We start from the raw sequence: 72089 nt of genomic DNA, 5'->3' as shown, positions 1-72089 counted from the left end.
AGAGAAATTTGCATCAAAGTTTTCTAAATGTATTCTGCACTGTATAATTAGTTTGTAAAGTATTCATGAAGGACATGATTTTAGATCAAAGAGGAACAAATTACGTATATAAAATGGATTTATATTTCGAAAAGATTTTACTTGAACTGTTACTTCTGGAATTATTTGATATCCCTGAGATAAAACTTATATCTAACTTTTGATGCTGGCCATTCGATTTTATGTAAACTAAGTAAGATATATCACTGGATTATCTTATATAATATCATACTTATTTAAATGTACAGTTTAGCTCATAGAAATTATTTTTGTATTTCTGATTGCTGAAATAAAGTGAAAAAAAAACTTTTGATGCTAATTGTTAAGGCAACAACGATTCCTGAAATATAACAAAAACTAATAAAAATAAAGTTATGATTCAGTTTCTTTGAAAATATGGTGCACATTAACAATTAAAATGTCTTGTGCTAAAGCTATTAGGAAAGTATGATTTGCAAAGTTTTTCATTGTCATTTCACACTTCAGTGCTCCACTTAGATTGCCAAGAAAAGATTTGATATTATTTGAAAGTGTTCAATGGATGTTTGTACTTCAAATTGGTCCAATAGTTTTCGAAGAAGAAAACCAAATATTTATTATAAAATACAAAGAAAACACGAAGTACTCGAGCATAAAATAAACTTTTTTCTCATTTTTCTGAAGTAACAAGTGATTCAATTCATCCTGAAATTATTTATTCCATGCTCCGTTACTATGAAATAGAAATGTTCGTACAAACGTCGACAAGATGTGCTCCGCATTTTGTACTTCAAATAAATGACCATTGGCCGTATTTCTACCTTTCGGATTATGCTTTGTCTGTTTACTAGTTCAATTGATAATACCCATTGTCAATAAGGTACAAGAATTTTGTGCATGCGACTTTAGTTTGTTAGAAAGTCGAGTACTATGCAAATGGATAAAGAAATACCCTTGTTAAGAATAAAAACAGCGAAATAGCAACGAGATAAAATCCAGTTAGCAACATACTTAATATATAGTAATATAATCAATAATTAGATTGAAAAAAATAATAATAAAAAAGCAAAAGTATTTTACGCAATTAATTGTTGAGCTGTATAAGATGCATCATCGAGTAAGAAATATGGTAAAAAAGTCTCAATTATTTTCTAAATATGAAAATATTTTTCTTTCTAGTTCTATTTTTACTAATTTTTTTTCTCTTCATACGACAGCGATTTAATTTCATTTATTAATCAATGTTTAGAAAACTTACTAAAGAGTAACCTTTTAGAATAGTTGTTAATTATTCATACATTCACAAAATTACGGAATGTCTTTTTTGTATAAGACAGATTGTAATTAATAAAAGAAATAAAAAACTAAAAAAATCTAAAAATTTTCATCTTTTGCCTTTACCACATGGTGAGCAGACACACCTTTATCTCATTTTTAATTATAAGGGATATTCCAAAATAAAATTTACATTATTTGTTTTTCTCTTCATATGACCGCGATTTATTTTCATTTATTAATCAATGTTTAAAAAACTTACTAATGAGTAACCTTCTAGAAAAAATTTTAATTATCCATATATTCCCAAAATTACTGAATGTCTTTATTTATGTTTAAGACAGATTGTATTTAATAAAACAAATAAAAAAAAATTAAATTCTAAAAATTTTCACCTTTTGCCTTTACCAAATGGAGAGCAAACTCACCTTTATCTCATTTTTAATTATTAGGGATATTCCAAAATAAAAAGTACATTATTTACGTAACTCCAAATACAATATCATGTGCACATTTTTGTAAAGATCACCTAAATATTCGTCAGCAGAGTTGGAATAACTATTAATTTAATTTATCTCTTGTAAAATTCCATTTTTAATTAAATATACTTTTTTATTTACAGTTATTTTATTTTCTACACCTTTGCTAGCTAGTGTAAAGATTTAATTGGTCTTTCGTACCTCAGCCAATATAAGTTTTTTAGAGGTTATATAAAAAATCTGCTAAATTTACATATTGATATATATATATATATATATATATATATATATATATATATATATATGTTGAAGAAGTTCGTTTTGATGTTGAGAAATATGAGTAAGTTCTTCAAGAGCAATACATCAAATAAAAGGCAAAGATTTAGAAGTTAATCTTTAATTTTTTCTAAACGTTTCGACATAGGATTTTATTTCATCATCAGTGGATCTACAGAATAAACATTGAGAAATTAATATAAACTATGAAAAAATGGCAGAAATTGGAAAAAGAACTATAGATACAAGTATTATAATTATAACAACAATAACAATTATAACTAAACAGATAGACAAACATAAGAAATAAAAAGTAAAAAAAAAATATATACAAACATATTGCGTAAACATATTGCGCTTTTGTATGTTTGTATATATTTCTTTTTACTTTTCATTTCTTATGTTCAGTTATAATTGTTATTGTTGTTATAATTATAATACTTGTATCTATAGTTTTTTTTCCAATTTTTGTCATTTTTTTCTAGTCATTTTTTTCCTAAAACAACAAATCCTCAAGATATTGATATCTACAATCCTATGTTGAATTTAATGAAATTCGTATAAACAAACGGACATAAATCTACATATCATATATCAACCCCCTAAGTATTTTTATATTTTTATATTTATTCTTTATAACAAATATTTGTAGAAAAACTTAACAATATAAAATATCGTTTTAACATAATGTGCAAGTTTTTCATTTGATTCCAGCGTGATGTATTAAATTGACCAATAAATCATGGCCTGATGTCACATCTAATATATACGAGTAATTGCGATATCGCCATCAAATACCTTAAGGACGTCATGCATTGAGCAGAATATTATATTAATAATAAGAATCGGTAGGACGCATTTAATGGCGAATGCCGACATATCTTCGTGTGACACATAGAAATAACGCGGTGTAATTGAAAAAGCGGCCGGCACCCACATGATGGAATATTGCATCGGGATTTTAAACCATTCATCATAGGATTAGGGGATGCTGGGGTATGTGTATGTTTGCATGTATTTTCGGAATTGCGAATGTATGGGCTAGAGGTAGTGAGTGCGGCCACCGTCAACCCGAGGACAGGGGTTGGGAAATAGGCGTTTAAAGATTAGGAACATGCGTTACGGAAAGAAAGGAATCAAGTGCAAACATAATATAGGAGGAAGAAATATGTTACAGTTTTATTTTTTTTGCTAACCCAAATATGTGATATATCTTGGTTAATTATAATGTTGATTTTCATAGTCAAACCTGGCAGACATATTGAAAACCCAATCACGACTAGTAAAACTTCAGCATATAAGTATGTTTTTATGTTTTTTCCTTGTGAATGAAAAATTAAAATGGAGTTTACAATTTATTTGATGTTTTAAATATTTTTTGCTGTTCCTAATCATTAATTTCCCATAGGATAAGTTATAGTAATGGCAAAAAATCGAAAATGAAAATTTTTGCATATCTTTATGTTTCAAAGGTTTCTGAACATTTTGGCATACCTTAGTAACAATGGATGTATGTGTGTGTGTATGTATGTATGTTTGGATACAATTTATCGTCCACGATTTCGGATGCACGAATCAATCGATTTGAATAATTTAATACACATTTGATCCCTATTTATAGGAAGATGTGCTGATTAGTTTTTGGCAAAGACATGTTTTGCTGTTTTTAAAGATACGGGGAAAATTGTGCCAAAAACGGTAATTCAGTTTTTGAGAGTAAGTAGCGCCCGATTTAAATGATTCAAAAAGCGTTTTGCTTGTTTTGACGAAATGAAGAACTGATTAAATTTTTAGAAAGGCAGATATAGTGGTTTCGGAAATACAGAGAAAGAAGTAAAAAAAAGATATTTGGCTGTCAAAAATGATATTTAGACATATGTTCATCAAATTATCAAATATTTTATAGATATTTTAACAACAAAGCTTCATACCTTAAATATAAATTTTAAATTAACAAATTATTTTAAAAATGTATTTATTTCATAAGCGTTACTCTAATCGTGAGGAATATATCCTCAGATAGATTCATCCGGCATGTTAATGCAAACATTCTCAAGTGTTTTATGCGATAAAATCGTCGCTATATAATAGGAGCGACAAAATAGATAGTATATTAATTATCTACTTAAAAATATTTAAAAAAAATTGTTATCAATCATTGACCAATATTTATTGTTTCTGATTTTTTTCTCGAGTATTTAATTCTGGTACGGGAAGTTCCAACAATTTGCCTTAAGGCACGATGCCATGCACCACTAGTTTTTTCTTTAATTCGTTCCTAAAAATTTATAAATCAATTTATTGGCTAATGAATACAATCCCAGCACTGAAAAAAATCCTGAATAATGTCGGAAAAAAGTCTTGAAATGAATCAAGTAAAAACTGTACTGAGACCTACATTGCTACGTTCTAAACTACATACACATATGTGTATGAGTGTGTGTGTGTTTAATAATTGTTATTAAATTCAAACTATTTATATAGGTTCATATTTATATTTTGCTTCTAGCTTACTCGTTTAAACTGCAATATCTAAATTATCCATATTTCTATGCCCCTGCGTTTTGGGCTGATATGTTATGGAATGTCAGAAAGTCGACCCAACGCGGTGTAAATTTTAGGGTTGAAAAAAACAAATTCGAAACCATAAATTATATATATTTATTAGTGAATTGAAACATTTACTTATATTTGTTCAGTTTCACTAATATTAATATGCAAAATACCATGAATAATTTCAATTTCGATAATATGGAAATATCGTTATATTCAAACCATAATTATAGAAAAATGTCAATTTATGACAAGTTTGATATAATGCATATATTCGGCACAAATGTGCAATTAAAAACATTAACTAGTAGTGTATGGCATTGTGCCCAAAAGCAAATTGCTGGGACTTCCCGTTCCGTAATAAAACGTTCAAAGAATCGTCGACGAAAAAATGTCTCCACACATACACACACATATACACACATATACACACACATGTACACACATATACATACAAACGCACACATTTTTTTTGAGGTATGCCAAAATATTCAGAAACCTCTGAAACCTCTGATATGCAAATATTTTCATTTTCGATTTTCGGCCCATTACGGGAAGTTAAAGTGGTATGGTTAAAAATAAAAGTTTGATTAAATACGCAAATGAACACAATAAATTGATTAGCAGTAGAAACAAGTAAGCACTATGTTTGATTTCTATCATAGAAAAAACTAAGTATTTATATTGGAATCATATAACGAGGTATCATGTATCTCAATTACTTTACCATATTCCCTTATATTACATTGAAATGTGACATGGATAACCGACAACACTTGTTTTTGGTAAACACATTTATTGTTAAATTTGAATCTAAAATTAAATTATTAAGAGAATTTTTAATTTTTCCATCCTTCCAACTCATTTATTCAATTATTCAAATTTGAACTTTCCTAATATTAATAAGTGCTATTTATTATAACCGATGTAACTTCTATTATATTGACACGATAAATCTATAGCATCAACTTTAACTTTGTGCTTTTTCGATATTTATTACTGCATTTTGCCGATCACTAACTCCGCTGGGAGGCTTCGTAAGGGGTGTTTTCACTATTAAAACGGGCGTCGGGAAGCAAGCTAGGGACAGCGGGTTATTGCTTTTTATATTAACTCGCTGGCCGGTGTGCGTTGGTCTGTGTTCGTGCACCGCAAATGTATATATATTAATACATTTATATATATATATATATATATATATATATATATATATATATATATATATATATATTACTGTCTATGTATGAGAGTTTCGCTTATTTCTCGTTGCGTCGATTTAATTACTAGAAATGGACTGTGTTGGAGAGTTCGCAATAGGTGTGTATCGATTACTTCCTCTTACCTTTCTTCTGAACGTTTATTACGTGTATGCATGCTTAAGTGTTTATGAGTTTATTTCGCTGCTTTATTGCAAAAAATTGGGCAGCAACGCCAAGATTTAATTAAAATTATATAAAATTGATATTAATCTCTCGACCCATCACGTAAAATACTAAGTTTATTATAAATGTCTGGTGTAATGACTACTTAAATATAGATGCTTCGTAGCAGCACAGTACCTTATTCGATTTCTAAAATTTTTTATTTACTCAAAATTGGATAAGAAGTATAATTTTAATTCAATTGAATATCTAATTAGTAATTTAAATTATTAATGATTTACTGAATTAAAACGCTTCACCTGCGCAATTTTGTTTACAAGTTGGTTGGCACTTAAGATACTTTTTTAAATACATCCTCTTGTGTAGAAACATTGTTTAGTGATCTCACAGTGAATATTATTAGAAACTATTCCTATAGTCAATATTTATCAATACTGTATTTACTTATTTATACATACACACATTCACATCGTACATATTTAAAAAAAAAGTATAATTTCGGAGAGGGAATTATAGCATTCTAGATCCTCCTCCATGAAGATTACTTCATAACGCAGTTTGGTGGGGACCAGAGGCAAAAGATAAGCGAAGGTTTTAGTCGTTATTATATCTAGGCAGAATTGAGTCCGACATACCCAGACAAAAGACTTAGTCTGGGATGCATAAACGTTTTTCCTACGCTATACAAACATACATATACATAATCATCAAAATAAAATCAAAATATAGTTTAATGTGACTCAGTTAAAATCTCTTATTTAACGCCTTCCATTATAATTGAATTTGTTATATCAAGTTCAGAAATATAAAGTTTCTCTTGAGTTTCTAAATTTGAAAATTTTTGTTCTTTTTAACTTCCCGTAGAGCAATGTGTGTGTGTGCGTGTATATATGTGTGTGCGAATACAAATTTTCGTCGACCATTTCGGAAACACGGGTGAAGCGATTTGAATAATTCAAAAAACATTCGATTCGTATTGACAAGGAGACGTGCTGATTTTGGCAAAGGCAGGTCTAGCCGTTTGAAAGATATGGGGCAAAAAGTGCCAAAAACGGTAACTCAGTTTTTAAGAGAACGGAGTGTCCGATTTGAATAATTCAAAAAACATTTTAGTTGTATTAACAAGATGAATAACTGAATTTTCATGAAGGCAGGTCTAGCGGTTTCGGAGATCTTGTAGAAAAAGCATTTGGCGATCAAAAATAATCATTAGACATATGCACATCAAATTATCTGATATTTTATAGAGATTTTAGCAATAAGTATTAATTTTGTTTACATTCCTATGGGTTCTGCACCCATGTTTATCCGTTTTACGGCGACGCGGCGTTTACGCGCTTCGTTATTTCATCTCTGTGCAGTTAAAGCAGTACGATTGCTTTGAAAAAAAGTTCAGAATTTCCAAAATATTTCAAAATAAATTTTTCTTCAAAAATTCTATTTTTTTTTCAAAAAAAGTAAATTTTTGTCAAAAATTTATAGTTTCTTAAAAGTCTATTATTTTCAGAGTAAATTTTCTTCAAAAATGTTAATCTTAAGGCACGATGCCATGCGTCCCACTAGTTTTTTTTATTTCAGAAGCATTTTATGACTTACACAAATGGATACCATGGCCGGTCAGAGTCTTGATTCCTAGGATGATCAATACTTTTGATTTTTGCCTTCAGTTTAAACAAATATATTTTATGTCACATATAAATAACTGTCCAATAAATTCCAATGCGATATTGTTTACTCAACAATCCAATAAATCTTATCTGAAGCAGCACACTTTCGCGGAGGGGTAGTTTATTTTATGCTAGGGCCGATCTTTTCTTTATGGGATATCAACCCTTTGGGTTGGGAGATAAATCTAAACTTAACAGTCAACTTGTCGACAATATTTATTTACTTGAGTTGACGGCTAAACAAATTTACAGTGCAAATAGTTTTCCTGGTATGGACGATTTATTTGAAAATATTCGGAAATGTTGAGATGTATTTAAAACGAACTCGATGATAGATCGCTTCGAGAGTTTTACGCAAATCCATCGTACGATAAATTAAATGTTATTGAACTATCGATATATTTATAAAAGCTATATTTTGAACCTATATTTGGACAGCAAAAAATGTAAATATATTCTAAACAATCCATTCGCTTTCAAGTTCAAAAATTTTGAGCATTATAATTAATTGTTTCTTAAATAAATGTTAGTAAATAATATAAAACCAACATTATACTTCTAAATGAAATAAGGTCCACCAAAGAAATCCATTCACGTGCAACAATATATATTATCAAGCAAAAGGTTGCAGCTCGCATACTGGATCAAATTACTATATCCTATTACTTTTATGGGCAATTCCAAAAGCTTTGAAGATCGATATCAAAGCCATACAATAGCATATCGATTTATGAAATATGTAAGTTTGCAAAAATTGAATTTGTACTCTTTAACTTCATATGTAAGAAAAAATTCTTATATGTAAACATACTATTATTGAGTAGAACTAGTATTGAGTAGAATTGTGGTAAAGTAGCACTAAATAATCTTATCTATTCATTTAATAAAATGAATAGTCTTATTACTTATTAAAAATGTTTGTTTGTCAAAATACTAGGTTTGTAATAATAAAATACTAATTGACTATTAAATTGAGGATATTGGAATTCAGGATATACAACGTAAACATAATGCATAGGTATAAAAAGTTGTAAACATTGAGCATAGTGAAAAAAGTAAATAATTTTATTGATTACACACACAGATATATATATATATATATATATAATATATATGTATATATGCGCCGGCATGTAACTTAATTTGTCTATTTTCATTCATCTTTTTTTGTGATACGTTTTTGCTCTTTACACTTATGTAACTTATCATCTAAGTTTTAACCATCTGCATAGAATAAAAGTATTAATTAATTGATTATTAGTATTAATAAGAAACCTTAGCAAAAAATTTGTGTGACGATTTTTCCAGGAAAAGTACGGGCTTTGTATATATTAATAATATATCTGAAAATCCGCCACTACAAAATAATTAAATTCTCGAAGATTTTTCCATGCGATATAAAATATTATGTAAAATAAACAAAACGATAATTAAGGGGAATAAATTAAAATTATGTAAAAAATTACATAAAAAACACGATCGTCTCACAAATCTTATCTGAAAATATATTTATAAATAAGAACCATGTATGGCAATGAATAAATTTTGAAGATTTGATGGTTAAAGGCATCATGATATTAAATTCTGCACGTTGACCTTTGTTTAGTAGTCTGCTCTATATGAATCCTCCTTCTCTACTACACAAAAAGGTAAAATCCAGTTAATGCTACCATTAAATAAAAATAGGCGCTCTTTTTAGAGAAGAAGAAATTGAGTGTCAGAGCTAATTGGCAAAATATCTACGCACCAAATTTGAAACCGAAGACAGATTGTCGGTAGTAACCAATAAAGCTACCAAATATACAACAAAATTAAACAAATATAATATTTATAAATGGCTTTCAATCCAACGAATTCTTAATAGATTTGCTTTTATATAGAACCTTCAGAGAAAGCATTTGCAAAATTTGAAAGCAAAGACAGAATGTTGGCAGTAGCTGATAAAGCAATATTTAAACAATTATTTATAAATGGCTTACATTTTAAAAAATCATCAATAAATTTGCTCTTATGTAAAACCTTCAGAGAAAGCATTCGCAAAATTTGAGACCGTAGATAGCATATTGGTAGTAACTGATTAAGCGACCAAATGTACAAAAAATTTATTTAAATTTCATCATTAATTTTTAAAAATTGGTCCAGCGGTGACGCTATCGGTTAGAGCGTGGGCTAGCAGCAACTAGTCCCAGGTTCGCTGGTTCGATTCCCGCTACCGCCGTAGCCCGACATCAGGCAGCTTTGATATCAAATTTTCACTTCGGGTTATAGATCACAATATAATTCCAAGTGGACATAGCTGCAACATCCAATCACATGATAACTGTTAGACGTAAGAGCTAATATCAAAAATATCCCACACATAAGAGAATGGTAAATCGATGGATTGCCTCTCATGAAATAAGTAGTCATAAGTCTTAACCAACATCTTATAGAACATATAAATGTTCTGATTTCTGTTCAAACAATTATAATAAAAATAAATAAATTTCTGAACATTATTTATAAATGACTTACATTTCATCAAATCCTCAATCGATTTGCTCTTATGTAGAACCTTCAGTGAAAGCATTCGCGTGTTGCTCTACTAGTGCTTTCTATATTTCATTTATCCGAACAGCGAATAATAGTTTTTTCCCAGTTCCATACCGTGCTTTTAGTAAGTTATTTAGTACCGGTGGCATGTCGGCGTTTAAACGTTGTGGCATTATCGTTCGCACGTCCGCCCTGGGGAGTTGGAGACTGCAACACAATGCATATGCGCTTACTATAAGGAACGTGAGATTCCTCCTAAAGGAAAGTAGTTGATCTGTTGTGAAAGAAAAGCATTAGACTGTCGTCCGCGTTAAATGTACTGCGGCAAATCTGTTTTAAGAAAACCATTCACGAAACCCAAAACTATTTTTGCACTTTGCGGGAAGGCGCTTTTTATTCCCTCGAGGACGAAGTAGATCCATTGAGTAAGAGATATAATCATTCATTGCTGATCTAATAATATAAACTGTAAATTTTTCGGAACCTATGATTGTCATTGCTTGTGGCCCAGGATGCAAGGGCATTATTGGGCATTGATCTTAAAGATGATATGATAGATTAAAAACTGGATAAACAAAAGATATAATCATCCATTTCTGATCAAATATTTTAAACCCAAAACTTTTCTAAACATATGTTGCCTCATTGCTTCAAGACTAGCATTAAGTGCATTGGTCTCAAAAATGCTATGATCGATTTGAAACTGGATAAATAAGATATTATCATTCATTTCTGAACAACAATATAAACTCTAATTTTTTTGGAACATATTGCCTTGCCTCATTGCTTGTTGCAATGAGATATGTTCCAAAAAATTCTGCCTGGTCTTGTAGACCAGGATGCATATACAAGTGCATTGGTCTCAAAGATGCACTTGAATATGCAAATTTGTAGATGCACGTATAAGTAAAAAAACTTGCGATTGCGAAGATTGAAATCTGTTTAAAGTTTTCAATAAACGTTAAAAACAAGAGAAAATTTAAAACTATGATTGATTTAACACTAAATAAGTAAGTCATATGGGTTATTATGCAAAGATTGCTTAGATGTTTAAGCACAGCACAACTTTGTAAGAGATAAATTATTGAAAATTAATTAGAATCTTTGAATCTTTCATCAATAGTTAGGAGGTAATTTTGTTTTTTTATACTCGTTTTCGAACAGCAATCTGAACTTGACAGTTATATGAGCTGTTATGATGATACTCTTCAACGAATTCTCTTTTTGCCTTGTCCATATTTGATATATTTCTGATGCTATTTGATGGGTCGACTCTGAAAGGCCCTTCATTATAAAAAAGTATTTGAATGTGTTCGCAAGTTTCATCAGCTGTTGGCTTATATCAGGATTCTAAAATGGTCTAATACTTGATAGTTTCACAATATAAAAATCCAGTAAATAATTAAAAATCTAAAAATGTCATGATTTTTCCTAGAGCATTTTCACTTTTTTATATTATAAAGTATCAAATATTCCACCATTTTACGATCCTGATTGGTGCAATGACACCAAATTTTGATAAAACTTGCCTTAAGTATATTTTTTCAAAGGAAACCTCTCAAAGTCAACCGATTTTAAAATTTTAAATTCATAGTTCAACAAAAAGTCCTAAATCATAAAAACTTGGGCAATTGTGTCATTATTTTTGACTATGGTACAAGAAATTAAGATTACAGGGCCAAAGTTTGCAGAAACATAATTAACCACAATAACCGAAAAATGGTAAAAATTTCACCAAAGCTCTAAAGTTATACTTAAAAGCTTTTCAGAACAGTTAAATTTTTTCTGGACAATTACGATCATATATATATATATATATATATATATATATATATATATAAATTCAGAATCATACAAAATATATATATATATATATATATATATATATACTACGTTATTATATTAGTAAGTAAGTGGAGGGTACTTTCATAAGTACTTGGGCAATACAGGCGGAAGTGGTATTTCTGCTCTTCCACTGCATCCGTCAGCATTACCGTCCCAGCCGGCTTCCTGCGACATTGTTATACTTTAGATAACGAGTTGAGAATGGCACAACCTACAGTTTGAACTTTAACTAAGTGCTCCAAGTGACCATAGGAACATTTAAATTTGAAAAGTATCAGTAATAGTATTGTTAAAATCATAATTTTGGAACTTCATGAGTTCATTATTTCAGCTAACAAAATAGGCTCTTATATACATATTCGAGATGATAACCTAATTAAAGACTATCTAGATATAATTTTTGCAAATGTGGATCTAGGTTGCATCTATATTTAGCGGCTGACAAAATATGCCAATGAATTAGGTCAATAACAAGGTTGGCAAAGAATTCAGTGGAGGGTTGGTTGTTGAATTTTTTACATTTGATTTTTTATTAACATGAAAGTAATCATCACAAAAATCACCGCAATTCACTGGTAGTTCTGCTCCGTAAGAAGATTAGAAAAATTATGACCAATTAACTTGATTTAGTAAAATTATAAAATTAAATAGTAAATACCCACTACTAATTTAGTAAAATTATTAAAAAGTAAATACCCACTGGGGTAACTGCTATTTATAATTATATTTAGTTAATGTTATTTAAAATAACTCAGTAACTCAGTGACTCACAATTTAAAGTGATATTTGGGTAAAAAAATACCGATATTCAAATGTTCCAAATTATACAAGATGATGTCCAGAAATAATATGAAACTAGCAATGGTCTCTAGAAAAATCTGAATTTTAAGAACATAGTTTTTTTTTATTTAATTAACTGGCCTCGACTCAGTGAGTCATTTAGCCATTATAAATTAAGAACATAGTTCAAGAATTGTCTAAAAGCATGAAATAGTATCGCAGATAATATACATAGCTTGACAAATTTCTGAGCATTATCCAATATATAATCCTGGGTGATTCATTAAAAAAAATCCCATTTAAACGTGCATCAATTTTAATTCTTTAGGAAGGAATAGTTCATAAATAGAGTACATCTGTAGGAGATCAAGATTCTGAACAAACAATTTTATAAATTTTTGGTGTATTTTCGGGAATGTTTTGGAGCAGTCTCCCTGTTTTGACTAAACATTTCATAATTTTCTGTCAATAACAACATAGAAAACAAATGCTAAAACACATTTTTAGACAAATAAGAATAACTACTAGCAGAAAATCGAAAATTTGAACAAAAGCCTCAATGTTATTGTTGTAAACACTATTTAAGCATTTGTGGAATCAAACGTAGAAACGTTATCAGTCATTGATCAGAACGTATAAATGAAACTCAATACATTTTTAGCAACATTTGAAGTCTCCTGCGCATTTGAACCAAATTTATTTACGTCGTAATGAGCAATAAAATCCTAAAATTCTCAATCATCTTCAGCAAAATGACATGTGTTACTGTTAGGATTTTGCTTTACAAGCCAGTAATAAATCTAATTAGAAGCAGTCGGTTTCTAATGTGGCGTTCTATATGTGTTCGGCATCGGCCAAGTCGCCCACACCGGGAGTACCTGTAACTTTAAACCTTGTTATAAACGTCCATCACTGTCTTGTTTAATGCGAACACACGAGCGCTTTATTACATGGGTATTAGTGGCAACTCAAATACACAAAATAATGTGCATGTGCACATAACGCTTTGGAGTGACTAACAACATACACACAAACACACACACACATATACATAAATATATATACACACATATATAACTATACACATATACATATGAGTCGTGCGTTAATTAACTAAGGTCTTAGAAGACTTTGTACTGTGGTTGAAGGCGAAGTATTAATCTAATGTTAGATGCAATATAATCCGTGCTCAGAACATAGACGAAACTCTTACTAACGAAAGCATCACAAGTAAACCCACCGTACCGAATACATGGCTGTTTCTTAGTCCGAGATTTCGTGTCCACAAATTCAAAATATTTGTATTAAATGTTATAAGTAAACTTTGATATCTTATACCTCTAACAGCGTCTGATCTATCCGACCAACTACTACTTGCCCATACTTATTAAACTTTTCACTAACTTATTGAACTAATGATTAAGCATTGTTAATACATTGTTACATTGAACGGAGAATCTTAGTAAACAATATATAATCTAACATATATAATAAATATCTCATATTATTCTTTACTGATTCGAGTTAGAGAGTCAAAAAAGCTCGCAGACCTGCCCCGGAGCCGAAGATCCATTTATTAAATCTAATATAGAGTAACATTTTTTCTTATTTGGAAACGGTTGAGTTGATTGGTAAGAAAATATAGCGAATAGTTTACAAAACTACCAAAAATTTGGTTTACGAGGCTAATTAATGGCTAACCAAAATCACAACATTTATTTAAAACTTTTGTTTACAGATAAAATCTCAGTAAAATATTTTCTTAAAGGGGTATTCTAGTGTAGAGCGATAGATTTTAGGTCATTTTTAAAGTGTCGTAAAAGAAAGCAATAAATGTTTTTACTACCCATTTTTTTTATCACTTGTTTATTAATATTATCAAAGTACAATACAAAAATTTAAAAAAAAGTTTAAAACTGAAGAAACTGGCAGCTGAAGAAGTGTGGGGTCTCAAAAAATTGGCACCTCAGTCTTGACATGATTTCAGACCTCCTACAATCCGAAATAAAAGCAATAAAAAGATTATTAATCAATAATGTCGCAATCGCTCGAACTAGCGATGAGTAAAAAAATTTTTTTTACAACTTGGCGACTGTTGTGTTTTTTTTACTTTTTTTGAGTTTCTCGAATTGTTTAAAAATAGTAAAAAATTGAATTTGGGGATGATGCTAGTTCGGGCTACAGATAGGTCTATAAACAAGACTCTCTGAACATTTCAAGTGAATCGGTCGAGTAGGATTCGAGAAATCATGTCAACAGCACTGAAAAAGTCAGTTCTGAGAAAAACGCATTTAAAGTTTTGCGTGAATGAATACGTTTCGGCGCAAAAATCCAAATAAACGAGTTCAGAAATTCATTATAGTTCTGAGTTTCTGAACCTATACATCGAATTAATAATTTATCTGACGATAAACTGTCTTAAATTGGTCTAATGACTTCCTAATGTCTTTTGTCAGTAAGATGCCTATATCTCCGAAAATAATTCAAATTTTTAAAAACCTTTTTGTACCCATATTCTTAGATAGTTAAACTTTAAAAATGTGAATTAAAAAAGTCGTTTTTTTTTAATAGTAATACCCCCTTAACACTTTTTGAGGCTAACGCTTTACTGGAAACAATTGTGAAAAATACACAACCTCAGTGAAATATTTTAATTAGCGATATTATTATTTTAGCTATAACTTGTTCTCATTTTATAGAACAAATAGATATATATATATATATTTTATTTCAGTTAAAAGTGATGAGTATTTCTAAACGCACAATCTAATTTTTATGTATATATTTTAACACAAAGACATATTCCTAGGTTGCTTAAATGAATCTAGTAAAAAGACGTAATAAAAAAATTAAGGTATAATTCAAATTTCGAATCATAATTTGGCGATATTTTTAAACAAAAAATATCTTTAAATTGCTGATTTTTTAATAATGTAGAAACTTTCAAACAATGTTATGAAAATTTTTAAGAAAGTTACTAATTTCTCCAATTTTACTTATTTCACTATTTTAGAACAAAATCTTTTCACCTATCTTTCATGTCTATTATCAGTAACACATGCAGTTAATTTTATAAAATTTTCATAACTTTAAAAAATATAATAAAAAATTACTGATTTTTATACAAATACTTCCAAACCTTGAGATTAATTTTCTTATCAACAAGTATGAAATGTTCACACTCGCGTGTCCAATTATTATTAACACTCGAAACGCGATCTTCAAAAATATATAATAATCCTGTGAGAACGTCTGAATTTTTACCTGTAATCCTTGACGTTGATTTATTTCAGAAAAATATGATGCAAAGAAAAGAATCCTTATAAGAAATACGAATGGGTTTACTGAGCTGATTATAAGCAGGAAGGGATGTAGTCCATAACAAAATCAGATATTGTAAAATTAATTATGAACTATATTTTAATATTCTATTACATCTAAATACTATTCAAATTGAATATTGTATAAATTAATATTTTTAGAGTTTGTTAAGCACACTAAGTATTCGACATTGTAACCAGTTTTTTTTTGTTAATTTAGGTAAATTTAATTTTTCGATTATAATCAATTATTTCATTTCAATAAATAGAATCGAAGTAATTTAATATTTATGTATTGAAAGGTCGTCCGATGATTTAAATATTTTATGAGTATTGCTAACGTCTCATAAACGCTTAGCATAACTTTTTTTTTAAGTGTTCCATGCTAATTAATGATCCAACCAATGTCTAATAATCACTTTTGACTGCCAAATAGCACTTTTTTTACATTTTTCACTGAATTTCCAAAAACGCTTGACCTGCATACCCAAAAATTTAATCAGTTGTTTATTTTGTCCATACAAGTAAAATGTTTTTTAAATTATTCAAATCGTACGCAAAACTGAATTACTAAGTTTTTGACACTTTTTGCCCTGTATGTTCGAAACGATGAAAAACTAATCAGCATGTCTCCTTAGAGGGCCTGTTAATCAAGAAATATCACGTGGGGAAGAGAGGGGTATCACGTGTATTTATTATTTACCTGAATTTTTCCAAAAATCCAAACATTTAAAAAAAAATCTAAAATTTTACATCTATTTCTCGTAAAAAGAAATACACGTGATGTTCGCGAGGGAGGAATTAATGGACACCCCCTTATCAATAGGAATCGAATGTTTTTTTAAATCATTTATATCGGTTTTTGTACTCTATTTTATTTATATTTATGTTATTATTCACTTATATTACTAGATGTTATATTATTTAGCAGTTGTAACAAATATTGTAATTAAAAAAAAAAATTAGATCGGTTGAACCGCGTTCCCAAAATCATCGACAAAAATTTGTATCTATACACACATACATCAATTTTTTCTAAGGTATGCCAAGATCTTCAGAAACCTTTAAAAAGTTAAGATATACAAAAATTTTCATTTTAGATTTTTTGCGATTACTATAACTTACCCTATGGGAAGTTTTTTTTATTGTTTTACGTTTAAATAGTGCAAAAATTATAGTCCTGTTAATAACATTTGCTAAGTTTAGTGACCAAACCTGAAACCTAAGTGGTTTATGTTATGTTTTATAATTTATCGCATCCATAATGTGATAAAATATTGAAATCCTCCTCGATCCATTCCCGAATGCACCCGTGCCCCATGGTGTTAGAAAGCCAATACGACGCTTATGCGCTTATGTCTGTATATCATCTGATGGAGATTAAGCCAATTATAATTGGCAAGTCGTTGTGCAAATGTGTATGTGTGTCAGAGATCTCTTCGTTAAAATCACAAAATCCGCTTGTAAAACAACGAACGTTTGTATCTGCACTCGTATAGCCCGACAGCTGGCCAAAGTTTCATTTCAGGCATGATCTCTGATCTCTGATGCATTTTGGTAGTTTTTGACGCGATATAGTGCTCAATAGAAAAGGACACGTGTGATTAATTAATTTATTTAATTACACGATTAATTAACAAACTTCATATGATAAAAAGTATGCGTAAGCGTAAAGTGTTTGCATTTATGCAATAACTTTCCGATGAGTGAAAATAATTCAATTGGCCAACAAGAATTGAGATTTGCTAATAATCCAGTCATTATAGTAAGTTCACCTCGAAATTCGAGATACCCAGCTGTAAGTCTGTGAATACTTGTATATTGACATTTAAAAGTTGTCTCAAAACCTACATATGGTAGGATGTATATATGGTAATGTTACAAGTATTTACAGACTTACCACTGGGTATATCGAATTCCGAGATTGTTACCTAATTTAAGCTTAAAATGACTGGACTATAAACAATTTTTGAATATTTCAAAATTACAAAAGAAAATATGTTTTCTATGTTTATTTAGTTAAAATATTTTGTTTTTTTAGTAAAATTTTTACAAACCACCCAAAAAATTATTAACTGATGGAATCTATGTTCCAAACGATATTTCCACAAAATTAACAAATCAATTTTCAACTGAGGTATTTAAATTGAATTTAGAATTACTTAGTTGTATTTTAAATTTCCAATTAAGACATTTGGCATTCACAATTTCCAAAAATCCAAAAACATTTTGAATCTGTAACTGTAATTGTGAGAAAATTGCTCAGTCGATCACCAATAGTACATGTGAATGTTAACAGAAATAAAAATATTTGTGGTATATTTTAAATTGTTCAAAAAAAATTAGTAGTTTATTTTCTCAAATAGCTGGTTAGACTTCAAATAACTAAAATTGAATTTTCCTAAAGATCTTTGAAACGGGTTTTGAATGTCCAAAATCAGTTTAAGTTTTTTTTTAAATCGTAGACCAATTTTTATATTTAACACACTATAAAGAAACTTTGATTGCCTTTCAAAACTAATAACGCGAGTTATTTATGAAACTCTTGAAGCTATTTATGAGAAGACAAAACTCACACTAACACATGATTTCTAATGCTTATGATATATAAAATATATTTTGGAATAGATGAAAAAAAACATACATACTCATTGAATAATTGATTCAGATTAAACATAAAAAAACTGAAGTAATGAAAAACTATAAATTTGATGTACACATACGTTTCGTTCATTTTTGAGGCTAACATGGAATAAAGAAATCAACTTATCTCATTAAGTAGTACTCTAACAACTAATCTAAATGGATTTTTTAAATATCACTATGTATAATGAAGTAACCGACTGTTTACAAAATCAAAAAAATTAATGTATGCAATTTTTTTTATATTTAATTTGCAGCCAGCATATGTGGCTTTAAATAATATCTACATTTAGGAAAACAATAAAAAGCACAACATCTTTTACATCGGCGTTCTTCTAAAATTTATGACGCAATCACTCTTATTGTACCATGTTCACATGAGAACATCTGAAAAGGTGAGAGCTGACGAAAAGTATGCAACAATTTGACAAATACTAGTCGAATTTATTTCCTTTTAAGATTTAGATATTCAAAGTAAAATTTTTCAGTAAATTAAAATAATATATTATTAATAAACATTAAGAGATTTGCTAACGACTTATGCGACATGTTTTTTGAGTACATACAGGTTCATCATACTCTTTGCAAAAGTTACAAAATGTATTATGTTACACAATATAAGAATGTTTTTACATTCTGAAACTTAAAATGTACAAATAAAAATTATATTTAAGTCGCGACTCTAACAAAATAGGGAAGTACGTTGCTCAAGTTGTTAAGAACCTTTCCTGCCTTTCAATCCCAAGGTAGCAATTTCTAATTCCGCATTATGTACTTACATAGATTAAAAACTTAACATGAGATGGTAAAAAATAAAGCAAAAAATTATTTCAAGTGAAAAAAGTCAGACATAACTGCGCAAAAAAGTAAGTAAGTAGCATATGAAAATAAAAACATTATTTATATGAATAAAACGTTGAGAAAAATTAATATTGAAAAAAATCAATGACTTTCCAACGTCATATATCATATAAAAAATAATATTGCAGGTAGCTAAAAGCTTTAAAGCGACCTAAAACAAAATAAAATGATTTATCAACAGACTCTGATCGCAGAAATCAAATTTGTTTATATAAATGTAATACACAGGATATTAATTACTATAAAAATATTAATATGTAAATATTTCATCAAATGGTACACGTGAAACAAATTACAGAATGCTAACAGAAAGTGAATAAAAATTCATGCTAAAATGAGCAAACAGCAACATGAAAATTGATTTGATTTTATTAGCGCTGCAATAAGGTAAAAAAAACTTCAGTGCTATAACATCAATTACTTTTTGTCGTGAATGTCTTGAGCTCTTAGATATAAATATTCTTCCCGCATATGCCTTAAAATGTACACCAACTTTAGTACTATTACCGAACATACACTTAGTTGAATATTTACATATATATGCATGTAAAAAAGACATCGCTCTCGGAGTCGTAAAAACCGCCGAATTGGAGTTACTTTAGAAACATCACAATGTTTTCAGTCATAACAATAACGTCAAATCTTCCCACTTTCATCTTCATGTATTATTTAATTGTATGGAGATCTGTTGCAGGGAACGCCTCAGAAACATAAGGGAAAACACATTTTGCTGAGTGCTATTCCATTTGTATGTGCCGCTTGGATACATTGGGATATTTTATTCCAAAGTATGGGATAAACACGGTATGGGACTCTACATACTTTCCATGATTACTTTATCTATATCTAAGTAAGTGCTAAATTGTATAGAATATTTAAATCGTAATTAAAATTACTTATATAATATTTAAATTCAATCTATGATGCAAGGCACTTGTAGATATTAGTGCATGATTATACGTCGCATTATCAGTATCTCATTATCTCATTATCAGTCTCTGTCTCATTATACTTTTCGACTTTTTTTTTTAATAAACTCGCACTAAAAATCGAATTGTGCTTGAACTAAAAATTCTTGTTGAAAATAACTAAAAAATATTCTAAATCATTGTAAATATATAGAAATATTCAGTCCCATAATTTTTAGTGAATGTAAATTTGTTTTTTATTGAGATATTATTAAAAAAAATTGAATTAAAAGTCATTGAAAGTTTCTGAAGAAGGGAAAATACCATATCCCCAGAACGTAGGAAATATGAATAAATAAAAAATTTGATAATTTTGCGAAAAACAAAGAAGACTTTTAATTTAGGAAAATAAAATAATAATAGTTATAAAAAAACTTATACCTAAAACTATTCTAATAGATAATAAACTTATGCTTTTTTATAATTAATAATAGTCCTATAATATTTCAGGATGTTTTGAGGAAAGTCGTGCACTCGATCGCTATGCAAAGTTTCGTCAAAAATCGTAAAAACAAAAATGTTAACAATTAATTATGAAGAAAAAAACACGACTCCTAACTCATATCTTTGGAAAGTTTTTTAATAACAGTTGAAAATTTTGGCAAAAACGTTGACGAATATTTTGCAAGTGCTAATTATAGAGGAACAGCCAATCATCGTTATTGAATTTCAAACGATTTTTAAAGCATTGAATAAAAGTAAATATTTTTTCATTTTTCATTTCAAAAGATTCAGAATGACAGGAAATTTTTCAATAAATTATATAAATAATAAAATAAGCAAAACCTATTTCTTAATAAACATAATCTTCTCCTTCAGGAATTTAATAATCGAATAATAAAATTTAAAAATAGTGTTCTTTAAAGTTAGAAAGAATCATTCTTTAAAAATAAAAATAATATTTGTGCATTTAAATTTAAAAAGAAAGACATTTAAAATATTACGGAAGCATAGAAGCGTCGTAAGAAATAAAAAATGTCACTAAAGCCTTATACTGGCCATAACTAAGATAAAATATCTGAGGAATATATTGTTATAATAGAGACAATTTTTATTATTCATATTTTATTATTTATTATCGTTTTTTATACATGCATGACTTTAATTCTATTATTGGTACCTTTGATTTGTTAGGAACTGAAACCTTTTTGAAATCCATAAAATAGAACATATCATGGGATAAGTTCTTACTCAATAATTTGTACCCATACTTTGTAACCAACTTTATGAAATTATTTACATCAGTAAATCGACTAGACACTTCAGCAATTTTCACTGTACCTCTGAAAAATAAAATAGTAATCAATCATATATTAGTTAATTTTTTACATTATATTTGCTAGTAAGTTTATACATACCCAATCTTCAAAACTCTTGAAGCTTCCAACAAATAATCTTTAATATTTACACCCATTAAGGACAGACAGAAAACAACTACATCTACTGAACTGGACTTCAATGGAACATTTGCCATATCGCAAGCTATTACATTCTCATTCAGTGCCACTAAATCAAAAGATTTAACTTCTTGAGGAACAGATGAAGCTAATTTTGCCTCGCCACAACCAAAATCAGCAATAATGTATGAAGAAGGCCTGTAATTAATAATTATTTATTAATTAATAAGTTTTCTACATTCAAACGAGATTGTTGAAATTTGAAATATTTACATTTGGTTAACTTCATTGATTATTTTATCAAGTGGATTGAGTGGCCATTTCAAAACTTGATGCCTAAATCCTTCGTGGTAAGCCTCAAAAGCACTAGGGTCTTTTTGAAACATTTTTTGTGTATCATTTCCTTTTGATGTATACATTTGTTCATTAAGATATCGAAATCGTGATCCTAAAAATATTAATACATTTCTATTTTTTTTGCAATAAACATATATATATATATATATATATATATATATATATATATATATATATATATAGTTCTCCAAATTTACCTTTGAGTTTCTCCCAAAGTTTTTCACGAAATGACATTTGCTGATCCTCTTTAGAAGGAGAGTCTGTTTGATGCAATATTTTTTTCAGCTTACTCAAAGTTCGTTCATCTTTCTGTTCTTTAACTTTATCATTGCTTTTGGCACCCGTTTTAGTATTTTCTAACCTTTTAAGTTTTTTCATTTGACGCCTTCTGCGTTTTGATGAAGATAAATTGTTCGTGTTTATTACAAATGAGTCTTCGGCCATGTCTAACCGAGTTTTAGGTGTTTTATCTTTAGAAGTATTTGCATTTGTTGATGTGTATTTGCTTTTAATTCTTTCTAATAATTTGCATTTCACATTTGGTTCTGTTGATGTACCACTTTCTTGTATGACGTCATTATCCCAATTGGCAGGAGAGAAAAGTGAATTTGGTTTAGTTGTCTTCATTGTTATGTCGTATTATGAAATATATAGCATTATTGGATTACAGAGTCACTTTGCAATTATTATATATCACCTAAAAATATTTATATTAATTGTCATTTAAGACTTTGCATATTATATTGAACTATGTGTACATTTATACAAAAATTTAGACTAAATTTAAACTGTAATTACCTAGTATTTAACGTTTTTGGTGCATTTACAATTATCGAATAAATGTTTAAATATTTTTACAAACAGAACATAAATAAATAACAAATATTGACGTTTGAATAACCTCCTAATTATTGACCACGTGCGGCTACAATCAATCTGTCAAACTGTCATATTTCTGTTTACTTTTGTAAGGCTTATTCCAACAATTCTCACTTGATCTTTAAATATTTTTCTTTTGTTAAAAATGCATTTTTATATATTTATACCATATCTATTTATATAAAATTAGAATATTTGCAAAATATAATGTTTTGTCTAAATTTTTATTATGACATTCTGTCAAAAACATTTCTCCCACTAGTGTTGGTACAGAACAATCCAAATCTGTCAAAAATGACACCTGTCACCCTTTCTCTTTTCGATTTGACATCTTTGAATTGACGGTTATTTAGAGGAGCCACTAAATTCTGATACATGACAGATGGGTTTTGACGTTTAAAAAGCACCTACGCTCTGAAGTTGGCTCCGGGATAGAGCATAACCTGTCATTTCGTGGAATATTTAGTCCCGCGTTCTTTTCTCATTTTTGTCGCGTCGCGTCGGTTTCGTTTCAAGTAAGCGTTTTATTATATTTTCTGCTTTTTCTTTTCGTGTAATTAGAATTCTTTCGTTCTGTTGCTATTTCTAATTCTATTATTTTTTTTATTTGTTTATAACAGTTTTTTTCACATATTTCGGTTCGGTTTTTCGTTTTTTTGCTCTGGATCGCTTTCCTTGCGTTGCTTTTTTTGCTCTAGTAAGCCTCTTATTATAATTCATGCTTATTTTTCATATTTCATAGTTACAATAAGTGTTTTTTAGGATTTTTTACTTTTTAGTTTAGTTACGTGTTTTTTTAGATTTTTACTTAGCTTGCGTAAGTTTATTTTTCGTTTCATATTTTTACTATTTAGATACTTACTTTTATTTCACTTCAGGTTACATTCTATTTTATAAGCTTATTTTTAGATTTTGTTCGTTTACATTAGGTTACATTCTATTTTATAAGCTTATTTTTAGATTTTGCTCATTTAAGTTTATATTTAGTTTAGAATTAATATCATTTAGATACTCACTTTATATATTTACTTTTTCGCTTCTAATTTTCTTTACATTTATTACGATACGTTTTATTACCTTCATTACTTTTATTTTATATTTCACTTTATTACTTTACTTATGTGACAACATGGACAGCGACTTTTTCTGTACCGAGTGTCAGATTCCATTCACTGCTCGTAGCTCCTTGTATCGCCACATGAGACAAAAACATGACAAAGAGCCAAGAGCTGTTTATCCCAATGCGTGTGCTTTCTGCCTTAAAACTTTTAAATTTAAATATTTATTAACTCATCATGTGAGCCAAGTTCATAATAATATCCCTAACCCTTCACTTGCCCAATCTTCTTTGGTATCTTTTGAAGACATTACACACCTTTCCTCCTCCACTAAAACAAATATAAAGCATCCTTCTTTACCCACCTCATATACTACTACATGTTTGACATCACCTTACAATTTACTTTCACCCACATCAGATCCTCTTCACAAACATCCCCACGTAAGTTTATCGCCGCATCCTTGCACTTCCTCTATTAAAGTTCAAATTCACACGCCTCCCACTCCCAGTTCCCCAATCAGTTCTAAGGAAAATTTTACAGGTATGTAGTGCTTTTATATATTATAATATTGTATGTCTGTCATTTGAATATAACGGCCAAGAGTGTCTATCCTGACGTGTATGTGCTCTATGGTGTGTCATATGTAGAGTGTCTGATCCCTTACGGAACAGAAGTATGTATCTGTGTGCGAGTCGGTGTCTGGCGGTAACTGGAGTGTTGAACAGTTCGGCGTTGTGTTAATTTGGTGAATTATTAAATGTGTTGTATGAAGTAAAAGGTGTTTTATTAATTAATTAATGCTAGAATAAAGCTAGCTTAAAGCTCAGAAGTGGGATAGGATCAAAACGTGGAGAATTTTATTAGAGAACATTATTGGTGTGGATTATTGAAATAGGCGATTTCAATAATCTTTTTTTTGAGTGCCCGTGTTATTAATCAGGCGGGTTATAATTACGGGGTGCGATAGAAAGCAAGGTGTGCTTCGCTATCGTACAGGTGCAGGTGTTATTTGTAAGTTTTGTGTGTTTGTGTTGTTGTGCTAAAGTGAGGTTAGCACGTGGGTAACCAGAATAAGAACAGAGTGGAGAGAAAATATCAAAAGCAGGGCGTAATATTGACGTTGGCGAGTCGCGGAACTGCGATGTGTGTAATTAAAAACTGGAGATTACAAAAATAAAATAAGATTTGGTGAGATGGCTACTGGCGGTGATGCTGAGAGCTTGGTGCCCGAAGCCGTAAGAGTGCTATCGTTGACGGACTTGATTAATCTTATTAGGGCGACAACCAGTAATAAAAACGATAGCATCTCGAGCAGCGAGTTATTGGCGACGATACCGATATTCGACGGGTCGTCCGAGCAATGCATCGAGGCGTGGTTTGAACGGGTTGACGCCGTCCGGCATGCATACGAGGTGCCTAAGAAAAAGATGGCGGTGCTGATAACATCGAAGCTGTCGGGGCGGGCGAGGCGATTATATGACAGCAAGGCAGAGTATGCGACATATTCATACGACGAGCTGAAGAGGGTGCTAACAGCGTTTTTCAAAAATGGAGAAGACAGGATGACTAGAATGAAGCGCTTTGAGTCTCGGAGGTGGCGAAAACAGGAACCGTTTAGCGCATACTTTCAGGAGAAGATGGCGCTAGGGAATAGGTTGGGTTTTATGGAGTCCGATCTACTGGCTTATATGATAGACGGCTTCGACAACCCGCCACTCCAGGCTCAAGTCAAGATGAGCCAATTTAAGGATTTAGCAACTCTGCTAGGTGTAATGAATGAGTTGACAGCGGAGGAACGCGGATGCAATATGATGCCGCCTACGAGGGTACAGCCAACAGTGTTTCCTAGAGTGGAAACACAAGGCACATATCCTACGGTGAGGTGTTTTAATTGTGGCGGAGTGGGACATATGGCGTCCAGGTGCATCAAACCGAAGAACGATGGAGTGGCGTGCTACGACTGTGGCTCAAAGGAGCATCAGCAGAGATTCTGCAAAAATGTCCGGAGTACGGCGCAGGTGGCGCCTGACAGCACTACATTTCGAGTTAACGAAATATTGGCGATTGATGGTGAGATTACCACAGACGGAGCAAATATAAATATATCAGATGAAAATGACTACGAAGTGGTAGCGACAGTAGAAGACCTGGAGAGTGAAAAACCGGAGGAACCAGAGACTGCATTCGAAATGCATGACTATGGAGTGATAGCGACAGCAGAAGATCTGGTAGAAAAGGAATATTTGGAGAGTGAAAAGCCGGAAGAAACAGAGACTGCATTCGAAATGCATGGCTATGGAGCGATAGCGACGGCAGAAGATTTGGAGACTGAAAAACGGGAAGAGCCAGAGACTGCATTTGAAATGCATGGCTATGGGGTGGTCGCGACAATAGGAGATCTGGTAAGAGAGGAATATTTGGAGACTGAAAAACGGGTGGTGCGCGATTCTTACCCCAGCCCAAGAATAGATGATTGCTTGGACTCACCGAAGTCTAAGAGGTATTTTACGAAGCTAGATCTGGAGAACGCTTTCTTTCATGTGGTGGTGGCTGAGACTAGTAGAAAATACACTAGCTTGGGGTGTGCACAGGGAGAATATGAATACAACCGTATGCCATTTGGGTATTGTAATAGCCCGAATGTATCTATGAGATATGTAAGTGACATTTTTCGTTGTTTTGTGATGAACTGTGAAGTTATAGTGTACATGAACGATTTACTAATGGCCACAGAAACAATTGAGGAGAATATTGAAGTGTTGCGTAGGGTGTTAGAGATGATTCGTAGAAATAAGCTAGAACTAAAATTAAATAAGTGTATAAAAATAATAGGCGTATAAGGACAATAAGTGATGGCGACAAAGTTGGTAGAGACAATAAGTGAATGAAATATGATTTATGTTGTAATGGTTTTATGATTTGTGTTGTAATATTAGATTTAGATTACTGTTGTATTAGATCTCATCAGTCGGGGACGCCTGTGAGGTCAGGATTGGCCGAACTATAATATTGTATGTCTGTCATTTGAATATAACGGCCAAGAGTGTCTATCCTGACGTGTATGTGCTCTATGGTGTGTCATATGTAGAGTGTCTGATCCCTTACGGAACAGAAGTATGTATCTGTGTGCGAGTCGGTGTCTGGCGGTAACTGGAGTGTTGAACAGTTCGGCGTTGTGTTAATTTGGTGAATTATTAAATGTGTTGTATGAAGTAAAAGGTGTTTTATTAATTAATTAATGCTAGAATAAAGCTAGCTTAAAATATGTACATTCATTTTATTTATTATTGTGTTACATATAAATCATTTTTGTAGGTACACCATCAACAAAAGAGAAACTAAGATGTCCACTTTCTGCTTGCTCATCTTTTATCTCTGCTCCTTCCATATCAGATCGTCTTCACAAACATTTCCACGTAAGTTTATCGCCACATCCTTGTACTTCCTCTACTAAAGTTCAAATTCACACGCCTCCCATTCCCAGTTCCCCAATCAGTACTAAGGAAAATTTTATAGGTATGTAGTGCTTTTATATATGTACATTCATCTTATTTATTATTGTGTTACATATAAATCATTTTTGTAGGTACACCATCAAGGAAATCCAGAATAAGATGTCCACTCCCTCCCTGCTCCTCTGTTTTTTCTAGGTACACAGGTTTATACGATCATATTGAGTTTTATCACAAAACTACAATTGATTATGAACAGTTTGTGTTTCAAAACATTAAAGGTTTGAAGTCTTCTCTCTCATAATTTATAACCCTAATTACACAATTACCTACATTTTTGACTTTGTAGATTTTGAATTGTGGAAAACAGACATAGAGCGGAAGGAGTTTTCGCATTATGTAAAATGCAATTCAGGATATAAATCAAAAACTGATGACAAGACAATTTATTTCGATTGCCACAGGTCATATACATATGACCAAAAACCCACTGTACGCTTGTTTACTAAAACGAGCAACAAAACCGGATATGCTTGCCCATCAAGGATTAGTTGTACTATTAATCACAATGGAACAGTTCATGTTGAATTTTGGAAGACACATATGGGACACAGTCAAGATATAAAATTTATTTCGTTAGATAAGAGCCTGAAAGAACATATCAAGGGTAAATTTTTAATTGACTTGTATGATTATAAAACTAAATACATTTTTGTTTTATTAATAACTTCTACAAAAAATACGGTTTTTCGGTTGGTGGAAGTTATATAACAAGGTTTCTGTCCATACTTCCATTTAAATTTTAAAATTCAGTTTTCATTTATTGTTCGGTTTAACTTTGGTTTGGCTAATCATTTCTTCAAAATGCAATTCTTTTCTCTTTTTTATGTTTAATTTCAATGTTTATATTTATTCTATATTATTTATATTTATTCTATGTTATTTATATTTATTCTATATTATTTATTACATGTTTCCTGTGACATGCTTTATATTGTAAATAGTATGTGTATATATTTTGAATAAAAATATTTGATGAAATAGATGGTTTTAATTGTGTTTCTTATTACCTATGTTAATCATTGTTAGAAAAAGTAATCAGATCACTTAAAGATAAAAATAGGCAAAAATATCGGACTGAACTTAAGTTTATTACATTACTATACATATGCTAGCATGTAATATATATATATATATATATATATATATATATATACATCCATACATATGAGTTAAGTTCTAATAATCAGATGTTACATGCTACAAGACTCTTGTAGCTATTTTGATGTTCAGGCTGAAGTCCTAATCTTAATTCAGTGAACCCTACAATAGAATTAAAACACACTAAGCAAACAAAAACAACCTGAATAACATTTACCTGGGTAAATAAAATAACTATACTAAAACACTCTGCGAAGCCCTAATTAAAAATTTCCTAATAATTTCTAACAAAACTGTACTAGGTTTTGAATAACTATATGTTTGGTTCCCTGAAATAATATTGGTTGTGAAGAGACAATGTATGACCATGTAAATGTAAAAGAACCGCTTTCGTAAATAATTATATACTTACAATTGGGATTTCTATGTAACTGTCTAAAAGGTGTCTAAATGTGAGAGGTGAGAGGTGAGAGACAATATAACAATGGGTGTACTATTTTGACGTTTGACAGTTTTGTTTTTTTGTTTGACAGTTTTGTTTGACGCACATAGGTTTTTTGTCTTTCAATGTTGTTACACTTTTTTTATTCTCGGTTGAGCGTCGTATGTTGGTATGACAAAGAAATGTGATATTATCATAAATTAGCTTCGTGTGGTTATTTAGACACAATAAAATATTTATTTGTATATAGTCTTAAGTATTATTTTAATTATAAGAGTTTAAAAACTAACAATATGTCTCTTTATGCTATGAAAGAAATAGAGGAAAGGATAGTGGTCAATGAAATTGATGTCACATCCTGGTGCACTAGACTAGATTTAATGGCAATATCAAATAATAAAGGTTCGTGTTTTGTAAAAGACAAATGGAAAACTATTGATATGTTCTAAATAGGATGAGAGAATATAAATAATAATATTTTTATATATTCCAGGAGAAGTTGCTCTCCATAGATTAAATTGGCAAAGAGTTTGGAATTTGCCTCCTACGCTAGAAGGACAAATCGTTCAAGATATAGTGTGGAGACCTGATGGAAAAGTTATAGCCGTAGCTTATACTTCAGGAGAAATCATTTTAATTGATGTTGAAAACAAGGAATTAGTTCATAGCTTTACTGTTGATGGTCAAATAAGTTGTTTAAATTGGTCTCAACAAGCTGATCAAACAAATCAAAATGATACAGCAGACGCCAACAAAAGTTCTACAGAAACAATAGTTAGTATAATAAAAATTTGATTTAAACATATATTTGCTTACAAGTTTTATTGAGAAATTAAATCATTATATGTAATAATTTTTTTAAACTCTTTAGAAAATAATAGATGTTTATGATATCCTTCTGTTACTATTTTACATTAATATAATCTTTTTCAGCATGATCACACCACATTTTTACCAAGATTACCATCACTCTCAACGAGCTATTCAAATAAAAAAGTAGAAATGAGTTCTGATTCAAAATATCTTAAAGACCAGACTACTTTGAACATATTAATAGTTGGTCTTTTAAATGGTTTAGTATACATTAGTGTTTTTGGACTATTTCCTTGTGGAATTATCGACCTTAAAAAATTTACCAAACATGAAAATCCAGTAGTAATTGATGCTAAATTGTCAGAATCATTCGAGTATATGTATGTATCTTATAAAGCAGCTAATAAAGTAAATACTGTAATTCTTAAAACTTCTACACTAAATATTTATTCCAAAGAACTTCATGTATTAGCACTAAAGCATGGTCACATAATTCACTTAATGTACTATATGCAAAATACTATTAATTGTATAGTAGAAGCTTGGGAAACGGCATTATTAGAAATGGATAAAAAGTTAGAAAAATATTCTGCGTGCGTACCAGAAGGTGGTGTTTCAGCAGACTTTTTAGATTTATTGATGTTTGGCACAGCATCAATAGAATTGCAAGCATTCCTTTTGCATGATTTAACAGAGAAAGGACTGAAAAAAATGGGAGCATCTATTGAAATTAGCTATTCTACTATACAAAAATTGGTCTTAAAAAATTTGAATACTGTTGGACAAGCTTTGGTGTACCACATATCAGATTTAAGAGGAATGGCTAGATTAACTTACATTTATGAGGCTTTAGGATTGAATGAAAATTTAGTTACACAAGCCTTGAAAGACATTGGTTCATTTCTGGTAAAAATTGGTGAAGTTCAGCAGGTTATAGATCACTCCATGAAAAATTACAAGGCATTCTTTCGCTGGCTTTATGTTGTAATTGTTAGATTAATGGATGAAAGAGTGCCTCATGATTTTGCAGAAATGTCTCAACAGGAAATTAAATATATAGCTGAGTTTTTGGATAATATTGATGGTTATGTAGAAAATCCAAACAATAAAGATGAAACAATAAAAGTGCGTCCATTTAATTTGGAGCGACTAGGCCAATATTTAACAGACAACTATTTAACCATTCCTCCTGTTTTTGACAAAAATCCATGGCATGAATTTTTGAAACAAAATTCATGCTTATCAATGCACTCATCTATAATTGAACATCACGAAAATCACTCTTTAATTCAAGAACACAACCAGTTCATAAAGTCAATTCAAAAAGTATTTGAAAAGCCACTTGAATTAATTGGAAGCAACTTTATAAATGAGGGTAATATTAACTTTATTGGATTATCCGACTGTGAAAACCTACTTGTGGATCAAGTCAATATCCCCGGAAAAGGCTCTGTTTTAATAGCTTGTATGGACAAATCAGAAAATGATGATGGATTATACATTGTTCAATATGATGTTTCAAGTAAAGAAACAAAAGCAGTGTGTGTCCATTTTAAACCACCATCTTCATTTAGTGATAGTAAATTGCCAAAAAATTTACCCAATTTAAAGCCCGTAAATATGCAATTCTACTCATCTGAGATTTGTTCAGTTTTATTGCACCAACAAACAGTGAAACAAAACTGCATATTTCTACAATTAAATATACTGATGCTAAAAGATAAATTTGTAAATATTAAAAATATCAATAAAGAGACTGGAACGATAATTGTTGAAAAAAATATGCTTCCTAGATATAATGCTTTTGATATAATAGACGCTTGTAGTATAAGATTGATTGAAAACATGTTATGTAATGACTTTGCAGTATCATCGACTAGAAAAGTTGCAATATTAATATCTCAGACCAAAAAGAAAATAAGAATATATGAAATGGAGGTCGAAGATGATGAAGACGATGAAGATTTGGAATTTTCAAAAGACAGTGATAATAGTTTAATTAACACATCCAAAGTATCTGTAAGCTAAAAAAATAAATAAATTATTAACAATTTAGTGATGATTATTTATTAAAAAAGTTTATATAAAGCCTTTAATACCTATTACTACCTCTTACTAAAAATAAAAACACATCAACAATTAAAGCTGGCAACAAAATCCATAAAGGACTTAAAACTAAATAAATAGGAAGATTTAATTTAGGATATTCTAATTTCAAGCATATAGTTATTTGTGCAGCCATTTTCAAGAGTATGGCTGCCATATACCAAATATTTTTACTCAATGAATTTCTTATTCGTTCTGTGCAAGCATTGCATTGCTGTATCATTTGAAATAGTACATATATCAATAGTATTCCATCATAGCACCACATGGGGATAAATACTATGAACCAATTCCAATGAGTTCTTGTCTCGAGTCTCAGGCATAAAAGAATTAAAAACACTAGCAATATAAACCAGGTGAATAATGCTCTGTGAAGCACAGCCATCTATAATAAAAGAATAATTTTATTAAAGACGAGTAAATAATTCATTTTTTATATATTCATTATTACATCTACATTTAGGAATTTGATTTCCATATTTTATATATGGTAGTAGTAAAAATTGATTGTATCTTCTAAGGAATATTTTTAAACGGGCAATTCTCTTTCAGATTAAAAGCATGGTCAAATTATCTAGTGTAACTTGCAACTATTTGTGATCATTAATAGAAATTATCTTATCTATGTTACAAAAATTAGTGTGAAAATTGTCAATGAAGATTTAAATAATTTATTATTTACCTTTAAACCATTGTATATACCCTACAAACATTAGCGTTCTTTCATCTAGGCATCTTACAAAATTTCAAACAATTATGTATTTATCAAACATATATTCTCATGAATTATGTTTTAAAGATAGGGAGCTGAGAACTACATTTCATATTACATATTTTGTATCAATTTTAGTTCATATTTTGCAATAATCAAGTCGAATTACTTAATTTTCAATTTCAAAATATACAAATGTCAAAAAGAAAGGACGCCAAAATGTCAAAAACATAACCTAAGTTTTGACACGCTTCTAATTTTTAGATTTGTTTTTAGATATCAATTAACATTAGTGACAAACAACGTGGATCCACGTTAATATTAAATGTTGACTAAATTTTAAAAATTTAATCATGATATGGATAATATTTATTTTAATAACTTGTGTAAAATTTTTGTTTATACCTGCATAGTAAGGATTATAATAGTATAAGTCTTTTAAGCCGGCCTTTTAAACCTTCTTACAAATATTGTATATTATAAAGCTATAAGATATCAAGTTATATAATATGTTTATTATTTTTAACAAAATTCCTATGCAAATAGCAAATTTTTAGTATTCCAAATATAAAGGAACATGAATTAATAAGACATTGATTTCACAAATTTCTATTAGAATTTATAGACAAATAATTAGAATCTTTTAAATTGTTTTACTATGCTAAATAAAGCATATGCAGTAATTTATAACACTTATTTCAAATTACAAAGTTTGAAATAATTAACAATCAATCTCAATTTGGTGTCAAATCATTATCAATCTCAATACCATTTATCATGGTGCCTAGTATTTAATTTGTCATAATTCAATTACTTCTCTTTTTTACCTTTCTAGTCGTTCGACAGATTTTGAAGTCCATAGGAATTGGTTAGCAATAACACATAGTAAACCAATTTATTTATGGTACTTCGAGAACACCTCAGAATGGACATTAGATTACCCTCCATTTTTTGCATGGTTCGAGTTTATGTTATCGCATATAGCAAAATATTTTGACCCAAACATGCTAAACGTGAAAAATTTAAATTATGCATCTGATATGACCGTGCTTTTCCAAAGATTATCAGTAATGGTAACAGATCTTTTGCTGCTATTTGGAACTCGAGAGTAAATATTTTATAGTAGAGTTAAGTTTAACTATTTTTTTTATATGCAATGCTTTATATTGTTTCAGGTGTAGTAATTCATTAGGTAAAAGTAACTCACAGCCTAAAACTTTTCTGGCAGTTTTAATATTGTGCAATGCAGGTTTATTTATGGTTGATCACATACATTTTCAATATAATGGAATGCTATATGGGATACTGCTATTATCAATTTCTTGCATAATGAAGGTAAAAATTAATACTTTTATTTATTTTATTAAAAATTATGAAGAATATACAAATAATTAACTTGAGGCTTTTAATTTCTATTATAGGAACAATATTTGATGTCCGCTTTATGGTTCAGTATTTTATTGAATTTGAAGCACATTTTTGCATATGTGGCTCCAGCTTATGTGGTTTATTTATTAGGCAGTTATTGTCTGCAAGGAAATTTTGATTTGTCTAAAACTGCAAAACGAATATCAAAATTAGTATTGATAGGATTCATTACTTGCACAGTATCTTTTGGTCCGTTCATTAGACAAATTTCTCAAGTAAGTACTATGAAGCGACTAGCTAATTTATTTTTGTTGATGACAAATATAATTATGATTATCAGGTTATGGCGAGACTATTTCCATTTAAACGTGGATTATGCCATGCATATTGGGCCCCAAATTTTTGGGCAATTTATAATGTAGCTGATAAGGCTTCCACTATTACTGGTACGATATTGAAAATTTATGTGGTAATAGTTATTTGGACTTGGATCATTTTCTTCTTTATATAAAATGAATGCAAATTTTGTTACAGCAAAAAAACTTGGATATTCTGTTTCTAATAGTACTGCGACAATGACTGGAGGTTTAGTAGAGGATGTTGTTCACACAACATTGCCAACAATAACACCTTCAATTACATTCTATTTAACATTTATAACTATCGTGCCAGCTTTAATTAAATTATGGAGAATTATCAGATTCAAGTAAGTATGTTTATTGTATAGAAGTAAATGAACTTGCAATGTTTTAACAGTAAAAATATGCACAGTATATTCTTTGCTCCAAAGCATCCGCTTAATTTGTTGGGGTTTTTTTAGAAATCGGTTTGTCAATGTAGATTGACTATAGCAATTTTGTTATTTCTGAGATTTTGGGTTATTTCTTTTCCAATCACTGAATTACTGAATGTATATTTTGTACCTGATTTAAACGCACAAACGCACTGCTGAGTATAGTGAGGGTTTGATATATTGTAGTACACAACATTTAACAAATAATTATAACTTATATTACGATGATATTTACTAAATGATAATTTGAAGAAGAGGTATACATGTAATGTAATAAATTTATATGATTTTTAGCAAAACCCCGATTGTGATATCGCCTCTGCAATTTATTCGATGCTTAGTGATTTGCGGTGCTTGTTCTTTCTTATTCGGATGGCATGTTCATGAAAAAGCTATTTTGATGTTAATTATTCCTATGAGGTAAAATGATTTAATCACATATAGAATAAAATCTTTATATTATAATATTTTAAATAATTTATTTCAGTATATCAGCGGTGTTGGAAAAAGAAGACGCCAAAATATTTTTAATGTTATCGACAATTGGTCATTATTCGTTGTTTCCTTTATTATTTACAAATGAATTATTGTTGCCGAAAGCATTAATTTTTATTAGTTATTCGGGTATAGCTTTTAAGTTTTTATCTCAATTATTTCCAGAGAGCAACAAAAATCGATTATGTTTACCTTTATTAAATATTTTGGAGAGTATGTACATTTATGGTCTAGGATTTTTATTTATTTATGAGAATTTTTTACATAAAATAATATTTAAAGAAAAATTGCCGTTTTTACCTTTACTATTAACATCTTTATATTGTGCTATGGGGGTGATGTATAGTGTTTTGTGTTTTTATAAATATTTCTTATGTTTAAGTGAAGGTACCAAAGGATTGTATAAAAAGAAAAGAAAATGAACAAATATTTATTGAAATATAGTCTTATTCTCAAGTTTCTACGAAATTATTGAAATCAACCAATTTTTTTCATATACAATTTAAAAATAATAATTATTCGCAAGTTTTAAAGATATGCGCAAAAAAGTTGCGTCGTGTTGAATTCTAAACATTTTAATTAATTCTACCAGCAAAATAATGAGTAAATTAAATTAATATTTACTTCAATTAAACACTTATCTAAGTTTAATTGAATGTATTACTAGGTAATATGTTTGTTTTACCATTCTTCAGCCAAATTTAATATAATTAGAGTTAAATTTTTAGGAATGACGATTTTTATTTTATGAATAACATGAATAATTAAAAAAAAATCATTCTTAGTGCATTGCTTTATTCACTGTTTAAATGCATACAATAATTGTTATGGTTAATGCAGCAACTAGTTAAATTGAATTGAATATCACAAAAACCATATAGAAGATTTAAAGACTTATGTTCACAAAAATATATACTTTTGAAAGATATTCGAAAGCATTGAAATTTAATAACACTAATCTTTTTGACTTAAGAACAAAATGATGCAGCAATTAATACAACATTATTATAAAACTTTTATAGTAAATTATAATATTATATAACTTATCAGAATTTAAATTAAAAATTGAAATACTTAAAACTATTCATTTTAACAAGAGTGAAATATTTATTTCAATGTTATACATAAAGTAAAATAATTTTAGAGAAAATTAAAAACATGCGTGTACCTATGTGTTTACGTAAGAAAAGGAATTTTATATACCCATTTTAATAACGCCTATTTGCTATTATACTTGGATTATTTTTTTTAAAAAACATATATAAATATATATTTAATTAATTCAGCAGGATTAACAAAATCATGTTTACTTTACAACAAACTCGAAAATTGGATTGAAAGATCAAAATTAAGTACTGACCAGAAGCTCTACCGAATAATATGAGAACAAATAATCCTACGCTCTGTAAGTATCTTCATCTTTTCATTCGAAAAATAATATAATTTTATCCTGTGAACTTATATCTTGTGATAAATAATTTGCAATATACCAATTCGGTTATGAAATTAATTCGAAATTAGACAAATTGATTGATGCGTTTATTATTTGGACAGTATTCAGCATATTCTTCCCAAGTGCAACCCACGGCGTTGCAGCACTCGGAGGTTATCGAAGGCGGGACCCTCGGTCCGCCGCCTCCTCTGATGCGGGCTGACCGTCTTGATCGAACCATGCGAAGGGACATCTCGGCACCAATCCAAGGAAAAGCGACTGAAATTCATAGTTACGATTAAAATATTTACTCACTTTCTGTAATTATATCGACAATCTAATATTTGAAATTACTTTAACTTGCCCTACGGGAAGTTAATTATATAGAAAATATTATATCTGCACGTGTTAAGAGTCGAATTATTTTGCGGCGTGGAGTGATGGCGCTAGACCGCGTAAGGACGTCGACAAAATTAGGGTTTGGGAGATACTCCTTTTTGTTTTCGTATTAACCATATCATTGTTTTCACTTTCCAAACTTTACTCACATTCGTTCCTTCATTTGGTTATTTCTATTATGACCTAAGTTTAATAATATTTTTTTGTAGTTTGTTATATGTATACGTCACATATTGATTTTTAGCCCAAGATGCACTATTTGGTTCTATTTTAGAAAAAATCAGCACTAGTCCAGTCATTTAAGCTTAAATTAGGTAAGAATCTCGGAATTCGAGATACCCAGCTGCAAGTTTGTAAATACTCAGTAAATACACACTAAAAGTTGTCTCGTAACCTACATATGGTACGTACACCCCACCATATGTAGGTTTTGAGACAACTCTTAGGGTGAATTTACAGAGTATTTACAGCTGGGTATCTCAAATTCCGAGGTGAACTTACTATAATGACTGGACTACACAGTATACAAATCAGGTCAGTCTCATGAGGATCCCAAAGTCTGCCCATGTCGGTATAGGAATGTAATGTTTTTAGGACTGTTCGTACACGCACTTTTTTTGAAATACGCCAAAATAATGATGTCTTAAACGAAAAGAAAAAATACAGACCTATTCTATTTGTTTTGCGGTTGCAACAATTTATTCTACACGATGTTATTATGTTTTGGGAATCATTCCAAGCACAATAATATAATTATCTTTTATTTTCATATATATGAATTATATTTTTAGTTACCTGGAATTTTCTTCTCCCTGTGATGTTCCGGAACTGATCTCCGAGATATTCTATAAATGTCCTTCTCGCATGCCCAGTACATGTGGCGCATCAAATGTTCTCTACACCTGGAATGCGTTTCTTTATGCCAAGCATCGCCCCAATCTTCATCAGATCTACAAATCAGAAATTTTGAATTATTTGTAATAAATATTCTGGGAAATTTAAATAACTGTAAGAAATGTGTTAGTTTATCAAAGTTGCGATATATAGTTTACGTTGAAAAGGCGTTTTCTATTCATAAATTGTGATTAATTTGATTTTTGTAAGTTCACCTGGGAATTCGAGATACCCAACTGTAAGTCTGTAAATACCCTAAAATAGCACCCTACAAGTTGTCTCAAAATCTACATATGGCAGGGTGTACGTTCCATATGTAGGTTTGGAGACAACTGTTAGGGTGCTATTTTAAGGTATTTACAGGATTACAGCTAGGTATCTCGAATTCCTAGATTCTTACCTAATTTAAGTTTAAATGACTGGTCTATATATTTATAACGAAAATGATCTGTTAAGATATTTTCTTGAATACTCTTACCTTTCCCTAAAAATCGTTTCAAGATCTCGGTTGTTAGCGATTGTTTCTGCTAAATCCAGTAAAACGCAGAGCACAGTTACCATTGATACTTGAAGCCACATCTTAAAAAAATACGTTACAAAATGAACTTTATTAATATTTAATATAAAATCAGTAATAAAGAACCTATTGCTGATATTTATTAGTACGAATTGTATAACTTTTTTATATGAAAATTTATTTATTTTATTATACGAAAATCATAAACGAATTGTTTATTGTACTATATATAAGACTCTCTATTTACCCAAAATGATTCAAACAAGAAAATATTAGAAAAATTTGAAAATTTTAAATAAATTTATGAACACACGATAGAAAAGTGCATTATGTTTTGTCTGGTAGGAAAATGATAGGTTGCCTCTAATAGAATATTGAGTATTTAATGTTCAATAGATAGCTTATCAAGACAGAAGATTAATCTGATTTCTGTTAAAACAATAAATAAATAAATAAATAAAAATGTTTTGTCAAAATACATAGCAAAATCAATCGAGAAACAACCGTCTTATATAGAGGATTATTATTGAAAAAAATAATATTCTCAAAATAAATGATTGAAACTTATAAAATTTTGGATACAAAAAGCGGATCACACAGGCTTACAGATATATTTGCATGCGGACATTTAGAAAAATATTAAAATCGTATATTTATAAACTTGAAACTACCATTTGATTAAAATTGGAATAAAAATATAAAAATTCACTTACCTTAGACTGAATTAAATAATTGTGATGATGTACCAAATGAACCTGCGTACCACAAATTAAGACTGTTAGCTATCAAAGTGTTTATCTCCCATGGATGTTCAATATCCGAGGTCTGATAGTTTAATGAAAGGACTTATACTGTGTATTGTAGGATTGTTAAATCAGACACACAAGGGGTACTTATTATAAGATACTTTGCGCAAGTCAGGTATTACTAGGGGAGACCGGGATTTATAATAAAAAATTAAAAAAAAAATGCTTTTTACAGACCATCGTTATTAGTTATAAATTTTCGTTAGTATAATCCATACTACTAATATAATACATATTATTTCACAAACATTATTTTTCAAAATACATACATTAATTTTCAAATAAATATTAAAATATATACTTTAATGATGTATAATTTTCAGTTACTAAACCGCAAATCATATAGCCTGTACAGTCCATTGTAATTTTGGAATTTTATAGTTTATAATATATTAAAAGAATATATTATAAGCAAATCAAATCAAACAATATTATACTTATTGTTAAACTGGAGTAGCTTTTAATTTCTCTTTCAATGCATAGAAAATGCTATTATTTTAATAGACGTTAAAATAATACATATATTCATACAAAAAGCTATTATTTTTATAGACGCTAAAATAATGCATATATTATTATTTCAACGCCTATTAAAATAATAGCTTTTTGTATGAATATATGTATTATTTCAATGTCTATAAAATAATAGCATTTTGTATGCATAATTTATTTTAGCATTAAGTAATATTGTTTGATTTGACTTTTTTTAGTTTATTATTTTTTATCTACGTCTTATATTAATTTCTAATTGTAAGAAATTTTTGCGATTAGATTGTAATCATGTCTCCCGTATATAAATTCATATATATATATATATATATATATATATATATATATGTGTGTGTGTATATGTATGTATATATACCAATATACACACAAACATATAACATATATATCAATAATAGATATGTAGGTAGATTTTAGTTGGTATATTTTACTAGGATGAGTAATTAGCAGTACTTTTTTCAAATTTATTTAAATGATGTTATTATATTATAAAAAAAATTACTCACTTTATGGAATTTATTAACTTATCAGTTATGAGGTATGCCAAATAGTATTTCATTTTGTATGAATAAGTAGTAAATTGAGTTAACATTTTTGAAATCAAGGTATGCGTTTAGTTTATCATAAAATAATTGTTTTAGAACACAGTGACTATATTTAAATTAAAAGTAACCGTTACGTTTGAAAATTTATAAAAAAATTCAAAGTGCAGATTTAAAAGTTTAGTTTATTACCTTCATACATTTTGTTAAGTCATGCAATCATAAATAAATCATTAAATATTTGCTCAGTTTCAGCAATTTAAATCAACCGAAATAGTGACATATGTTGGCAATCATGACATCAGAAACAAAAGAACGCGAGCGTATTTCTATCATTCGTGGATTGATTTAATAACTAGTAAACTATTTTTTGTGTAAAACAATACCTAAAAGTATAAAATATAAAACCTGTATCGTCAAGTTTAAAAAACATGGGATCAGTGCTCGCAAAAAGCGAAAAACTCAAGGATCCACTGTTCGATGACATTGGTAATGGATTCGTCGATAATGAATTTATTAATAATGGACAGCATTTGCAACAGGCCGAGAGCAAACCGCCTGATAATAATCCTGGGACCTTTGAAGAACTCCATAAATTGTGCAAGGATGTCATGCCTGTGACGTTCGAAGGAGGAAAAATCATTTTGAATAAAATGCTAAGTAATAATTTTCAGATTTCCCATACTGTCAATCTGGGGGCTAATACTGGGGCAAGTGGATACAGATTTGGCAGCACTTATGTTGGCTTGAAACAGTTCTCGCCGACTGAGAGCTTTCCTGTTCTTTTTGGAGATATTGATCCACAGGTATTATAAAGGAAATAATATGCATTTTGATTAGTAAAAGCTGGCTAATAAGTAACTTTTAAAATAATTTTGCGGGTCAAAAGTAATTCAACCAAAAATAATTAAGTGTAGTAATCCACAAATACCTGTGAATAAAAGGGTCACATGTATTAACTTATTGTTTGTGATGCTTCTTATTAATAGGTTGAGAATTATCAGTAATATTCATTTTAAATATTTAATTTTAATTTTGAAATATATTGAAGTTTTATGTAACACATCATTCAATAAGTCCGTAGGATTATTTATTTTTTGACCTTGAAATTTTGAATAATTTGTAGTTGAAATGCGGGCTTTAGTATTTTCATAATCTGCAAAATCACATACTAAAGTAAAAGAAATTATATAGTTCGTATTTCAATTACGAGTTATTTAAAATCTCAATATCCAAATGTAAATAATTCTACGGGCTTATTAAATGTTGTATAATTTAAAAAGTATGAGTTCTAAGTAAGAGCTATAAGACTATTTAACCCTTTTCACTCAGACGCCGCTGCTTCGGCGGTAAAATACATATAAATCTCGCAATACGAGTGGAAAGGGTTAATATTATAAGATATTTGAGATATACAAATTTTAAAGGAGAATGTGTTTACAAATCCAACTAATTGGTGTTGTCATTAATTTAGTAATCAGTTCTGTGTTTAAAATATTTTTTTCTAATTTTTTCCAGGGTAATCTAAATGCCAATATTGTTCATCAGCTGACAGACAGAATTCGATGCAAAATATCAACTCTCATTCAAAATAGTAAAGTCGCAGGAGCCCAGGTTTCAGCAGATTATCGAAAGGAAACTTACACATTATCGTGTACAGTGTGCAATCCTAATATCATAAATTCATCAGGGATGTTCCTGGCTCACTATTTACAGGTAATAGAATAGTTATTTTATATTTTTTAATAAAATTATTCTTCATTTGAAATCATTAATTTTTTACGGAGTTTGCGACTTACAGACAGAAATAAAAATTTATTCAATATTTTGGTAAATACAGTGAATTACATATGAGTTTTCTACCCTGGGGTATTCTACCTTAAAATTTCTAGTTTTACATCATTGTCTATATATTTATATAATATTTAATACATTAAATAAGGACAAAAAAGGAGAAAAAAAATCATTAATTTCATTATTAACTTCCCGTAGAGTAAGTTAAAGTAATCGCAAACAAATCGAAAATGAAAATTTTTATACATCTTTACGTTTCAAAGGTTGCTGAATATTTTGGCATACCTTAGATAAAATAGATGTATATGTGTGTGGGTATGTACAGTGTGTGTGTGTGCGGATACAAATTTTTGTCGACGATTTTGGGAACACCGACCAACCGATTTGAATAATTAGAAAAAAATTCAATTTGTATTGATAAGAAGACATGCTGATTAGTTTTTGGCAAAGGCAGATCTGGCCGTTTCGAAAATACGAAGCAAAAAGTGCCAAAAACGGTAACTCAGTTTTTAAGAGAACGGAGCGTCCGATTTTAATAATTCAAAAAATACTTTACTTGTATTGACGAAATGAAGAACTGATTAAATTTTTGGGACGTCAGGTCCAGCGGTTATGGACTCTCAATAAAAGTAAGTTAAAAAATGTCATTTGGCATTCAAAAATGTTTATTGGGCATATCTACATCAAATTATCAGATATTTTATAGAGATTCTAATAATGTGTACACATTTTGTGTTTTTTTTTTGGGGTTTCGTACCAAGATTTTTAATTACGGTACGGGAAGTTCCAGCAATTTGCCTTAAGGCACGATGCCATGCATTCCACTAGTTTTTTTTTGGAAGCATCGCGATGTAAATATTTTCGTAAACTGAATTATACTTGGATGCGTTTATGGTTGAATTTATATTCAATTTCAATCATTAATTAATCTTGTATATCTGAAATACTTATTGTATTGATAGAACAAATATGAAGGATAATATACCTACGGGTAAAAATCCGAAATAAGAAATATTATGTACACATATATATTCAATGAAATATATTTATTTATTATTATTATTATTATTAATTAATTTTGTATAATAAATCACTATCTCATGATAACGTACTAACCCTATCACTATTGTTTGTTATTGTATTAATTTTCAAAAAAGAAGGAAACACATTGTCCGCGTTGACTTATATTTTAATTATTTACTGTTAATGGCATACGATATCTTAATAATTTTGACAAAAGTAGAAAAGCGTTATTCTTTTTGTTGTTAGCGAATAATATATTTGTGTACAATAAAATAATGAGTAATATGTATGTATATAATATATATATATATATATATATATATATATATATATATATATATATTTCAAAGTAACTAGCAGCCCATTCGTCTACTAGTATATATATATATATATATACAGTTAATTATATTGTAATGTAACATAATAATGTTAAACTATGTTATTTTACACAAACACACATACGGGCACCTATACATACACTCGTACATACATACATACGTCCGCACATGCACTTTAGTTTAGACCACCATTGCTACTCTGTTCATTGGACCGTTCAATATATATGTATTTTTACTTTACTTAAATTGATGAGATTTATTACCGGGACAGCGCGTACGCAGTCCCGACTACCAAAAATTGCGCGCCCGAGTTATCCACATTAGGGACAATCGCAGGGGTCAATCCGACCTCAGTGCAATGGCCAGACCTCGCCCTGGAGGAACCGCCTTGTTGATCACGGTAACCTCCACGCCAGGTAAGTATGCTTTGGGGTCGGAACAGACCGGACTAACCTTGCTTGGAGAACATTCTGCAGCGTGCGTTTCAGCATAAAGGACACGTAGCCCATCTGTTGATAAGTTGTAGACCCTAATGCCTAGGGAGTCACTTTGCAGCAAGAAGACCAAATCGCATTGCCCCTATATAATTTACCTGGGTTGGTTAAACACCGGTGAACATGGGTTATTCTAATATTATATACAATACTACTCCATTCGTTAATCAGATTTGATGACATACTGCATATAACATACTCAGAAAATTTGCCATAACCTTAATTATTACTTTACTTTTTTAACTTCCCGTAGGGTAAGTTATTATAATGGGCCGAAAATCGAAATTGAAAATTTTTACATTTCTCGACGTTGTGAAGGTTTCTGAACATTTTGGCTTACCTCAGAAAAAATGGATGTGTGTGTGTATGTATGTATGGATACAAATTTCCAGTCACGTTTTCGGGCATACGGATTAACCGATTTGAATGGTTCAATCAAACGATCAACCGATTCCTATTGATGGGAAGATGTACTGATTTTGGCGAAGGCAGGTCCAGCAGTTACGGAGATAAAGAGCAAAGAGTGCAGAAAATAAAAATCGAGTTTTTGAGAGAACGGAGCATCCGATTTGAATGATCTAAAAAACATTCAATTAGTAATGATTGGGAGAAGTGCTTATTAGTGGCAAAAGTAGGCCCAACGATTTCGAAGATACGGAGCTAAATGAGTATACAATGGCAGCTTTTGAAAGAACTAAGCGTCAGATTTAAATGATTCAAATAACTTTCTGCTTGTCTTTCAAAAAAAATATTTTGTATATCGAAAATAATCCAGATTTCATTTTTAATTCTGACTATAGTTCTAATATACTTTAAACAAATAATTTCAGCTTTGCAATTTAGTTTATATAATTCTTATAAATATTAGACAATGTTACAATATTTATTTATAATAATCTATTTGAAAACATTCAAAATTCTTCGAACATTTCGTTACGGTACGGGAAGTTCCAACAATTTGCCTTAAGGCACGATGCCATACACCCCACTAGTTAACTTTTTAAAAGATGACTATTAGAACGTTCTGTATGGGTGAATTCTCTTCAATATTAATTAAAATTTATAAATAACGTTTATAAATAATTATTCATAAACAAGTTTTTGCGAAACAAATCTAATCATTGATCATCACTGCCTAGTCTATCCTAAAAATATTTTGAGGACTTGAAGCTCATTTATCTGGAGGATGATTATCATATGAAAAAAAAATTACAATGCTTAATCCAATACGACTAGTTTGCCTGTTTATCAGTGTGTCATTTACACTTCCATTCAAATTATATAGTAATATGATATTTAAAGAGAGTATTATTAATATGAATGGATAGATTTGGAGTGGTACTTGAAAGGTTTGAGAATTATATAGTGAAGAAAATTTTAGAAACTGAACGATATATCTAAAAAACAGTTTTTTTATTATAACATAGGTGACCATATTTTTCCATACCAAAACCAGTGCAGCAACTTTTAGGTTTGTTAATCTGGAACAAGATGCGGGGGGGGGGGGTAGGTGTCAAATATGTTGATTCTCTTAAATATGATTTACAATAACAAATACAATAGGGTTACAATAAAAATGAGTTTTTTTTTATTAAATGTTTTTTAATAAAAATAGCCGGGTTTAATATTCAATAAAATAATATGGGTTTGATATTCAATTGTATCTTATATTTTTTTGGTTTTAACTTTAGTATAAAATTTTGTTTAGTTTTTTTTCCGTAAATATTATCTCTTAGCAAAAATTTACATTTGTGCTAGGCGCTCAAAAAGTTTGATTTCATGATTTTTGCAAGCTTTATACTTTTTCGTAAAATTGGATATGAAAGTTTGAAATTGGTATGGTATATATACCATTTTCAAATATTTATTGGATAATTTTAATTTTATTATCAAGTCAGTGTAAAGTTTTAAATTAAACCTATATTTGTTGAAAATCCGGGACAATACAGGACAAAAGATTGAAATCCGAGACAAAAGATTTAAATCCGGGACAAATATTGTTTTCAGAAAAACCTGGTACACAGTGTGAGAATCCTGGACGTATGGTCCGGGAAAGCTGGGACGTATGGACACCTTAATTACACATTGCATATAATTTTTGTATTACTTAAGTTAAATAAATATGTGTATACGATTATACACATATTATAAACGTGTTTTTACTTCAAGATAAATAAATAAATAAATATATATATATATATATATATATATATATATACACACACATATATATATATATATATATATATATATATATATACATATGATTACGATGTGAATAATTTCGTTTTCTCTAATCACAATTATTTCGTTATTTTCAGAATATTTACCCTGGTCTAGCTATGGGAGCAGAATTTGCCTACCAGTGCAGCAGGCAAATTCCTGGCGGAGAAGCAGCTGCTTTCGCCGGTGCAGCACGTATAGAAAATGGAATAGTATCATTGTCTGGAACTTTTGGCCAAACAGGATTGCATTTATGCTTTTACAGGAAGGCGAGTGAACAACTTCAAATTTCAGCCGAATTTGAAACTAATTTCAAATCGCAGGAAGCGGTTGGCACCATCGGATATCAAGTAAATATTATTTTGCAAATGATTCATTTATTGCACTTACAATTTTTAATATTTATACACATTGTTTGAGATTCTAAATTTATTAACTTCCCGTAGGGCAAGTTATAGTAATCGCAAAAAAATCGAAAATGAAAATTTTTATATATCTTTACGTTTCAGAAGTTTCTGAACATTTTGGCATACCTTAGAAAAAATGGATGTATGTGTGTGTGTGTGTGTGTGTGTGTATGTGTGTGTGTATGTATGTATGTATGTATGTGTGTGTATGTATGTGCGGATACAAATTTTCGTCGACGATTTCGGGAACACGGATCAACCGATTTGAATAATTCAAAAAACATTCGATCCGTATTGATAAGGAGACGTGCTGATTAGTTTTTGGCAAAGGCAGGTCAAGCCGTTCCGAAGATACGGGGCAAAAAGTTCCGAAAACGGTAACTCAGTTTTTAAGAGAACGGAGCGTCCGATTTTAATAATTTAAAAAACATTTTATTTGTATTGACAAGATGAAGAATCGATACAACTTTCATGAAGGTAGGTCCAGCGGTTTCGGAGATATAGAGGAAAAAGTATAAAAATGAGCCATTTGGCGGTCAAAAATGATCATTAGACATATGCACATCAAATTATCAGACATTTTATAGAGATTTTAACAATAAGTATACATTTTGTTAACATTCCTATCGGTTCCGTACCAATGCTTACGCGTTAGACAGCGACGCGGCGCTTACGCGCTTTATATTTTGTCCCTATGTAGTTAAAGCAGTACGATTGCTTTGAAAAAAAAGTTCAGATCTTCCACAATATGTCAAAATAAAGAAAAAAAAATTTTTTTCAAAAAAAAAAAATTTTTTTTTAAAAAAATTAAAAAAAAAAAATTTTTTTTTTTCAAAAAAAACTAATTTTTTGTCCAATTTATAGTTTTTCAAAAATCTTATTTTTTCAAAGTAATTTTTTTTCAAAAATGTTAATCGTTTTAAAAAAAAATAATAATTTTTGGTACGGGAAGTTCAGCAATTTGCCTTAAGGCACGATGCCCTAATTGCCTCAAGACAGAATTCCACTTACAGCTAGTTTTATTTTATTTTCAGGTAGATTTGCCCGCTGCAGATCTGGTCTTCCGAGGTTCCATAGACACAAATTGGAATGCCTCCGCAGTATTCGAAACCAAAATTCGTCCCTTGCCAGTAAACTTTGCCCTCAGTGGTCTACTCAACCACCAGAAGAGCCAATTTCGCTTAGGATGTGGTGTAGTAATAGGATGAAAAATTGGAACCGAAAGTGTCAAGGATTTTAATTAAATGTTGACAAGGTATTTGAGATCAACAAACCATCGTTTTCTTTAGAGTGCATGTAATATATATTTTGAATATGTAATTTTAATTTTTTGTAACGTATGTATATGTATGTATTTAAATATTAACTAATACATGCATAACAAAATGTTATATCCAATTTATTTATATTCATCGAGAAAATGTTAAATTTGCTCTTAGTCAAAAATTGATCTTTCGATTTTGTCCTACAAATATCTATATAGAACACCTAATTAATTGCAATAAATTAGAAGGATGTGTCGTTATTATGATTGTTCACAAGATTTAGTATTTTTTATTATGGAAATTATCTATTACGATCTATTCACACGAGAATTAGTTATAATTCAAACGAATTACGCCTACAACAAAACTATGACGTATCGAATAAATGATATGTACGTTTCTGTTGATTCTCAATCTACGAATGAAGAAAATATGAGATTTTTTTGTTAATGCTGGTAAGGGATATTTTTACTTGGAAACGTATTGACATCTATATTTTGAAGTGAAAACCGATATCACTACTGCTTGACATCAAGTTGCCCGAGGCGAGTACTAAATCTGGAACCTCTAATTGAAATCGGATCACACTAATTACTAATCCACGAAAAATCTCTTTGTATTTTTGAATTCGTTTATATCTTTGATTGTTTTATTTGAATTGAGCTTTTTACATAAATGTTTCGTGTGACGTTTATTGTGAAAATACTGATTTATTTCAAATATGGTACGTGATTTGATTAAATTATTTTTAATTTAATGTATCCGGATGCATTTTTCTATTTTAGTTGTTTTTTATACTGGTACGTTGCTACTTTGGTTCATTGATTCTGCTTTTTGGATAGATAGGATGTGATGGTTTTCATATGTAAAAATGCTATGGACCACATTAAATTATCAATTAACCAAAGCCCTTAGTGCGTACCCAGAAGCAATTATTTCATTAAAAATACAATAAATAGAACGTTCTAGAATCTTTTCCATAGACGATAGAATAGTAAATATTTTCGATTTGCTATACAGTACTGATTGTCACCAATAAATTTCTATGCTGGCAATCTCAAGGGAGGTTTTACGAGTTCAGGTCTCAACGATATTCTGGTAAATGATACAGATAAAATGGAATCAATGAATAAGGGCGTTCCTTTGATAAGATTCACCCAGATACAGTAGGTACTATTGTTGCAAAAATATAGTTTTAAAATATTGCCAACGGTTTTTTAAAGGACTCGTTAGTTGCAAGGGCACGTGCACTCTTTATTGAAACAGTTGGCCCTTAGTAAGTTCTACATTGTTCTGACTAAATATTGAACGCTATAAATTATGGAAACAACTGATAGAATGAAAAATATAATGCATTGCATTATATCTTAAAAAGATACTGCAAGTTACTCTTATAAACGAATTTAGACCTATTGAAAAATGGAGCACATCCAATAAAGACAACTTTTTTTATTTTGTGGACCTGTGTTACTAATTAATATTTATGGGAGACAGTGAGTAAAATAAGAAATCAAAATTGAAGATGATACATAACTTCAAATAAAAATTAAATATTTATAATGGAATATAATATGCAAAGTGAACGTCAGATGGCTTATCGATTGATCAAAATTGTTTTTCTTATTATGTTGCACTTCATAATTTTTTTTTGTCGATGTGTGGAATAAATTTCTAATCATGATAAACACAAAATGATTAAAGTATTTTTTTTTCATTATGAATTGTTAGCAATTTTTACTGAAAAAGAATCTTTTGATCATTAATTAAAACGTAGTTTTTTTAAAGATTATAATTATAGGATATTGTACCTAAAAGCACAAATACTTGATACAACTTGGTTTCATTATAACTTTATTTTGAACCATCAATTTCTGTTAATTTAGGGTAAAAAGTTGTAAGAAAAATTCATGATAAAAATATGAAGATAGATAGATGGAAATATAAATATCATCATCGAATTCTATGAAATGTTTTATTTCTGGACGTCAACTTGAAAAAATTATCCATGACGTATACGAACCCAATATAAAACATATGAGGTGAGGTAGGTTAATACAGAAATCCACATGAATGTCGAATCGACTGCATATTAGCGAACACGTGTAATTGAATAAAATCAACAAGTGGACATAGACAGATATTTGATAGTAAAATTACTTACCTTTATTATTGTCATAAAATACTCTATTTAAAACTGGTAAAAGATAAGGAATTTAAAATCACTGAAATCTGTAGATAATGGGTTCAGAATCTAATACCTGTCTCATGATATGCTGCATCTAATACTTGTCTTATTATACCTGTAGCTATAAAAATTTAACTTCACTTAGGAAATGGCTAAGTTTTTAATTATCATTTCATTTTATTCTATGTTCGTATATTTCAAAATTCACTTCAAAAAAGATATATTACAATATATGAAATATTTGTATAATTTTGAAATTGAGTGAATACAAAAAGATCCTATTTAGCTTTTATTGAAGATCTTATCTAGCTCTTTTTGCGATATTTATATTGAAATCTAATTTTGCTTTGTTGAGTATCCTATTTAGCTTTTATTGAGATATTTATATTGAGATCCTATTTAGCTTTTATTGAGATATTTATATTGAAATCCTATTTAACTTTTAATGAGTATCCTATCTAGCTTTTATTGAGATATTTGTATTGAGATTCTATTTAGCTTTTATTGAGTATCCTATCTAGCTTTTATTGAGATATTTATATTCAGATCCTATTTAGCTTTTATTGAGATATTTATATTGAGATTCTATTTAGCTTTTATTGAGTATCCTATCTAGCTTTTATTGAGATGTTTATATTGAGATTATATTTAGCTTTCATTGAGTATCCTATCTAGCTTTTATTAAGATATTTATATTGTGATCCTATTTAGCTTTTATTGAGTATCCTATCTAGCTTTTATTGGGATATTCATATTGAGATCCTATTTACCTTTTATTGAGAATCCTATCTAGCTTTTATTGAGATATTTATATTGAGATCCTATTTAGCTTTTAATGAGTATTTTTTTTACAACTGTCCAGCTTTTATTGAGAATCCTATCTAGCTTTTATTGAGATATTTATATTGAGATCCTATTTAGCTTTTATTGATTATCCCATCTAGCTTTTATTGAGATATTTATGTTGAGATCCTATTTAGCGTTTATTGAGTATCCGTATTTTAGTCAAAATATTGAATAACTAAAAAGCTCCTACCTAAATTTTAATGCCATTATTTTAAATATTGAGAACTTAGTGCCTGAATTTATCTTCAAGATTAGAGTTCTTAACTATTATTGATTATTTTATATAATAAGTTACGTAGTAGTTTTCATAGAAAAAGATACTAAATACTGTCAAAATGCTATAAATTTGTTGTGAAATCAGGCGTTTCACACATACTCATATTAAGCCACACACCACAAAGATGAAGTTATTATAACATCGTTTTTTGATATTTATGCGTTTTCTAGGTTAGGTTTTTTTATCTAAAACTCCCGACTGCATAGCAACTAGATGGCTTTTGATAGTATTTAGTACCATTTTGTATGAAAAATGCTACATAACGTAGTCATGCCATAACATTGGTCAATTTTACGAAGGATCGGCCCCATAGTCTTGGTTCTTTAGGAAATTCAGGAAAATCTACCTGATACTCAAATCTGTCAGTTACTTTTAGGTAGAAACAATATATTCCTCTGCCTTATTTAATTTTTAAGTAAAAATTCTATCAACGTCCTTGTTATGAGTTGGGTTCGAGTGTTCTGCTCCCATTGCGTCACGTAAGCAATATCTGCCAAACGGATATTTGTACTCGCCATGGGCGGATATGTGTTTTATATACAAACCGCTATTGACCGCATTGTTTGGGAAATTTACAAATCATTTTCACGTGGGTTTTAGTTTATTAGTCTTAAGAAAATTCTATTTATAAGTCAGGAAAATCTTTGTTTATTTTACATATTTTTCCAGTAAAATTTTGAGTTTCAAATTTACCCTAGTTGCGTTGCAAGAGTTATTTGAAAGCTAGATGGTATTTTTTAGTATGTTTGTATGTTTCTTCTTAATATTGCGTGTTTGGTAAATAACCAATAAATACTATCATATTTTATAAAGAAACATTTTTAAAGAACTACATAACTTTAGCTTTTTAGATTCTGATTAATTTATACAATATTAAGTAGTAGTATAAACAGCTAATGAAAATCTGAAAATGAAAAAAATTCACAAATTTAGCTCTTTTTTTCATTTATTTATTTATTGGCTTCCTAAGGCCAGATGCTAGTCATACAATTGTTTGCTACAAATTCTTATTGAATAAATAACTTATAAATTAAGACTACAAATATAAATATTCTAGTTGTTAGTTGAAGCATATTTTATATGTTATTTTTTGTGTAACCTTATACACAATTATAACTTCTAATTAATGTACAAATTTCAGCATAAATTCAATATATAAAGTTACAATTGCAAAAATTATTTGAAAACTTTATATTTTCTTCTTTCTATTGCTTTCTTTGTGATATTGCGTATTGGTCGAACAACAAATAAATACTATTATCATAATTTATAAAGATTTTTTTGTGATTGTAGCTTTTCAGATGTTGATTGAATTTTGGGTAGTATCTCATGAAAATCTGCAAAGCTTTCTTTGCAAAATTTACACATTATTCCAAAATGCTACAAATATACTAATTCTCACATAAAGCATAATTATTAATATTTGTCCTTTTATGTATACGAAAGTGAAATGGGAGTTGGTGTAATCTTACAATGTAGAAATATAAGAATAAAATTAATTTTCTAAATATTTGCATTTTATAATGATTCACAATGATATAGCTCTTGATAGCCATACTCATAGTTCGATAGTTAGATATAGTTAGATAGTTCAGCGCCTTTAATAAAAATATTAAGTACTATATTAGGGATTATTTTTGTAGCATGTCTTACATATTGGAGACATATTTAATTATTATTATTTTAAATAATTAATTATTTTAAAAATTAATATAAACAATATCTCACTTTTTCGAATTAATTCTTACAATTCATTGTTCAAATCATATTTGCCATGAAAAAATTCTTTGAAAACTAGATGGTACTTTTTCACCCTGAGGGGTCACCCATTGATCACGCGAGGTTTCTAGGGGGAGGAGAAATTTGACAAAATGTATTGAAAAAATCCAAAAATTTTCTACAAAAATAAAAAAAAATACAATTTTTTGTCCTAACTAAAAATACACGTGATGTTTGGTGGGCGAAGGGGGTCCAAAATCCTTAAAAACTCGATCACGTGATTAATGGACAACCTCCGACCAGTTTTTAAGATATTATTTTAGGATCGATCTAATTCCTAAGTTCCACTTAGAATTGAATTTTTTTATATCAAATCTATTTTTGTAGTAGTAATTACATAGTATTCAATTTTATGGAAGAGCTTTCTATGATCTGAATAAGAAAACTATGGGATACAGATTTTTTGGTACCATACATCTACGTATCAGAGACGGGACAAACAAAATATATTTTATGTGGGAATTTTATGTATATATTTATTTATTATATTATATAGTATATAATATTGGACTTCAAATACCAAAAATAAGCTGCCATCTACGACCAGCATCTCACATCCACCCTCTCGAATACCTGATCAATATTTTCACCTTGGATATTGTACTTTCTTCTGTAGAGATGTCACTGATGATAAACCAAATGTGCTCTACATATTCTGATTAAAAAAGCGCTAATATTTGAATAACTAAAAGTAATCGATAAATGTGAAATTTAAAACTGCACATATGTGATATGTGATGTTGAACAGAAACAAACAAATATTTGACTTGTAACAATGAAAATAAACTCGAAATTCAAATATGTATATTAAATACAAATAAGAAATTTTAATCAACTTAACATTTTTTAATTGAAAACATTTTCAGCATTACAAATTAAAAAAATTGAAAACCAAAATATCTGAATGTAATAATGTGAAAATTTTAAAATAATTTTGATTATTGACAACCAATTATTTTTGAAAAGGTGTTGACGATATTTATATATTTAATATTGAATATTTTAATTTTCTTGAAATCACTCATATTTCTTGTTTTTTAGTTCCTTAATATCATATATTTTAACAAAAATTTAAGTTTTACACACAAAGTCGACAAACATCAACCGTGCCAAATTTTGAATTTTAATTTGCTAAATAATTTCTTACTGAATAAGTCATTTATTTATAGAAATCGAGATGTTCATACAACTTGCTTTCAGTCAAATTTTAATAACATCTAGTTTTGTTATCAATTGACACCTGAACGACAATAACCGTCGTCAAAATTTATCAGATTCGAATGAATGTCCAACACTCACACAAGATTCTTGAATGTTCCATAAATTCATATTCCATAAATCCATATAAAAACCAAAAATATATTCCTTATTTTGCTTAAAAAGTTTAAAAATAACATGGAAAATTATATCAGTAAATAAAAATAAATATGTTAAATGAAATAGATAATTAATAAATTTGGATATAAATGTTCTGAATTTTTAATTAAAGCAACAAGTTACAAAAAAATAAATATCTAATACTTAGGTTCTTTTATCAGATTACTAAATATTGTTTAACATGGACCATAAATTTATAAAAATCAAGTTTTTGGCGTTAATTAAATAATTTAATTTTATATATTTTTTTTTAGACAATTTTTAAAAAATTCCATCTTATCCTAAATCAACTACAAGCTATATGCACAACTTACTATGCTTTTTATAACAAAGCTAAAAAAATAACTTTTTATAAAAAATAGTTTTATTAACGAGCTCTACTTCCGTATTCTGCTTCTAGTCAAAACTGATTTTCCATGTAAAAGTTTATAATTCTTAATGGAGAAAATAATTTGATGAGGATGCAGGATATATCAGTGCAAAGTTTTGCGAGTTATATTTTAGAACTTGAAATCGATATTGCAGTGTATATTGTATTTTTCATGATGTATTGTTGCTTAATTTAGATTGAATAGTAAAACAATGTTACTAAAGTACTTGAATTTTTTTTATTGGCGTAAACTCAATTTTAATTTATACAATTGAAAAATTGAAAATATTTTTTCACATATCTTTATGTTTCAAAGTTTTCTCAAAATTTTTGCCTATCTTATTGTTAAAAAAAAATAGATGTGTGTGTGGCAAATTTTCGTCGACGATTTCGTGAACACGAATCAACCGATTTGAATAGTTTAAAAAATAGTCGACTCGTATTAATGGGGAGACCTATTAGTTTTTGGATTATTAGACTCATTAGTTTTTCGCAAAAGGCAGGTCCAGCCGTTTTGAACATTCTGGTTAAAAAGTGCTAAAAATGGTAATTCAGTTTTTGACTGAGTAAAAAAACATTTTACTTATAATGACGAAATTTGGGGACGCAGGTCCAGCGGTTTCGGAGATTCGAAAAAAAATTAAAAAAATGACATGTAGTCGAAAATGATCATTAGACATATGCACATCAAATTATTAGATGTTTTAAAAATCAATACCAATTTTGTTTACATTTCTATGGTCCGTATCAAGATTTTTAATGTGTAACCGCTAGACCGCAATGCGGCGCCTATGCGCTTCGACACTTTGTAGCAAAAACTGCTACGCAGTGCGCTACGCTTTTCAATAAATATTTTGTTTTTTTTTCAATAAATATTAAAGCTCATTAAAAAAATATTTTTTTACGGTACGGGAAGTACCAGCAATTTGCCTTAACATCCGTCTTAAATGAGTATAAAATCGGATAGAAAATAAAATTGAAGTGTACCTGACATATACAGATTTTAAGTGTATTCACAGGAGGTTTATAGTTTTATATATTTTAATTTACAATGCTGAATATGTATATTATGCGAAAATAAAAACAAATTATGTATTAGATCAATATTATTTTTATAATATAACAAAAATTTAAAAATCCGTACATGCGCTAAAAATGCTTGACGTACAAACTTGACTTTTTCTAAAATGAATAATTCAAATGATTATAGTAACAAAATTGCCAGGTTATGTACTATTGTTTATAAAAAGACTATATAAACAATTAGGCTAGTAAAATCATAGTGTTTTTGTCATTTTGTACGTCAAATAGAATTTGGCTTAGTGCGAGGTATAAAGACAATCTAATCTGGACGAATAAATAGTATACATAAAATAAAGAGTGTACTGAAATCTGGAAGTCTCGATGACATCACATCATTTTTTATGTTATAATTTATTGAAGTAAAACTTCTTTAGGCGCGACATGGGTGTAAATCCGTACAAATGCAACGGAAATTGTAACGCCAAGCTGAAGTGAGAGTCATTCGCTCTCGATGATATGATTCCTATACAAGTCGAAATTGAATATAAAACGAAAAAAGTTAAAATAAAATAAAATAAAAATAGTAATAAAAAATCAAAACATAAATGAACTATAACGTAAAGATGTATGCCGCGTACTAAAGCAGGGCGCGTGCAGATATTGGGCTAGGTGGTTGGTAGATCGGATGGCAATTTCTTGCTTAGTCTTCTTAACTGTCTGTGAATCGCTTGAATATTTGTATGCTGTATTAATTTATTGTTGAAAGATGAACTTCTAATTTTAATCATTTTGTTGACTGTAGAGATTTTTTTTTGTTGACTGATGTTGATGACGCAAAATTTTGTTCTGGCACCTTTGAATGGACATCACATCATGGAGAATCAAACTAAAATGTTGGCCATGTATCTGTTACATTGGGCCAGCGGTGGCGACATCGGTTAGAGCATGGGCTAGCTCCAACTAGTCCCATGTTCGCTGGTTCGATTCCCGCTATCGCCAAGCCTGACATCAGGCAACTTTGATGTCAAATTTTCGCTTGATGGTCATAGATCTCAAATATAGCCTCAAGTGAAAATCGCCTCTCGTGGGTATAGTTGCACATATAATAAAAATGTCAGCAAATACTTCGAGTATAGATTGAAGAGACGTTAGTAATCAATTTACTAATTAATAATTAAATGTAACCAATTTTTAATAATTCTTGAGTAGATTAGGGTTTTATTTTGAATACTTTGGAATACAAGAATTGGAACATTTGTAGCTCTTCGGGAAGTGTGTGAAATCAAAGAATTTATTTAGATACAAAAATTTATTTATCGCTTTATTATAATATTTCAGTTGTTGTTTGTTCAAGAGTTCAGGACTAACTAACTTATATTTTTACATTTTTAAAATATTTCCAATATTTCTAGTTTTATGATAGCTCGCCGAAGGTACATGAGCTATCATAAACTTTTATTAAGGGTTGTCTGGCAGATGTACAAAATATTCGCAACATTTACCGTTACTTGGAAGTATACATCGTTCTAAGGAATTTACTTATGATCATTATTTATAATTATAAAGAACACAATTCTCAACACCTCCATCGTGAAAATTAAGCCGTCCTCGGCTTATTACATAACATTAGCGAATTTCAGGTTGTAATTAACTGGTACATTAATAACTAAAATTTTTATCTTAATAACTATGAGTTGATGCATAATGGATATAACAACTAGAGACATCAATTTTTATTTATATTTTAGTAAATCAAAACACTTAGCTAAACCTTAACATTAATATTATAAATTGGACTTTTTTTTTTTTTTTTTTAAATTCTAGATTTACATTTACATTACATATTTTAGATTTAATTTATTTGTGAAAAGAAATATTATTTTTATTATTATTATTTAATCAATAAAATTTAATTGATAATTTGATTTATGTGCTAATTAACATTATTCTATGAGATTTATCAAATTAATTAAATGCAATTCAATAATAAGATTTTTTTTTTTTTTAGAAAATTTGATAAAGATTATGTTACTTTACTCGTTTGGTATAAACTTTTTCAATTTGTTGTTGTGCACTTGTACATGTTTATTATGGATCAAAATGGTACTATTTATACTATCGGTTTTTAATATTTTAAAGGGACCTTTCCATAGGGGCAAAAGTTTTTTGCATCGCCGCGGATACGGAGTTTCATCTCTCAAAAGCACATACTCATCGATCTCAAAGGTTTCAGGATTCAAATTTTGATCATAGTTACTTTTAGTTTTTTCTTTATTACTCAGTAAATTCTGTCGAGCGAAACTATTCGCGTGCGATAACCGCGATTTTAACTCATTAACGTAAGTGTCGTAGTTATATTGAAATATAGGTTTTGCTATAGACAGTGGTAATTCTATTTTCCTACCAAAAACTAACTCGAAAGGTGTGTAATTTGTCGCGTTATGTAAGTTGTATTATGGATAAAAACTGCGTATTTTATGCATTTGTCCCAATCTGTTTGGGTTTTGTTAATATAAGATCTCAAGTTTTGAACATAATCTCTATGGATCCTTTCACAAGAGCCATTCGACTCAGGTCTGTACGGGGAAGTTGTTATCTTTTTAATTTTTAGTAATTTGCAAACGTCCTTGAATAAATTGCTAGTAAACGTGGTGCCTTGATCAGATAGAATTTCCTTAGGAAAGCCAAATTTTAAAATAATTTCTGAAACGAATGCATTTGCGACTGTCGAACTTTCTTGATTACAAATGGGGATGGCGCCTGCATATTTCGTTAAGTCGCATATAAATGTCAACAAATATTTATTTCCGGAGTCAGAAACGGGGTAAGGGCCGCAAATATCAATACAAATTTTTTCGAAAGGCTCGCGGGCTGTTGTTGTTATAACTAAAGGTTGCCTTGTTTTCTTACATACTTTATTTTTTTGACAATCAGGACATTTGCTTACATATGATTTAATTTGTTTTCGCATTTTTGGCCATTTGTATATGCTACGTATTCTGCTGAACGTTTTTTTATGGCCCAGATGACCTCCCGTATATTGTGATCTATGAAATTGGTTTAAAATCTTACTTATCTCATCCGGTGTTAGGTTTTCAATAATTTTGTCATAATAAATTTTTAATTTTATGTCGGTGTCTCTGAAAATGTATCGTAATAAAATTCTAAAATTTTCTATTGGTATGTGGCAAAAACTTTGAAATTGTGCGGGAGCTGGAATAGCAATGGATTTAATATTTTCTTGAATTAAATGAGCTTTTAGATTTAAGAGGCAATGGAAAAAATCTTCAAGTGTTGGCTGGGAATTCATGTTATTTACAATTGAGTAAAAAATTTGTTTTTGAGAGTAGTTTAAGTTGAAAAAATCGTGTGTTCCGTAATTAGCCAAATTGTTATTAATGTTACTATGTTGGAAAAAATCGAAATATTTAGTTAATTTATCATCGGGAGTTTGGTTTTTTATCACGAATATCAATGCGGATTCTTCATGTTTTAGGGATGTGAGAAAAACTTCATTCGATTCCTCGATATTGTTATTAATTATAACCGAGGTTTTAATAGTATTTAAAAATTTTCAAAATTATTTTCGGAATTAAAATTGCATCTGCATAGAAGAGATAATTTTGGTTTAGAATCGATAGGAATAGATGAAATATTTTCATTAGAAGCTAATTCTTGAATATCAAAAAATGAGCGAGATAAACTATCAGCATTCGTATTAGATGATCCAGATTTATAAATTATATCGAATTCATATTCTTCTAAGGAAAGCCTCCAGCGCATTTGTCGTGAATTTGGATCTTTACATTTGTACAGGTAGATAAGGGGCATGTGATCGGTGTACAATTTGAATGGTTTACCATAAAGGTAAGGTCGGAAATGTTTTATGCTCCATACGATTGCTAAAAGTTCTTTGTCTATAGTAGAATAATTTTTTTCTGCGGGGTGCAAGGTTCGCGATGCATATGCAATTGGTAAATCTTTTCCTTCGACATTTTGAGATAGAACCGCGCCTAATGCAAAACCGCTTGCGTCCGTGGTTAATGAAAATTCTCGATCGAAATCGGGATACTGGAGTAAAGGTGGATTTATTAGTTTTTGTTTAAGTTCATTAAATGCAAGTTCACACTCTTGGGTCCAATTAAATTTTGCGTCTTTTTTTAATAATTCGGTTAGAGGTAATGCAATTCGGGAGTAATTTTGTATAAATTTGCGGTAGTAACCGGACAATCCTAAAAATATTTTTATTTCTTTTTGATTGGAAGGAGTGGGAAAGTTTTTTACTGAGGAAATTTTATCAGGATCAGGAGACACACCGTGTGCACCGATAATATGGCCTAAATACGTAATTTCGTGTTTCAAAAAATGACACTTATCGGGTTGCAACTTTAGATTGTATTGTCGTAATTTCTCTAGCACTTCTAGTAATTGGTATTATGTTCTTCAAGTGTTTTCCCGTAAACTATTATGTCGTCCATATAAACTAGAGTTCTAATTCCTTGTATGCCCGACAAAACTGTATTGGTCAGTCTCTGTAAAGTCGCCGGTCCGCCCTTAAGTCCAAACGGTAACCGTTTATACTCAAAATGTCCGAAGTCAGTAGAAAATGCAGTTTTTTCTCGGTCAGTTTTATTTAGTAAAATTTGATGAAAGCCTTGAGCTAAATCTAGAGTCGTGAAAAATCGTGAGTTACCTAGTTGGTCAATAATGTCAGTGATGTTTGGTAATGGGAAAGCGTCCGATTTTGTAATTGCGTTTAATTTTCGGAAATCGACGCAAATCCTCCATTTTTTATTTCCGTCAGCATCAGGTTTTTTGGGGACAATAATTAAAGGAAAATTCCAGGGACTTTGCGAGTTTTGAATAATATCGTCTGCTAACATCTGTGAAACTTGTCGGTGAATTTCTGTTTTATGAGCGTGCGGTAATCTGTAGGGTTTTATGTATATGGGTTTTTCGTCATTTTCGACGGGGATACTATGAGTAATCGTATTTGTATATGTCAGTTTGTCGTTTTCTAAATAAAACAGATCATGAAATTTTGTACAAATATTTAAAATTGAATCTTTTTCGAGATATGTCATGTGATTAGTTTTTATGCATTGTAAAACTTTTTGTACTCTTTGTTTCTTGTCATTGTCATCAATTGTGTCGTTGTAATTTACGTTATTGAACAAACATTGAAAATCGATTGATTCTTGGTTAGATTTGATAGATTTATTTTGATTAAGATTTATAGAGTCGATTATATCAAAGTTGCTTAATAACTCGAATTGTACGTCTTTTGAATTAAGGAATTGACGATTTGACGTAGGATTAATAACATTTATAAAAAAACAATTTTTAATAGGTTTTACAATACAGTTAGCTAATATCAATCCATTTTCATATTGTTTTGAAAAACATACTGCTTCGTCGTTTAACGCAGTTTCGATTTTTAATGTTGTTTCGGATCGAGGAGGGATTAAATGTTTTTCGAAATTAACTAAAGGGGTTGTAAACTCTTGGTTATTGATTTCTAGTGAAAATAATTTAGAATGATAATTAATTTTTGCTTTAAATTTTAATAAAAAATCTTTACCGATGATTCCTGAATATTTAATTGGAAGATTTGATACAACTTGAAACGGAAATTCTGTATTTTGTTCGGAAAATTTAAAGTTAATATAAGAAACACCATGGGTTGTTAATGAATTCGATGTTATTCCAATTAGTTCAATTTTTTTATCTGTGTATACGAGAGTTTCTTTATCAATGTTATGAACTTTAATTAATGATATGTCACTACCGCTGTCTATTAAAAAATTATGAAAAGTATTTGGTAGCTGTGTAGTTTCTAAAATGATTGATTCATAACTGTTCGGAAAATTTAAATTTATATTGTAACAATTGCTATTTACATGAATGCCCGTCCCGGAACGGGCTCTGGCGAGTTTTTTGAACTTGAAGAAGGTGTATTCGATTGGATTTCATTATTTTCAGCTATCGGATTAGGATTATTAATAGATAAACAACTTTCCTGTTTTATTTGCGGAACCGTAGGGATTTGAGTTTGTTGGAAAAAATTTTTACGATTGGGATGCCTACATTGATCAATCGTATGACCGAATTTTTTACAATAATTGCAAATTATCTGTGAATTTTTATGTTCGGCTTTGAAAAAACAATTACCACTGCTATGACCTATTTTATTGCAAAAGTCGCATGTTAAAATTGAGGATGAATCGGTATCTTCGGCAATGGCAAAGTCTATGGCGTCATTTAAATTATCGAATCTACAACATTTTACTAAATTTTTCAACGGCATTTTCAGTCCATTGAGAAAAGTTCTGAGAGCCATTTCATTATAAACATTTTGTAAATTATCCGCGACTGTCTGATCGTGTGTATCACAATCTTTATCATAAATTCTGTACAATAGTTTATTAATTCTTTCACTGAAGGATTTTACCGATTCATTAGGTTTTTGTTTATAATTTAGCAACTCTGCAAGAAGGATTGATACAGGAGTTTTTTCCGTATATTCTTTATATAAAAATGATTTTAATGAGTCCCAGCAAGAAATTTTGTTACGTATTATTTTAATTAGTACATGAGGTGGGAATTTACTTTTTATGGTTAAAAATAGTTTTTGTGATTCACTGGCCTTTAAGTTTTCGTTCAGTGAATCACATACATCAATAAAAATACGTACATCAGTTTCGTTTTCAATAAAATTCGGTAATATAGCTAAGGCTAAATTTAAATCTAATAAGTTTTCATTCAAAATTGTAGATTGGTTCTCCATCTTGAATTTGTAATAATATATGAATTTTCTTACTTGAATTCCTTTTGATTATGATAGAGGGTTTTGTTCACCTTGATCGTCGCTCCGGGGTTGTAGATTTAAGTCCTGATTTGGTCCCACGTTTTAAACTTCAAAATCTTCCACTTGTTATTATTCTTTTTATTAAATCTTCCAGTTATAATTTTTTATTAGAATTATTTTGATGATTTTTATATAGATTTTGATCGATTTATTTGATAAGCACTTTATTTTTGTATCACTTGATAATTTTAAGAGTTTGGTTATTTTTCACACACTTTTTGTTTTAATTTTTTTTAATTTATTTTATTAGTTTGTACTCTTATCTCGGAGTTGGATTCGATTAAGCTGCCACCAAATGAAGAGACGTTAGTAATCAATTTACTAATTAATAATTAAATGTAACCAATTTTTAATAATTCTTGAGTAGATTAGGGTTTTATTTTGAATACTTTGGAATACAAGAATTGGAACATTTGTAGCTCTTCGGGAAGTGTGTGAAATCAAAGAATTTATTTAGATACAAAAATTTATTTATCGCTTTATTATAATATTTCAGTTGTTGTTTGTTCAAGAGTTCAGGACTAACTAACTTATATTTTTACATTTTTAAAATATTTCCAATATTTCTAGTTTTATGATAGCTCGCCGAAGGTACATGAGCTATCATAAACTTTTATTAAGGGTTGTCTGGCAGATGTACAAAATATTCGCAACATTTACCGTTACTTGGAAGTATACATCGTTCTAAGGAATTTACTTATGATCATTATTTATAATTATAAAGAACACAATTCTCAACATATATATATATAGTCCTTATACCTAGTAGACACGCCGCTGGGTGTTGCTACTATCTTGTGGTTTATATTGTAAGATAATCATTGTTAGCAATCTCTGCTTATTGTTAATGCTCATGTAAAACATATTGCAGAATAGATTAAATAAATGGGCCGGCCGTGGTCCCGTGGTAAAAACGTGGGCTAACAAATCCTAGTCCCGGGCTCGAATCCAACCTCGGTCGGTTCGGTATCAAAGCAGCTTGATACCAAATTTTCACTTGAAATCATAGATTTCAAATATGATTTCAAGTGAAAATGGCCTTTCGTGGGCATAGCTGTAGTGGCAACATGCCACTTGCAAGTAAAAAGTCATCACTATTGCAATAATTGTAATAATAAAAATTTAGCACATAGAGATGAGACAACAGTTTGGGTTGCCATCTATATATAGATTTATATATATAGATTTATAGATATAGATTATAATAAAGCACATGTAGTTTGTAAGAGATTCATCACAACAGCTCATAGAACCCATAAGTTCTGATCGCTGTTCAAATAAATTAAAAAAAAAAAAAAAATAAATAAATAATTAAAAAAATGTATCTGTTACATCGGCAGCGCCCGCCGGAGGGTTAAGGCTCGATGCCATACACCACTAGTTTATTTGTTGGTCCTCATCCTCACCATCTCTGTTTTCTATGCGTGAGACGGGTGCGCACGAAATCGTTCACACACCACGAGGCATTGCTTTGTTCTGTCAGTTTTCGGCGCGACTTACACCTGAGCAGACGTATCGTAAATGATAGCAGAATTATCATGTTGTTACGTATTATAAATAATTGAAAATAAATTATTATCATTATGAATAAATAAATATTGTGATCTAGTGACTTTGAAAACATTTGTTTGGTGTGTGTGGCACGCTGTTGAAATGTTTATAAAGGTAAGATTTTGAAATGTAATGATGTAAAAATTTTATGTATGTATACAATGTTATTATAAGTCTCATTGATGTTAAATATTTAACATCTTTGGTTTTAATAATTATCTGTAAAATAGTAAATGCTAATAAGTCTACAAAGGCGATAATCAATATACATATGAATATATTTGTATTAAAATTACATATAAATACATTTGTATGTAAAAACTAAAAATATAACTAGTGTTGTATGGCATCGTGCCTTAAGGCAAGGAACTTCCCGTACCGTAACGAAATGTTCGAGGAATACAGAATGTTTTCAAATAGATTATTATAAATATTGTAACATTGTACAATATTTATAAGAATTATATAAACTGAATTGCAAAGTTGAAATTATTTGTTTAAAGTATATTAGATCTTTAGTCATAAATGAAATTAAAATCTGAATTATTTTCGATATACAAAAAAATGAAATTTTTTTTTCTGAGGTATGACAAAATGCTCTGAAACCTTCAAAATGTGAAGAAATGTAAAAATTTTAAATTTCGATTTTTGGAGGATTACAATAACTTACCCTACGGAAGGTTAATAATGATAATTCTTAAACACAATTACCAAGGTGCATAATTAGGGGAGCTAGAGATGTAATAACAGTTTTTTTTTTAATTATTATATCTTGAAATCCACCCAACATATTTTGTACATATCAATGATGACAATATTATGCAACACGGTTTTTATGTCCAATTGAGATAAAATAATATTTTAATTTTATTCAAAATGCTATTGAAAAACGCCTGTTACTGCTTACTCATGTCACAAATAACCCCTAATGAGTCTATTTAAAAACTGCATCAATATTATACAGATTAAGTACATTTATTTAATGACATTTGTAATGATTTGGTAATAAATTAACAATGTGAAATTTAATTTTACATGGTTTTTCCAATATTCAAACACTATTTGAATCTAACTAAGTTACAATTCAATTTCACTGTAAAAACTACATATTTTACTAAATTTTGCTGTAGTATTTAGCTACATACATGTTTTTTTTTTATACCATATGTTACAGATGTCTTGTTTTTTCTAGTACTATACCTTGATTTTCCATCATATTATTTTTTTATATTTATGTATAGTACATACATAAGCCCGAATAATTTTTCAAGTATAAAAATTGTGTTTTTGGACACAGTACTGGAATCCTAGTACTGAATTTTTGAGTCATGATTAAATGTAATATATGGTAAAGCTATTTATAATTTGGAGATTTTCAACACATGATAAAAAATATCGAAGAAAATTTTAAGAAATGCTTACATTATTTATAATTTAATACATACAAATTCCAATATTTTGGATGGTTCAGAATATGTCATATCATGCAAATAACTCACTTCAATCCAATATACATTAAATTACATATATTTTAATTTGAAGCTCTTTTTCAAATATTATTTTTTATTTCAAACTGATGTATTGAATGAATTAAAATTAATTTTGTACTGGTTGAAATTAAAACATCATGGGCTTGAAATTAACTGAGGTCTTCAATTATCGCACAGAAGGCGACAGTAATGAATAAAGTATATATATATATATATATATATATATATATATATATTGTAGTATATTTGTAGGCACAATATGTTAATGAAGTTATTCATTTTTGCTGATATTTTTACTCCTGACATTATGCCAAAAGATTTGTGTGAATATATAAATAGAGACACAACGTGCTTATTAATAAAACATATGTTATATGAACGCTTATATGATATATATATATATATATATATATATGTATATATATATATATAAATATATATATATGTATATATATATATTATGTATATGTACACATCTTTTTTGGTAAAGTATAATAGTATAATAGATGAAGTTTTCATCAATTTAAAGAAAATATCATGTTGTTCCATTAAAAAATACTTAATATAAGTCGATTATTTAACATATATTTTTTAGCAAAACTAGCTTAATAGTGATTACACCTTTCAAAATAAAAAATAAAAAAAGAAGTATTGATAGAGTAAATTTTATCAATTTTTTATATAATAAAGCCCATGTATAATCTTAAAAAACAGCCTAGCATTCTGATTCATTTGAAATTATTTCAATTTTATTTCTTCTATTTTTTATTATTTCATTAGTTTAATAAACTAGTTTAATTTAAAATAATTTAATTTTATTTCATCTGTTCCTTTCTAATTAAACAAAAATACCATACATATATATTTATATATAATTTGAATTCAGAAAATCGTGTACGAGATCTCATTACCCGCTTTTATGATAGTCACGTTTTTCCTTTATGATTTTTTTAAATTAAATTCTGAATCATTAATACAATACTATCATATGTATGAAGTTTAAATTTTTTATAACTTGATTAAATACATGATCTCATGTTGATGGAACCAATTTTTTGAGCATTGCATCACCACAAGTAATAAAAATTAACTATCTTAATTTGAATTTTCTGGTAATAAATATCAAAACTAAAGGAATAATATACAAGCAAGGTTTTTTATTGCGAATTTATTTGTTATTTAATTGATAAATGACTTTTTACTTAGTTAAAAATGATATATGGCTAATGAAATGTTACATGGCCAAGGTCAGTCTTTAAATAATTAAAGAATTTGAATTTATTGTCACGAAATAACTGTTAAAACATGAGGATTGAAATATATTATTCTTTAGTATATATTTCACCCACATCCCACGTTATTTTAGGGAATACCTAATAAAAAATCATTTTTATTCTAAATTAATAACCAGTGATCAAGTTTTTGCTTTTGAATTATATATATATATATATATATATATATATATAATTTGAATATTTTATTTTATTTTATCTCTGGATTCATACGAATTTAATTATATCGCAAGTAATGCCATATTATCTGAAACCTAAACCCTTGAAACCAATCCAATTATTTATAAGATAGCAATTGCAAATAAATAATATTTTTGAAAATAATGAGCTAAAAATCCTCGATGGACTCAACAACGTCTTGAAGTGCTAGAAATCCATTTTCAATTTTTTAGTTAAATTTCTTTTTTTTGCAATATGTTGGTTTACTTATTTTATACAGCATAGTCTATTCTCACAATTATCTCTTTTATTTATAAATTAAAGTGATTGCAATAGTTTTTTCATATATTTTATTAATAGGTTTTTAATGATTGAAACTACATATTGTATATTTTATTAGAACAACTAAATACATCTATACTGTAATCAATTACATTTGTGTTTCTGATAATAAATAAATAATTTAATTAATATGGATTATGAAACGCACCTTTATGCATCAAATTAATAACAATACTAAGATAACAAAATAAAAAAAATATATTGAGCACTACATTTATCAGTGTTGTTTATCAGTTTCGAAGGACAAAAAATTCAATTGCTACTACTATTCTCTTTGTGCTAAAAATATCATTTTATTAATTTACTCACTATTATTTATTTTTCATTATTATTATTTCAACAGCAACTAAAATTCTCAGTTCATAAAATGGTTATCTAATTAGAATTAGAAGGCAATCTAATGGGTATCTTCGTGATGGAATTTTAAATTTTGATATCAAGCAGTAGTTATTTCAGTTTTTCTTGAAAATATGCATCAAATATAAATACATTACATTATATTTCCTAATGAAAATAGCCCTGGGGCACTGCGCAAAAAGAACTATAAAAATAATTAAATAAACATTTAAATTTGATATGGAAATTAAAATTAATATATGTGGAAAATCTATGTAAAAAAAAATTCAATACAAAATATAACGGTTGCATACTAGTATACTAAAATTTATTTATTAAAATTTAATGTAATAATAATAAAAATTCGTTACGTAACGAAACATTAAAAATTTAATGGTCAGTATGATAAGTAACTGATATTGGATTTAGTGCTAATAAAGACTATTAAACTATCGATATGCAATAAATATGTTAACTATGTAATGAAGTATAAATAATACATATAATTTGATGAATGAATTATTAATAAATTAAAATTAACAATGAGAATTTTATTCACGTTACTGAAATATAAATATTTTTTTCAGTAAGTATCCATACAAAAAATAATTTTTAGAAAATAAGTTCGACCCATGCTGTATTTTTTAACTCACGTTCACAAAAACATATTTTTTCCTTTCGATATGAAAACTCTCCTTGTGTGATCTAAAAATAAAATATTCAAACAACAGTGTTCTATATTGGTCCTAATTAGATGTTAGATGATGGTATTGTTTTACAGTTTGGTCTCCGTAATAAATTAGCCTATTTTTGTATATCGATTTTGTAATTTTGAATAATTTTGAGTAGGTAATATTACTAGATTTAATACACTATTAAGATATTAAATATAGTTTATTAGTTCGTAGTTTATAGTATAGCTTATTACTTTATAAAAAAAATTATAAAATCCTTAATGAACAACTGGTTAAATTTAAGTTTTGATCGTAAAGGAAATTGAAAAGAAATAGAATATTATATCTTAATTGTATAAAATTTTTCAGCTCCAAATTTCACAAAAAATTAATTTTATCTTCAATTTTTTGTGCCTTTTTTTTATAAAAATAAGTAGGAATATGCATATTCATATTTTTTTAACAAATTTTATTACTATATTCTGATTTGTGCATATATGTGAAATTAATTTTAAAGCAAATTAAATGTTTGCAATAAGTGATCACTTATCACTCGTATCAGTTACAGTGTATATGAACTTTTTATTATAAAAATATAAGATTTCATTTTAGATTTCATTTTATTTCAATTTCAAATATAAAAATAATTTACGTACAAATTGCAATTGAAGTAACTTCAAGTACTTATTTATATATATATATATATATATATATATATATATATATATATATATGACTTGTCAAAGCACTTCAAATGTGTTTTGGCACTTGAATTGAAGGTTTTGTCATATCTTTACATTCCAAAGTTTCAATCAGGATAATCAGATATATGAATATATGTATATATATAACAGTATTTTTGAGCAATTTGCTTCAAGTACCAGTTAAAATTTTTATTTGCTATGGCGTTTTTATAATAAATATTTAGTTTGGAACGTAGCAAACAGCATTTTTACGTGTTATGTTATATATATATATATATATTCTATACAGTATACGTACCTTTGATACATAAATTTTTTATTGCTAATTAAACTCCGCAAAAGATATTAATAAGAGTATAGTAATAATACTTGAAGATATCGTAAAGTAGCAGCACAAGACTTTGGAAAATGCAATATGAGTTATATTAATACATATTTTTAATGAAACTATCGTGCAAAACCAGAGAATTTATAGTACATAAATTAATATATTTATATCATTTAAATTTATATTAAGGAGAAAATTTTACCGAGAGGTTTTGAGATTTTCAGAGTACCAGTACATTTTATTAACTTTTCTGCAAATACCGAGCATTAAATTAAAACATGTGTTCTTTTACACAATAAACTAAGCTTAATAGTAGCTAATAAATTTAGGTAACAAGCTCTTAAATTGCCATTAGCCTGATGATTTATTAATCAGATAAATCAACTTTAAGTTTCATTAACCAACAGTGTTATTTACTAAATAACTAACAAAAATAATTGTTTAATATTAGGGAATAATAATAAATATTTAAAATTATCATACATTTATGTGAAATTCTAAAATTTTAATAAATGTAATAAATAGTTAAGTATTGTAAAAAAATGTTTCAAGAAGAAAATAGACCATTTTGTGTTTGCTGCCGAAATTTCCAATATTTTATCACTATCGGAAAAGGGCTAACCGCTGGACTGCCTCCTAATAAATATATAATGTGTGAAATAGATAGGATAATCATGGGAAAGTCTTCTAAAAAAATACGATGTAGTGAAAGAAAAGGCAACATAGCAGTAGATCTTATTTCTGAAAGATAATCAACATAAGAAAAAATATTAATAAAATTATATCTTATCAAAAGTAGAGATCATAATGATAGTTTTTTTCTTCCTTGTTTAAAAACTTACTTGAAATATTTTAATAATAAATATTTATTACTTTTTTTGTGATATTGCACTTTTCTTGTATATTAACTTCAATTTATACATTTATGCGATTATTTATTTTTTGGAATTAATATATATTAATTATTGTTTAAATATTTTTTTAAACTTCCCGTAGGGTAAGTTATAGTAATCGCAAAAAAATCGAAAATGAAAATTTTTATATATCTTCAAGTTTCAAAGGTTTCAGAATATTTCGGCATACCTTAAAAAATGGATGTATGTGTGTGCGTATGTGTGTATGTGTGTGTGTGCGCGTGTGCGGATACAAACTTTCGTCGACGATTTCGGGAATGCAGATCTGCCGATTTGAATAATTCAAAAAACGTTCGATTTGCATTGATAAGGAGACGTGCTGATCAGTTTTTGGCGAAGGCAGGTCTAGCCGTTCCGAAGATACGGGGCAAAAAGTGCCAAAAACGGTAACTCAGTTATTAAGAGAACGAAGCGTCCGTTTTTAATAATTCAAAAAACATTTTACTTGTATTGACAAGACGAAGAACTGATTTAATTTTTGGGAAGGCAGGTCTAGCGGTTATGGACTCTCAATAGTTAAAAAAATATAATAATATATAAGTTAAAAAAATGTCATTTGGCGGTCAAAAATGTTTATTGGACATATGTACATCAAATTTTCAGATATTTTATAGAGATTTTAATAATGTGTACACATTTTGTGTAAATTTTATTCGGTTCCGTACCAATTTGCCTTAAGGCACGATGTCATGCACCCTACTAGTTTGTAAAATCATCTCTTCAACGCCATTTTCATACAGAAATAAGGAAGCTAATAAGTTATGCTATATAACCGAAGAACTTTTAAAACTACTGATCTTAACGATAACTGACTAAATATATTTTTTAAAAGTTTAACTAAAAGTTTACTTCACCTAGCTTTAGCTTCGAAGTTTTTGCAACAAAAAACATTTTATACTAAACTGATTGAATCTCCCAACATAGTTTAAAAGCTGACGTGAAAACTTTTGTAAACTTTCTAACATTTAATTAGATCTTCAATGTGATAAGTTTAAGCTAAATTATGTTAACTAAAAAAACTAGTTGGTTATAATAATAAATTTAATAAAAATGCGTGCGAATGACATCGCAAGTTTTTTCATATTTCGTAACATATGTACTTATAACCGAGTTATAAATACTTTGCGACAGAAATAGAATCGTGTGTAGGTATTTTAAATTGAGTGAATTCTTGATGTAAATATTTATTTTATATGATATGATAAGACTTTAGGCAATTCATGTTGAAAGATACTTCATTATAAAGAAATATATGATGCTAATAGAATTGTGTTGAATTATCACTTTTTTCGTGTTTC

At 29.0% G+C, this 72089-nt stretch overlaps 7 protein-coding genes and 1 non-coding gene across 8 annotated transcripts; 4 read left to right on the top strand and 4 right to left on the bottom strand.

The window, feature by feature from the left end:
- Window positions 1-21674: 21674 nt before the first annotated feature.
- Window positions 21675-23356, bottom strand: LOC113373030 (ribosomal RNA-processing protein 8-like). The gene is made up of 5 exons (XM_026613365.1): window positions 23152-23356; window positions 22551-23050; window positions 22270-22444; window positions 21958-22194; window positions 21675-21882 (listed from the first exon to the last, which is right to left on the bottom strand). Exons 2-5 carry the CDS (start codon window positions 22978-22980, stop codon window positions 21675-21677), a joined length of 1050 nt encoding a protein of 349 aa, XP_026469150.1. The 5' UTR covers window positions 22981-23050; window positions 23152-23356.
- A 954-nt stretch (window positions 23357-24310) lies between these two features.
- Window positions 24311-28920, top strand: LOC113373709 (gastrula zinc finger protein xFG20-1-like). The gene is made up of 5 exons (XM_026613988.1): window positions 24311-24833; window positions 27609-27809; window positions 27880-28026; window positions 28095-28412; window positions 28835-28920. The coding sequence occupies exons 1-5, from the start codon at window positions 24362-24364 to the stop codon at window positions 28918-28920; spliced, it is 1224 nt and encodes a 407-aa protein (XP_026469773.1). The 5' UTR covers window positions 24311-24361.
- Window positions 28921-29577: 657 nt separating this feature from the next.
- On the top strand, window positions 29578-32189 carry LOC113373708 (anaphase-promoting complex subunit 4-like). The gene is made up of 3 exons (XM_026613987.1): window positions 29578-29750; window positions 29842-30122; window positions 30282-32189. The coding sequence occupies exons 1-3, from the start codon at window positions 29642-29644 to the stop codon at window positions 32187-32189; spliced, it is 2298 nt and encodes a 765-aa protein (XP_026469772.1). The 5' UTR covers window positions 29578-29641.
- Window positions 32190-32253: 64 nt separating this feature from the next.
- On the bottom strand, window positions 32254-33139 carry LOC113373189 (transmembrane protein 60-like). Its single transcript, XM_026613502.1, has 2 exons — window positions 32950-33139; window positions 32254-32652 (listed from the first exon to the last, which is right to left on the bottom strand). The coding sequence occupies exon 2, from the start codon at window positions 32650-32652 to the stop codon at window positions 32254-32256; it is 399 nt and encodes a 132-aa protein (XP_026469287.1). The 5' UTR covers window positions 32950-33139.
- A 136-nt stretch (window positions 33140-33275) lies between these two features.
- On the top strand, window positions 33276-36057 carry LOC113373707 (probable dolichyl pyrophosphate Glc1Man9GlcNAc2 alpha-1,3-glucosyltransferase). Its single transcript, XM_026613986.1, has 8 exons — window positions 33276-33391; window positions 33815-34087; window positions 34155-34314; window positions 34401-34622; window positions 34688-34793; window positions 34882-35053; window positions 35435-35560; window positions 35628-36057. The coding sequence occupies exons 1-8, from the start codon at window positions 33333-33335 to the stop codon at window positions 36055-36057; spliced, it is 1548 nt and encodes a 515-aa protein (XP_026469771.1). The 5' UTR covers window positions 33276-33332.
- A 1095-nt stretch (window positions 36058-37152) lies between these two features.
- On the bottom strand, window positions 37153-38939 carry LOC113373706 (probable insulin-like peptide 7). Its single transcript, XM_026613984.1, has 3 exons — window positions 38839-38939; window positions 38262-38416; window positions 37153-37346 (listed from the first exon to the last, which is right to left on the bottom strand). Exons 1-3 carry the CDS (start codon window positions 38937-38939, stop codon window positions 37153-37155), a joined length of 450 nt encoding a protein of 149 aa, XP_026469769.1.
- Window positions 38940-41163: 2224 nt separating this feature from the next.
- On the top strand, window positions 41164-48219 carry LOC113373705 (mitochondrial import receptor subunit TOM40 homolog 1-like). Its single transcript, XM_026613983.1, has 4 exons — window positions 41164-41538; window positions 42251-42448; window positions 46703-46954; window positions 48046-48219. The coding sequence occupies exons 1-4, from the start codon at window positions 41164-41166 to the stop codon at window positions 48217-48219; spliced, it is 999 nt and encodes a 332-aa protein (XP_026469768.1).
- Window positions 44150-44311, bottom strand: LOC113374101. The gene has a single exon (XR_003366949.1). It is a non-coding gene; the product is annotated as a U1 spliceosomal RNA (small nuclear RNA).
- Window positions 48220-72089: the final 23870 nt, after the last annotated feature.

The sequence above is a fragment of the Ctenocephalides felis genome, unplaced genomic scaffold, assembly GCF_003426905.1.
Source record: "Ctenocephalides felis isolate EL2017-DRISC unplaced genomic scaffold, ASM342690v1 CF-g0.4_SCAFFOLD_01604, whole genome shotgun sequence".
Taxonomy (NCBI): domain Eukaryota; kingdom Metazoa; phylum Arthropoda; class Insecta; order Siphonaptera; family Pulicidae; genus Ctenocephalides; species Ctenocephalides felis.
This window is presented reverse-complemented; position numbering and strand designations above follow the sequence as displayed.

Bases quoted from the DNA above. Each gene is read 5' to 3' on its own strand.
- LOC113373030 (XM_026613365.1), bottom strand. From the start codon at position 22,980: ATGAAGACAACTAAACCAAATTCACTTTTCTCTCCTGCCAATTGGGAT. The intron at 22,445-22,550 runs GTAAATTTGGAG...TAATATTTTTAG, and splicing joins ACTTTGGGAGAAACTCAAAG to GATCACGATTTCGATATCTT. The intron at 21,883-21,957 runs GTATGTATAAAC...TTTATTTTTCAG, and splicing joins TCAAGAGTTTTGAAGATTGG to AGGTACAGTGAAAATTGCTG.
- LOC113373709 (XM_026613988.1), top strand. From the start codon at position 24,362: ATGGACAGCGACTTTTTCTGTACCGAGTGTCAGATTCCATTCACTGCT. The intron at 24,834-27,608 runs GTATGTAGTGCT...TCATTTTTGTAG, and splicing joins TTCTAAGGAAAATTTTACAG to GTACACCATCAACAAAAGAG. The intron at 28,413-28,834 runs GTAAATTTTTAA...AATCATTGTTAG, and splicing joins CCTGAAAGAACATATCAAGG to AAAAAGTAATCAGATCACTT.
- LOC113373708 (XM_026613987.1), top strand. From the start codon at position 29,642: ATGTCTCTTTATGCTATGAAAGAAATAGAGGAAAGGATAGTGGTCAAT. The intron at 29,751-29,841 runs GTTCGTGTTTTG...TATATATTCCAG, and splicing joins GGCAATATCAAATAATAAAG to GAGAAGTTGCTCTCCATAGA. The intron at 30,123-30,281 runs GTTAGTATAATA...AATCTTTTTCAG, and splicing joins AAAGTTCTACAGAAACAATA to CATGATCACACCACATTTTT.
- LOC113373189 (XM_026613502.1), bottom strand. From the start codon at position 32,652: ATGGCTGTGCTTCACAGAGCATTATTCACCTGGTTTATATTGCTAGTG.
- LOC113373707 (XM_026613986.1), top strand. From the start codon at position 33,333: ATGATATGGATAATATTTATTTTAATAACTTGTGTAAAATTTTTGTTT. The intron at 34,315-34,400 runs GTAAAAATTAAT...TTTCTATTATAG, and splicing joins CAATTTCTTGCATAATGAAG to GAACAATATTTGATGTCCGC. The intron at 34,623-34,687 runs GTAAGTACTATG...TATGATTATCAG, and splicing joins TCATTAGACAAATTTCTCAA to GTTATGGCGAGACTATTTCC.
- LOC113373706 (XM_026613984.1), bottom strand. From the start codon at position 38,939: ATGTGGCTTCAAGTATCAATGGTAACTGTGCTCTGCGTTTTACTGGAT. The intron at 38,417-38,838 runs GTAAGAGTATTC...TCTGATTTGTAG, and splicing joins GAAACGATTTTTAGGGAAAG to ATCTGATGAAGATTGGGGCG. The intron at 37,347-38,261 runs GTAACTAAAAAT...TATGAATTTCAG, and splicing joins CAGGGAGAAGAAAATTCCAG to TCGCTTTTCCTTGGATTGGT.
- LOC113373705 (XM_026613983.1), top strand. From the start codon at position 41,164: ATGGGATCAGTGCTCGCAAAAAGCGAAAAACTCAAGGATCCACTGTTC. The intron at 41,539-42,250 runs GTATTATAAAGG...AATTTTTTCCAG, and splicing joins TTGGAGATATTGATCCACAG to GGTAATCTAAATGCCAATAT. The intron at 42,449-46,702 runs GTAATAGAATAG...CGTTATTTTCAG, and splicing joins TCCTGGCTCACTATTTACAG to AATATTTACCCTGGTCTAGC.